We start from the raw sequence: 72,089 nt of genomic DNA, 5'->3' as shown, positions 1-72,089 counted from the left end.
TTTGGGCATGCTTTTTTCCAATGCCCCTCCTGCTTGCAATATGCACATTGGTTTAACCCTAACCTTGGCAAAACCGATCCCCCTCGTCCTCTGCCAAGTCCGCCCCTCCCAAATTCACGACCACCCCTGCCACGTCCTGAATTTTCTCTCCCTTGTAATACTGCCAAAAGATTCTGCTGCTGCTTCTTACTAGCTTCCCTTTCCCTGCTATTGTATACCTTCCAAGCTACTTCAAGTAATTTATCTAAATTCCTTAATTCCTCTCCTTCTAACTTCTGTAATTTTCTCCTGATAATCATCCTGCGACTGCCCAAGGAAAATAAGAGCGAGCTGAACTTTTGCTGGTTCTGTTTCTATTTGCAGATCTGTATATTTTCTTGCGGCTTCTTTAAGCCTTTCCAAAAATGCAGTGGGGGATTCTTTCTTTTCCTGCCTTATCTCATACAGTTTAGACCAATTCATAGTTTTAGGCACAGCATTCTGAACCCCTATCTGAACCCATTCTTGGTATCTCTTCAGCCTCCGCATATCCCTAAATACATTAGGGTCCCACCCTGGATCATCGGTAGGAAAGTTCTCATCTAAAGTTCCTGTTATTAACCCAGTTCTGAGATCTTCTCTCGCTCTCTCCTTGGCTGCCTTAAGCACCATCTCTTTTTCAGTAGAATCCATTAAAGTATCTAATATTACTTGTATATCATCCCAATCTGGGTTCTGAGTTTTCATAACCATTTTTACCACCCTTGCCACTTTATCAGGATTTTCTCTATAAGTTCCAGCTGACTGTTTCCAAATTACTAAATCTGCAGGAGAGAAAGGCACCTTTACAAACACCGGCCCCTCTACTCCTACTCCTTGTCTCAAGGGGGCAATCACAGTCTGATTTTGTCTGCCCAAGTCTTTTTCCATTTTATACGGGACCGGGGCAAACTTAGACCGTGTCCGGTGAGATACCGGTGTCGCTGATTTATTATCATTACATCCATTACTACTATTTTCCCCCCCAGCATTTTCCACATTTCCTTGTATTACGGTTAAATTTTGATCATCTCCTGGGGAAGACGGATCTGGTGAAGGCGGGAGAGGAGGGTAAAGAGGGAAGGGTGAGGTAGGATTAAGTGGACTAGAATTAGGTGTAATGGGGTTGGGTGAAATGGGGGCAGACAAGACAGAGTCAGGTTCTTTTGGTGTTGTTAAAGCCACTTGTAAATCAACATCCATATCGTTTCCCCGACGCAAACTTTCTTTTAATGCCAGGTGTTTTAAACATTTCTCTTTTACACAAACCTCACATTTATCACTCACACACGCTTTAACCACCATCAATCCACACTCAGCTTGCCATTCTGGCTTGTCTCGCAGATAGAAAAATAAGTCAACATACGGAACTTCATCCCACTTTCCCTCTCGCTTACAAAACAACATCAACTGTAAAATAGTATTATATTGCAAAGATCCATTCTTTGGCCACTTTTCTCCACTATCCAGGACATATCCTGGCCACCAAGTATTACAATAATCAATTAACTTAGCCTTATGTAATTCTTCCCCAAAATTACCTTGTTTCCAATGTGCTAATAAGCACCCCAAAGGAGAAGTACTTGGTATGGGAGCACTGCTGCCCAAAATCCCTTTGCGCTTCTCCATATTATAACTATAACTATAATATACCACAAATGCCGAACCCGCGACGCTTTCGCAGTCGTCTTACGGACAGCGCCTAGGCTTTACCAAGAGGAATTCCTTTAGCCCAACCACGCGCAGCTTTCGCCGCGTCTAACTGGCAGGCACCAAAACCAAATTAAAGCACCTTACCTTTTCTCCCGGGGACGTTGTGAGCAGCGGAGACGGTCGCGGCTGGATGGGCTCCCCGAGAATCCCTCGGTGCCGGCTGGAGCGTGATTGGGTCGCGAGTTCGCTCAGCAGCACTCACAAGGTCCCATCTGGGTCGCCAAAATGTTAGCGTTCAGGATCACACACAACCACGAATGGTTATATGAAGGTGCTTTATTTAAAGAGCTCTGGGTGTCAGGGGTACACATACCCAAATCTGACCCGATTTGAGTTTTCGAGTTGAACATATTTTATACTCTATCATTATGCAACTTACATATTAATTATTAAACTTACATTGTTCTATTGTATGCATTGTTTTTACCCAAGCATGAATTTCTCGTGGTTCCCCCTTAGCCCCCTAACATGGTTCCCCATGTTCTCTAAACAATAATTATATCTAACCACATCGAACAATTGTATCATTTATCACATACTGACTACACAGGTGCAGCTTGACCTGGTCTTTAGCAAGCACAAGACCTACTGTTTCCCAGGGCCTGCTTTTCCCAGGGCTTTCCAAACTTAAGTCCCCGAATTTTCTAAAGTTTTAAGACCTTTTACTATCAAAGGGACATATCCTAGCAAGCTAGGAAGGAAGACCGTCTTCCTACATCACCTGAGCCTGCTTTAAGCACCTTTTAAAGGTGTCACCATGACTGCAAGAGGACTGGAAAGGAGTGACCCTGCTGGACAAGGATCCATAAAAGCAGTCTTCCTAGGGACTCCTGTGAGGAAGGAAGGCCCAACTCTGCCCTAGTGACAAGGCTGCATGAAGCCTCCTCCTCTGTGTCATCCAGTGGGTGCCGTGGCGGTGTGCACGACTCCTCGGGCCCCCACCCCAGAGCTGTGTCCTTCGATAAAGTCCTTTGAAAAGGAGCAGGTCTCCTGCCCTGTTCATAGCACATCTTAGAAGCTGTTTTGCAAAAACAGCATTGCCAAAACTCTGAGGTTTTTTTGAAACTACTTCAGAGCTTGGTGTTTTACCTGAAATTCAGACTCAGTAGAGCTTATGTGGCTTTGGAACATGCCAAGAGCTCCTTTGTATTACATGCTGTTTTAGGGTCAGAAGTATTTCTTAGAGACTGAGGAAGAAAAACAGTTCTTTTAAAATATCCCAGAGATGGTTTTATTAGCATTTATAATTTGGAGGACGAATCGAGTAGGTCTGTGATTTCTGAGTGTTTGTAATAACGATGCAGGCTTTGGTTTACATCGAAGTGTGATGGCATCAGTGAGTTTTTATTCAAGCTTACAAGGTGCACAGCTGGCAAGAACAATGTTGAAACAGTCTCTTATGTCCCTTAGGAAAGACAGAACTGTGTAGAATGCAAGAGATGTGCCAAACAACTCTGATTCCTGAATCAAATTGTATCATCATTATTGTCTCTTTTAGACTTTATTAGCAATGTCTTAATAGATTTTCTTATGCTGCTGCTCTTAAATACTCCTGCAATCTGTATTGTGTACATAAGGTCAGAAGAGCTTTACTCAGCAAAAAGGTAACAATGACACTCTGTGCTTTGAGAATTTGATTGAATACTCACAGTTACTCACAGTTGCTCTGCTTTTCATTTAAGAAAAAATATTACAAATCAAAATGAGTTTGACTGCCAAATGGATGTTGACGCTGCCCCTGCCGCGGCTCTCCTGGCCCTGGCTAGCTCTTGCTCCCTAGCCGCTGGCAGCGTCGGGAGTGGGGAACGGTCTGGGAGCTATTTGTCCCAGACCGAACCTTCAGAGCCTGCAAGCCACCAAGCTCTGTGGTCTCAGGTGCGTCGTGGGTGTCCGATAAAGGCAAGGAGGAGGCTCAGAGTCCCAGGTTCTCTCCAGAAACCAGGTTTTATTCCAGGAACGGGAACAGTGGATGGGGAAAGGACTGGAAAGGTCAAGGGTAGGACAGACTGAGCGAGGAGCACCTCTGTGCGCCCCAATTTAAAGTGGGGAGGGTACAAACACAGGAACCAATCAGGACATCTCAGGGGAGGAGTTGGGGGGAGGGTTCACAATGCTGAGGACCAATGGGAATAACACATGGGAGGGGCGGCAGCCGCAACACCAATGGGGCTTCGAATGAGGGATGAGTGACAGGGAACATACTGGAACAAAAGGTTGGGTTTACATTGATTGATAGGATGCAGGGGCAGGAACAGGGTGATGGACAAGGAAGGTTCAGGAAAAAGGGGAGGGGTTTACAATGATAGGCACTTAGGGACAAACCATGTTGGGATAACGGGGGAGTAACCGGGGTAAACCAACTTTAGACCTCAGGAAAGTGAACAGACTTAAATGAAAGTAAACAAACAGGCGGCAACAGGTGTGATGATTATTTTATTTTCTGTCCACTGAACAGGTCTGATCCTGAAAAAAGGGAAATGTCTAGGATGCTTATAGGTTATATAAGTATTTGCAGTTACTTAAACTGAACTGCAAACTGAACAAACTGAACTGTTTGCCCCTGCAAACACTAACAGCCTTTAATCTGATTTTCAGTGTATGAAAGGGAGCATGAAATCTGAAGGATCTAAGTTGGTAAGTTCAAAGGTTCAGTGCTGCAAAAAGCACATTTCCGACTGTGCAGAGCACGTATCTATGTCACTGCCTCTCTCAGTCTCTCTTCCCCACTTCCTCTTTTATCAGCATACACACAGACATAGATTTTCCAGAAAGAAATGAGCCTTATGCAACAAGTAGCAGGCACAATGTTTGGAAACCAATATAGAGAACATTTTATTGACGTTTTCAGCACAACCAGCTCTGCTGGCTTTACTAGGACAAATTGTGGCAATAAAATACAGGGGAGTATTTTCAAGGCTCTTGACTGTATTACTGAAGCACTTGGATCCTTCAGCAAACGAAGAGAAGCAGATGAGAATGTGTTCCAGCAGGCTTGGAAGCCACTTGGGGGCACTGACATCTCTGCAGGTCTCTTTTAAGAAAAATTATTTTCTGGGGAAACTTATGTGTTAGGAGAATAGAAAGGAAAGATTTAGTTGGCATCTGTAAATACACAGCATATTGAAAAGAGGCCAGAAGACACTGGCCCTACCCTGCTCCTTTTATAGAACAATGCTGACTAGATACTATTATACTCACCCTATAGTGACATAAAATGAAACTCATTGAGTCTCAGGACTTTTTCATCATAATTTCTGTCTTTGTACAATCTCAACGTTTCTCCTTGGATAATCACTGCAGCAGGAGATCTATCCTGTCTATAATATAACTGGGGCTTTGTGAGGTGCCCCCACCCAGGGAGGCAAAGATTTAGTTTCAGATAAGCATTATTAAAGTGAGAGGTGTGGCTTTAAAGCCCAGCAAGAGGGAATTCCATCCTCTGCCTCAGGGGATGTGCCCTGTGAGCCCAAGAAGAGTTGTCCCACCCCAGACCCCTCGTGAGTTGGCAGCCCAGGGAGTTCTGATTGGGTTTGAGCTCCTGGGGTTTCTCCCTTGCTAGATCCCAACCTTAAACTCCACCCTGTTTCTGTCCCTCAAAACCCATCACTCTGCCCCTGTTCAGGGCTCTCTGTCTCTGGATCTGAGTTTGTTCCTGTGTTGAATAAATGGTTTCCTGAGCAGAAGCCCGTTTTGTTGGTGTCCCATGTCAGTCACTGGTAACTATAGCCTCCCTGGACGTGATCCTGCAGCCCCAGAATGCAACAGGGCCTGAAAAGCTCTTTTGACTCTACACTTTATGTTCATTCTGAATGCTTTAGAAATAAATATTTCAGAATTTGCTAAAGAAATTTATATCCTAAGATGTTCTTTTTATTTTGTTTTCAATTGCTCAATTCATGTGAAAGGAAAAGTGAACATTTTGACCATACAATCTTCATTGCCCATTTCAGTTTCATAATGTTGAAGCAGTAAAAATCATGGACAAAATACTCTCCAACTATTTAAAGTTAGAAAGGGTATGCTTTATTACAGCTGGGTGGCACATGAAGCCACCTCTCAAAGATGTGCAGGACCTACCACTGCCCCTTATTCCCTATTTATCCCCTAAAGTGCTACATATGAATAGGATTACACAATGTGCCTAATACATATTCATTGTCTGACTCTGCCTGCACTCGCTTGTTATGTTAATTAACTCCACGCCCCTCTGGGCATGCTCAGTTCTTCTTTTGAAATGGGTCTGGGGTCTTCTTAACTGACCATTGATGAAAACTTCCTCTTCCTTGGGCTTGAACTTTTGAACTGTGTCTTGTTGGCAGCTTTCCTGGTCCTCTTGGGCATTGTTCAGATTCCTTGCCTGTTTTTCGATTAGTTTCAAGATGCAAGTGCAGATATGATTCCTTCTTTTCCACAGTAGTCCATCCTTCTTGTATACTTCTACACAAGTAAATGGTACATGGTCCTACTTTAACAAAGTCTTAAGACAAGCAGAATGATATATATCCTTGGCCTATTCATTTCATCTTGGTAATTACTGACTACTTTGCATTCCTTCTACAAGCAGGAGGTACAGAGCCTTGATTCTAACTACACCTAGTAATCATTAACCACCTACATTACTCCTACCTTTGATTCTTTCACATTTCTTTTACTTTGAATTTTCTTAAGTTGCTCCTATTCTAGTTAAAATCTTAATTTCCTAATTTTCTTAGCTCAGTGTCCAGGTATTAACTGAACACCTTTATGCATTTCAATAAATTTACATTCTTCATAAAATGATGAAACAGAAGAAAAGAAAAAAAGACTACAGCTCTGGAGTTATTTTCCACTTTTAAATATAATTCTCTGAATGAACCTTGAACACAGATAAGCAACTAGATAACAGTAATGTGAATGTGACTTAAAACATTAAATGAAATTATTTTGTGATTTCTTGGTAGTCTCATTAAACTAAAATTATTCCAGTAGGATATTGTACGGCACATTTATCCACAGCTCCCAAAACAATTTTGCCAGTCTAGTTATTCATTTGATAACTATGTTTTTAATAGCATTTTAAAAAGTATTTTCACCATGCAATGTTCCAAATTTTTTTAAAAAAAGAGAGAAAAGTACATTTCTTAACAATTTTAAAACAAATAATCTTTGAATTAACTTCTTTTAAGGTATCACTACACACACAAATTTATTACCACTGTTACAACAAGATTTTTAAAATTACAGAAAAATTCACCTGGAACTAACTTTTTTTTCTATTCCTATATTCACTTAAGAAAGTATACCAGAGACTAAGTTTGCAGAAAAGAATATTCTTGTTAGAATATATTTTATTTAGTATTACATGCAAGAGAAGAAAATTAGAGTAATGCATTTTTGGTTTTTTACAGGCTGAATGATTCAATAAGTTAAATTATTGCAGAAATGTGTCCAATAAAAACTAGACAATATACCTTGATTCTCAAAACCAGGTATCTGTCAGTGGACTGAAAAGCACCTGCAGCCTAATGGCTTTCAGCCATTTCAGATTGAGCACCTCTCTTAAGGAAGGCTGAGAGAATTGGGATTGTTTGGCTTTGGGGTGACCTAATTGTGGCCTTCCAGTACCTGAAGGGAGCTGACAAGAAAGATGGCAAGAGACTTTTTATGAGGGACTGGAGTGACAGGACAAAGGGGAACAGTTTCAAACTGACAGAGAGTAGGTTTAGATTAGATATGAGGAAGAAATTCTTTATTGTGAGGGTGGTGAGGAGGCAGCACAGGTTGCCCAGAGCAGCTGTGGCTGCCCTATCCCTGGCAGTGTTCAAGGTCAGTTTGGATGGATCTCTGAGCAACTTGGTCTAGTGAAAGATGTCCCATGGCAGGGATGTTGAAAATACATGATCTTTTAGGTCCCTTCCAACCCAAACGATTCTATAATTCTGTGCTTGTAGAATTAGGAGAACAGAGGTGCTTCCTGGCCAAAAAACACAGTCACATTTTTATCCTCATGAGGAAGAAACTTTGGATTTCAATATTCTGTTAAAAGCCCATTTAGTTTGTGACTGTAGCAGAATGTCTGCTCTTTTTGTGAACAGTTATTTTTGCACTTCAACATATATTGAATTAATAGTGATTTCATGGTAATTGCTACTTTTCCTCTAGGTGTATTGGCTTCAGCAGCATCTTATTGTTATTGTCAGTTTTGACAAGCATGAATTTAGAAGCTACAGTAGAGGTACAATTAGAGTAAGAAATGCTAAAGAGATTTTAAATGCTCATGTCTAGACCTAACTTTTTTATCTTCTGGGGAAAAGCTTTCAAAATTAATCATTAAATCAAGTGGATCATTTTTTGCTCTAAATGTACTGTAAATGTAAAATCAAAGTTTTAGCAAATTTTTTTTACCCAATTTTATTAAAAACAAAAAAATTAAATATTTGCTTCTGTTACTCCTTGTATAAAAATGGATATTAATACACACAATATATAATATATAATAATATAAATAGTATATAATAATATATATAATATATAAATACATAAATATTTGTAAAGCTTGCACACATGCACACAAAAAAAAATTACATGTGTCAATCTTATAAATCTAAAAGTATTTGGATTAGACAGGATTATTGTTATTATTAGATTAGAGAGAATTATCCCTCTCCTAATTGGGTCTATAATATGTGGAAAATAAACATATACATTTGTAGACAGTGCTGTTCATGAACTATGAAAATTTTAATAGCGATGTCTCTGCTGCAGTATAAAAATATCTATACACAGTGGAAAAAGATGATATTCCTTTTGTCTTATTTTTACTAATTGAAATATTTCCAAAACAATGGCTTTCTGGATAGTAGCTGCAGTTAAGATAGCTTCTCTCCTGGGAAATAGCAATACTACTAATTAACATGTTTTCAAAAACAATACTATTGACAGAGAGCTGCAAGAGCAGAAAAAGGTTGCTAGGTACCTGCACTCACAAGACCTGAATGTTTTATTCTTGGGGAAAGAATGTTTTGCAAAGATTTCAAGCACTGGCAACTTTCCCTGCTAAGAAATTTATTCTTTGGTGACTGGAAAACATTTATTTAAATATTTTTAATGAACTAATAGGTCTTGTAAAACACCTCATACTTTAGCAATTTTTTAATGAAAGAGTATAAGTTTAATTGGCTGATATTTGATCTACACTTTGTGCATCAAAAGCTGATCATTAATTTTACCGCACAGATAAATCCCAGACAAATAGATCAGATTTTTTTTTGTTTGTTTGTTTGTTTGTTTGTTTGGGATTTTTTGTCATCATGGCAACTTTTGTTGGTGTATTTTGACCTAGCTTCTTCACAAGGCAATGTCCATTACAAGTTCCACATCCATGTGTTTATATACCAATAATAAATACATATTTCTATATTTCATCATTGGAATTTTGTGTACATGTACACCTGGTACCAAATGGTGGAACAGTTGTTATACCTTAATATCACAGAGAGATAAAAAGAGACCATCGAGATTGTAAAATGGACTATTTTCCAGGTTTGAAAAACGATCTCATATGAATGACATGTAGGTTCATGCATCTGCATCCTGAAAACACAGCCTGTACTATAAACCTTTCCTTGTGCATTCATTGGTGCTCTCCAGGAACTTTCATGCTGGATGGTGTGCCAGAAGCTCACTGTTTTACAAAGGACTCTAGTTCATCAGCTTTTATACAGTGGGAGAAACAGGACTTCAGCAGGTTAGATGCAATGTAGGAGTCCATTGACCAAAAAGGCCCAAAGTGGTGCTGGTATTCAGACAGCAAAAACACAGATTTTTGCCAAAAGCTCCATAACATCAGCATGTTAGGAGAGTAGTCTAGTTCAAACGTAAGTATGCTTTTTCATGTTTTTTTTTTTTTTCTTCTCTAGACTAAGAAGATGGAAAATTTAGCAAAGAGGATATGCAAACAGGGCATGTGCACAATGATATTCCCTTCCATTACAGTCTGCCCAGCATTTGGATAATGAGCAGCAGTTCACCACAAATTATGCTGGTGAGTAATTCACCCTGATTAGCACCATTCTATGGTAATCACTAGAAAGCCTTTATTTAGCTTATTTTTACTACTTTAAAAACACAAATTAATTGGCCACTGTTGCATGGTTTTATCTCATCATCCTGTGGGGTTGGGAAGCCCAAGAACAAGTTAATTGATGTCAGCCTTGCACATGGAGAACAGAAATGAGGTCTCCTGATCATTAGTTGTGTGCCCAGGGCAGTGTGTCCCTCATGGCAATTAATTTCCCTTACTTCTACAATAGCTTATATGTGAAGGAAATCACAGGTTTAAATTTACCCCAGTTTTTCATACATCTCATATATATGAGATATATATATTGAAATATTTATTGAACTGTCAGGGAGTAGTGTTAAGGCCGGTGAGACACTCAACAAAGAACCTTGTAAATGTGATAATAATTTCTAAAATTGAACAATTATATTTATTTTCTTAATGATGAATGTTCTACTCCTCTGAGATTTTGAGCACCCTCCATCTCCACAGAAGTAAAAGTAGATGTGTCCCTCAATGTTAATTCATCCCCTTGTGTTTGCTTTAGGCTCGATGTAGGCTGTTTTCAGCTCTAACTAGACTAGGATTGTAATTGTCATCATCCTTTTATCCCTGCACTATAAATTAAGAAAACCTTGCCTGGCAGTAGAGAAGCTCATCATATAAAGAGGAAAACGAATTGAAAGAGACCAAAGATGTAGAACTCTTGTTAAACGTGTCTGAATTGATGCAAGTTGTGAACTACAGCTGCTAATCCAATGAACCAGATGGTATCAATTGTGAAACCAGGTGCAGGAAACGGGATTGCTATCCCTCCTGCAAATCAATTAGATCAGCATGAAAAATTCGTAAGTGAACTTCCCACCAAACAAACAAATCGTACCGAAAACTGTCTCAGGTGTTCAGCTGAGTCATGAATGATTGGTCCTTGTGCAAGTGGCAGCTGCCATTAAAGCCCTTTATTTCTTTTATGAATAAACCTACCAGAATTTAATTTTCAACTCTAATGCATCATTGGAAGCTGCCTGATCCAACACCTTTCATTTCACTGATCCATGCTAATTGGAATTGTCAGAAAGCATGAAGTATGCCACAGAATGAACACCAGTGTCTGCCACACGTTTCAGTAGGCCTTACATACCCCAGTATACAAGTAAATAAGTTTCTATTTCATTTAGTAGAAAGCAAATCCCAAAATGGGGTTTCTATAAAATAAAGCTCAATATTGGTTAATCATGTTTTGCCTAATAGTTTGATATTCTTTGTAATGAAATCTGATCTGCCTTTTTTTTACAAAACAGTATTCAATATGCAGTGGGTTTTGTAAGAGACTATGGAGACTGGTGGGCTGTTAGAGCTGGAATGAGGCTGTTTAGTGGAGATATTTGGGATGATTCCAAGGCAGTAGTGAGAAGGGAACTGGTGAATTAGATTAAATTAGATTCTGTTTGGTTTTTCTTTTTAATTCTTACAGGAGGAAGTAGAAGATTTTTAGTGGAAATGGCCAAGAATACACGTAAATAACTTTCTCCTCAAGGGACTATCTTCTTAAAATATGGTCTGTAAAAACTTTTTTAGTCAAATATATAACAAAAATCTTGAAATACTTTATACACATGTTAGTTATACATACCCATTTAAAACATTAATCACATGTATATCTATATACCTACATTAGTTACATTTAAATAATCTTTTCACTTACATTGTCATTACTTTTTCAGCTAAAAGAAAACACAGAAGCAGACTCATGTTGCACTCTGAGCTGGAAATAAAATACATGTGAGTGAGTCCTAATCAAACTCTCTCTCCATAGTCACTTATAGAAGAAGAATATAAACAGGGAAAGGAGAAATGCACTGAAAGGGTTTTCATTTCTCTTTAAATGCTCTTACACAAAACGGACTGGGTTGGACTGAAGTAGAGTACTCCAATTATAGTTGCATTCTCTAACTAAAAGTAAATTACAAGCATGAAATAAGTTTAGCAATCAGAATAAACATGTGCAAAGCAAGATGGTTGTCCAAAGAGGAAAAAAAACCCAGGAAATCAAGTATGAAGGCAGAGTATAGATCTCAGAATATCTGTTGCATGACACTGAGCAGGGGGAGAAAATACCAGCAAAGCTGAACAATCTAAGACAATTATAATACATTTTCTTGCACTCATAGAGGTTCCATTGCCAGAATCCTTTTCTGGTTTTTGTGTCTGCTTGTCACACAGCCCAGAACAAAAAAGACCTCAAAAAATAAGAGACAAACATTTATAATTTTTAAAATTTCATGCTGATTAAAGCATTGATCAAGGTATAACTCTTAAATGCTCTGCATGCGTTATCCCAAGTAACTACAAATAATTTGCTATTACAGGGAATTGTAGGGTCAGATATTATCAGAAAAAACATAAAAGTCCAAAAAAGGGGAAAATCACATCACTTGGACAGGTAGAGGCAAACACTTCAATGAATATGAGATGAGAAAAATTTAACCTGTATATTTTCCATAGGGGTACTTATGCAGAACTTAAAAGACAAGTATGAAGGAGAAAATAAAATAGTGAGGTGTAATTTTCAAGGATTTGTTTTACTGGATAGTTCTGTATATAAAATATAATAACTGCTGTGTAAATTGAATGTAACAAATACCAGCTGTATTTTAACATGAAACTATCATCAAAAAAATAGCAGCATGATATTCAATTATAAACTTAGCTTTTTGGTTAGGAACATTTTTAATTATTATTTAAGGTCTGAGCAGATGCACACGCTTATTTTCCTATAACATCACTAAGTGTTTGTATGATTTTATCATATTTCAAACTCACTGAAAAAAAATAGAAATTATAAAAAATATATTTCTGCTATAAAAAGGCTAATTGTACCTCAATATATTTATAATTTTGTGGAAATTTCAATCAAATCTCTGGAAGCTTCTTGTGTTTTACATTAAAAAAAAGGTCCCATCTGTTTTTTGAATGTGTGATTACTTAAAATACCAACATGGTGAAGGAAATTAAGTAAGGATTACATGCTGAGAGGTGTGTATGAAGAAAGAAATACAATTTTTACTACTTTCATATAATAAACTGTCACTGATTGTGTCTTTAGATTCCTCGTGATTTAAGACAATATTCAAAATACTTATAGGGAGGGGAGAACTACAGCTAACAATGGCCTCATGAACATTATTGAAGTCAGGAACTGAAAGCCCATTCCCTCATTGCTGATGGTACACCAGAAAAAATTATCTAGATATAAGAGAATATATGATATATATTAATCTATCATGATTTGTGGTGATGCATCCCCTCCTTCTCCAGGGCCCTTCTACAGCTGCATTCCCAGAGCTGGAGTTCAAATATGTTGGGCAATGGGCACTTGGCCATGGGGATCCTGAAAACCCAACTCAGGACAAAGATAACCCAGACACTCCCTGAGATCTGGGCTTCACAGAACAACTGTTTTGTGGCTTTTCTTCTTGGAAATTTTCATTGTTTTACAATCATTTTTATGTCATGATTGAAACAGGAAACAAAGCCTTCCTTGTTGAGATCCCAGTACTAAAAGTATTTTAGTGACAGATGCAAGATATACTTTGAATTCTTCCACAAACATAAGAAATGCTGTATTTTTAATTTTATGGAATGCTTAAACATGGGTAGGAAATGGTCAGTTATCTACACAAAATATTCATTCTGTGCATGCATAACAGTTTTTAATATTTCTATGGGTCTTTCAAGGTAAAACCAATTACCTGCAGACTTTCAGGCACACAAAAGGTAAAGGAATGACAGAATCATAGGTTTTGTTGAGTTGGGAAGGACCCATAAGGATCATTGAGTCCAATTAATTCCCTGCTCTTCACAGGACTAACTAAAACCAAACCACGTAAGTGTGTTTTTCATTCATTCCTTGCACTCTAAAAGTTTTACTGTCTGAATATAAAAAGTTCCTTCTCAGTCCCAGTTTAAGTGTTCATATAATGCTGAACTCCAGAAAGTATAAGGAATATGCATTATATTGACAAGAATTTGTGTTGGTTCTGGGGTGGAATGGAAACTATATACCTCTTCAATTCTCCCAAGACAAAGATAACACTGAACAATTCCTTCCCATTTCAAACCCATAACCTGAGGTGATTACTTAATGCAGTAATTTAGAGACTGAATAATTGGAACAAACTGATTTATTGATTCAATTTTAAATGTCCCCATTATTTGATCATTGTACTGTTCATATTTAATTAGCTAATAAAACTGTAGCACATTAGCTTAGAAATATGTCTCATTGAGCAAATACTTGCTTGCTTATTCTTTTCTTCTATAAAAAAATCCATAATTGTCTCATAGGACTGACTTGTTTTCTTGAGTTGCAATATGTGCCACAAACTTTCAGACCACAAATAACTATGGATAAGCATCTTCAGAATAGTTGAATCTCTTTCCATCTAAATTCGTAAACAGAGATTGAGGAGAATATTCCCATTTCTTTGCTCTAGTGTTGGATCCAAATCAGAGTTGGGTTTACCATATGGGAACAACGGAAAAAATGAGGGAGGGAGGAGAGAAGGGGGAAAAGGGGGAGATGGGGAGAGGGTGGAGAGAGGGAAGGAGGAAATGAATACTTCATGGTAGCCAAGTGCTTTGTAGGCTTTAAACAGTTAGTGCTAGAATTGGAAGTTAGCTACCAGGCACTTGAGAATCAGCCCCCATGTATGGTAGTGTGGTGTCCCAGAATGAATGGAACACATCTCAGCCATCAAAACACAACCCTGAAAGAAGGATAAAAACTAACTTGAATTTTAGATAATAGCCTGATTGTGCAGAATGCGGTAAACCTAACAACCTCTGAATCAGTTGACTCTCTTCCTATTCCTGTTGAAAATTTCCTTTCTAGCAGCCTGCATCGTGCTGCATTTCAGATTTGTGGCTGAATCAGCCATGATAACACACCAAAGTCCCAAATATTTCTGATTATTGCTTGCACAGCTTTTGTACATCCTACCAGCTACAACAAATCTTTAATAGCATAATTTCCATATGGCTGTTTCTCTCAGTTAAAGATAATGACCCTGATCCACTGTCAGTCTAAATCATTGCCTCTCTAACAAAGTCAGGATTTCTGTACTGGTGCAAATCAGATGGAATTTCGGCCCATGAATCAAATATTTAAGGAATCATTTCAAACCTGTTCAAAATTTTCTGAATTCTTTTCTGAAAGCTTTTCTGGAAAGCTGTATTTCCAAGAAAATCACAGCACCAGAAATTGAATTTCCACTAAGTTCTCCTGTTACAGCAGAGAGTACACTTCTATTTTGAGTGTGTTAATTTGAAACACAAGGTTATATACATTATTGGGTCTGTGTAGAGAAAGAAATAGTAAAAAATGCCCCACACACATTTCTAATAAATTCCTGAAGATATTAATTGCTAATATATAGTCTGGGGATAAAAGTCAAAGTTTAAATTAACACCTAAAAATATATGTTTCCTCAGAGGATTGGCCATAGGAAAAGCATAAACAAATACAAAAAGTCAAGTTCCTTGTAACATCAGCTGTTATGTCCATTTAGGTAGTACAAACTGAAAGACAAAATTACTGCTTTAATGTTTACAAGAACATTAATAAGAGAAAGTAGTTACACATGCAGATAAGAAAAAATATTTTGGTGACAGTCATTTCAATAATTTAAAAACTTACCATGAAAGATTTTATTAAAAAGTAAACAATATCAACATATTTTCTTAGACTAGAAATGAAAATAAATCACTTGTCATAAATTATCAGTGAGTGACACACAGTCTGTTTCTTCTACTGACAACTGTACAAATCCTGAAACAAAGCAATGCATGATAGAAGAAAAATATATAAATCAAGGAAGTGCAATTGACCAGTAATGTGACCCCCTCTTGTAGCTGAGGGGGTATCTCTTTGCTCTTCTGCTGCAATACTGGTTGGGTTGTTTGGGGAGTTTTTTTGTTTGAGGTTTTTTTTTCTTTTTTTCTTTTTTTCTTTTTGGTTTTCCTTTGTTCATTTTGTTGTTGTTGTGGTTTGGTTTGAGGTTTATTTTGTTTTATTTTATAGCATCTTTCTACTGAGTTCCACAGATATCAGATGCTGGAGTGAGGACGGAAAACAGCACCTCTCCACTGACTCTTGGTGAGTTTACCCTTTCTGTACTGAGTAGACTCATATTTGAAAATAATTACTTGTCTCCTTCCTACTGGTTGGATTCAGTGACAGTGGATGGAAGTCACAGTTGTTCGATTTAGTCTTTTCGTCTGGCTGGACACAGGACAGAGTTTCGCATAACAAAATGCTCATCAACACCTGGAACTCCAAGACATGACACCTAGAACCCCAAGACAGGTTACCTAGAACCCCAAAACCTGACACCTAGAACCTTAAGACACGTTACCTAGAACCCCCAAACCCGACACCTAGAACCCCAAGACAGGTTACCTAGAACCCCAAACCCGACACCTAGAACCCCAAGACACGTCACCTAGAACCCCAAAACCCGACACCTAGAACCCCAAAACCCGACACCTAGAACCCCAAACCCGACACCTAGAACCCCAAGACACGTTACCTAGAACCCCAGTACTCGACACCTAGAACCCCAAAACCCAACACCTAGAACCCCAAGACACATTACCTAGAACCCCAAAACCCGACACCTAGAACCCCAAGACACGTTACCTAGAACCCCAAAACCCGACACCTAGAACCCCAAGACACGTTACCTAGAACCCCAGTACTCGACACCTAGAACCCCAGTACTCGACACCTAGAACCCCAAAACCCGACACCTAGAACCCCAAGACACGTTACCTAGAACCCCAAAACCCGACACCTAGAACCCCAAGACACGTTACCTAGAACCCCAAACCCCAGAACCCCAAAACCCGACATCTAGAACCCCGAAACCCGACACCTAGAACCCCAAGACATGTTACCTAGAACCCCAGTACTCGACACCTAGAACCCCAAAACCCGACACCTAGAACCCCAAGACAGGTTACCTAGAACCCCAAAACCCGACACCTAGAACCCCAAGACACGTTACCTAGAACCCCAGTACTCGACACCTAGAACCCCAAAACCCGACACCTAGAACCTTAAGACACGTTACCTAGAACCCCAAACCCGACACCTAGAACCCCAAACCCGACACCTAGAACCCCAAGACACGTCACCTAGAACCCCGAAACCCGACACCTAGAACCCCAAAACCCGACACCTAGAACCCCAAGACACGTTACCTAGAACCCCAGTACTCGACACCTAGAACCCCAAAACCCGACACCTAGAACCCCAAGACACGTTACCTAGAACCCCAAAACCCGACACCTAGAACCCCAAGACACGTCACCTAGAACCCCAAAACCCGACACCTAGAACCCCAAGACACGTTACCTAGAACCCTAGTACTCGACACCTAGAACCCCAAGACACGTCACCTAGAACCCCAGTACTTGACACCTAGAACCCCAAGACACGTTACCTAGAACCCCAGTACTCGACACCTAGAACCCCAAGACACGTTACCTAGAACCCAAAACCCGACACCTAGAACCCCAAGACACGTTACCTAGAACCCCAAGACGTTACCTAGAACCCCAGTACTCGACACCTAGAACCCCAAAACCCGACACCTAGAACCCCAAGATACGTTACCTAGAACCCCAGTACTCGACACCTAGAACCCCAAGACACGTTACCTAGAACCCCAGTACTCGACACCTAGAACCCCAAGACACGTTACCTAGAACCCCGAAACCCGACACCTAGAACCCCAAGACACGTTACCTAGAACCCCAGTACTCGACACCTAGGACCCCAAGACACGTTACCTAGAACCCCGAAACCCGACACCTAGAACCCCAAGACACGTAACCTAGAACCCCAAAACCCGACACCTAGAACCCCAAACCCGACACCTAGAACCCCAAGACACGTTACCTAGAACCTTAAGACACGTTACCTAGAACCCCAAGACAAGTTAGCTAGAACCCCAAGACAGGTTACCTAGAACCCCAAAACCCGACACCTAGAACCTCGAGACACGTTACCTAGAACCCCAAGGCACGTTACCTAGAACTCTGAATCCCGACACCTAGAACCCCAAGACACGTTACCTAGAACCCCAAATCCCGACACCTAGAACCCCGAAACCCGACACCTAGAACCCCAAGACAGGTTACCTAGAACCCCCAGACCCGATGTGATAGACAGAAACTCTTTTGTTCGCCTAAACATATAGATATGATGCTTTGCAAAACTGTGCTTTGTAAAATCGGGAGGCGGTTGAAGGTTGTTGAACTGCTGAGGCTCGCGTAATAATTAACGGCCTGGCGAGATTTCTGGAATACCAGGACAAGATAAGCCTTAAAGGGAAAACAGTGAGAAAAGGTCAGCAGAGTAAAAGTGAGGAAGACTCTGAATCTTCATCTCACGACCACCAGAGAGCAGAATACGACCCCCTAGTAACTAGAGACGCATGCACAGAGACACCGGAGAAAGGACACATAACCCGGAAGCCGAATCACGTAAAAGGAGGAACATGGAAGCTAGAAGCGCGGCAGTTTCGTGGAGAGGGGATCCCCCTTCTTCCCTGTTGCCCAGCACTGATCTTTTTGCTTATTGCTTGCTTGCTGTAATTAATAAAACTTTTCTTTGATTGAACCATATCATTCTCTTGAGTGCATTCATAACAAATTTTGGTCCCGTGACTCGGATGCAATCTGCAGGACGGATTCTCGGCACTACCGGGGAGGCGCCCCGCTAATATTTAGCGGCCCGGAGGACCGGTTCCTGCCTCGGTTGCACCGACGAACCTAAATTTAAGGCAATAAGCAAAAGGGAGACCCCTTAAAATCTGTGCACAGAGTCCGGACGAAGACGCAGGAATTTCGCATTTGAATGGGAAGATCCAGACACGGGGAGGAGACAACAATTGAGATGGACAGTACTGCCCCAGGGATTTACAGAATCTCCCAATTTGTTTGGGCAAGCATTAGAACAGATTTTACAGGATTATCAGACAGACCCAGGAGTGACCTTGATACAATACGTGGATGATTTGCTTTTAGCTGGGAAAGAGGAAGAAGATGTAAGGAGAGAGAGTATTAAATTGTTAAATTTCCTGGGTCTAAAGGGATTGAAAGTATCTAAGGCAAAGCTCCAATTTGTGGAAGAAGGAGTAAAATACTTAGGGCATTATCTTAGAAAAGGGGAGAAAAGAATAGACCCTGAAAGAATACAAGGAATTTTGTCACTACCAATTCCTAAAAATAAAAGACAGATACGTCAAATCTTGGGATTAACAGGGTATTGTAGACAGTGGATTGAAAATTATAGCAGTAAAGTTAAATTTTTATATCAAAAATTGACACAGGAGGGACTAATAAAATGGAGTTCAGAAGATACAGAAAAACTCCGGGAACTACAAGAAAGTTTAATTCATGCTCCTGTTTTGAGTCTCCCAGATTTGAGGAGACCCTTTTACTTGTTTGTAAATGTAGAAAATGGGATTGCCTTTGGAGTCCTAACTCAGGAGTGGGCAGGGAGAAAGAAGCCAATAGGGTATTTATCAAAGATCTTAGACCCTGTGAGTAAAGGCTGGCCAGCCTGTCTACAAGCAGTAGCAGGATGTGCCCTACTGGTGGAGAAAGCTAGAAAAATCACCTTTAATAGCAATTTGAAGGTAATGTCCCCCCATAACATTCGGGGTGTGCTACAACAAAAGGCGGAAAAATGGATTTCAGATGCTAGACTTTTAAAATATGAAGGAATTTTAATTGAAGCCCCAAACTTAATATTAGAAACCACAACTGTACAAAACCCGGCTGCATTTTTGTATGGAGAACCTGAAAGTGAATCTTTGACACATGACTGTATAACTACAATTGAGGAACAAACCAAAATTAGACCTGATCTGGAAGAAGAGGAATTAGAAAGCGGAGAAAAGCTGTTTGTGGATGGGTCCTCCAGAGTGATAGAAGGAAAGAGGAAAACAGGCTATGCTATAATAAGAGGACCTGATATGCAAGTTCTAGAATCAGGTCCATTAGACAAATCTTGGTCAGCCCAAGCTTGTGAATTGTATGCAGTATTAAGGGCATTAAAATCACTAGAAGGAAAGGAGGGGACAATATATACAGATTCCAGATATAGTTATGGGGTGGTGCATACGTTTGGTAAACTGTGGGAAGAAAGAGGTTTAATAAACTCTCAAGGGAAAGATTTAGTTCATCAAAAACTTATAATTGCAGTCTTAAAAGCCCTGAGAAGACCCAAGAGGTTAGCAGTGGTTTATTTAAAAGGACACCAGAAGGGAATAGACTTAAGGAGTAGAGGAAATAATGCCGCCGATCAGGAGGCAAAACAGGCGGCATTACGAACAATGGTCCTAAAAGAAAAAGGGGGGCAGGAAGAAACTCTAGAACATAAGGATAGTGACTTAAGAAGTAGATTTACTGAGGAAGAAAGGTTAAAACTCCCAGAGACAGGAGCAATAGAAAACTCAGAGGGGAGATGGTTTCTCCCAGATGGCCGGGAAGTACTACCAAAAGCCATAGCTCAAAGAATATTAGAAAAGATACATCAAAGAACACATTGGGGAGCACAGGGGTTAATAGACTATTTTGCAGCAAAATATATATATGAGCACAGGTATTCGAGATTTAGCTAAGCAAATTACTAGAAGTTGCCTCCCATGTTTAAAAACAAATAGGAAAAATCTTAGAAAATTACCTTATGGAGGGAGACGCTTAGCAAAAAGACCCTTTGCAAATATTCAAATTGACTTCACAGAACTACCAAAGGTAGGGAGATTTAAATACCTCCTAGTCTTAGTGGATCATCTCACTCACTTCGTAGAAGCTTTCCCAACATCTAGGGAAACTTCACGAACCGTTGTAAAAGTGTTATTGGAAAAAATAATTTTCAGATATGGGGTACCAGAGACAATAGATTCTGATAAAGGTCCCCATTTTACATCAAAAATAACTCAAGAAGTTTCGGAAGCATTAGGAATAAAGTGGGAACAACACACCCCTTGGCACCCTCAAAGTTCTGGAAGAGTAGAAAGGATGAATGGAGAAATAAAAAAGCAACTTACTAAGCTAGTGATGGAAACAAAATTATCATGGGTTAAATGTGTTCCACTAGCCCTTCTGAATATTCGAACCCAGCCAAGGGCAGATTTAGGAATTTCCCCTTTTGAGATGTTATATGGTATGCCCTATAATATAGAGGAAGTCCAAACACATCCAAATGTGAGTGATCAATACATCAATAAGTACTTAATAAAATTAATGCAATTTAAAAAAGCATTGTGGGAAAAAGGAATGCTGGCTCAGAGACCACCATTGGATTTTATATTACACCAGGTACAACCTGGAGAGTGGGTGTTGGTAAGAAGCTGGAAAGAAAATCCCTTAACACCAAAGTGGGAAGGACTGTATCAAGTCCTACTAACAACTGACTCTGCAGTTCGAACAGCTGAGAAGGGGTGGACACATGCCAGTCATATAAAGGGACCTGTGAAGCCACCAAAAGATAATAACTGAAAAGTGGTTATCCCGGCTGGGGACCTGAGACTTAAGATATCCCGAACAAAGTAACATCCAAGGACTATTAACCGGCTTAGAAACTTATGAATGGTAAATTTCATAAAGGTTTTTATATAGAATATAAAATACCCCCATCTAGTGGTAAAGAAATATATAATAGAAGTGTTAAAATAGGCTGTGCTTTATGTCAGAATTGTTATCCTTTTGTTTGTTTTAAATGTATAATATGTGAAGAACATTGGTGGACCCACTGTCATAGAGGCTGCCCACCGAGAGGGGTGTGTAGATCTTGCTACACTGCCCAGAGAAAACTCACTAATTGGGCCTTAATAACTAGAATAAGAGCAGGAGAATTTGAGACAGAATTAGAAGAGTGGTGGACTATTTATGCAAAAGGAGTTAACCCCTTGTATTATTGTTACCATCCAAACGAACCTTCACCTTTTGTAGCAAATATAGTAGCTGGGTTGTGCAGACAGTGGCTCCAGGAATTGAGGTGCAATATCCCTTTAATAAAGCATAAAAGTTGGAAAAAATACATACAAAGAATTAATAAGAGAAGGAGCAATCTCCCTCCCGAAGAATACTCTTGCTGCCGAGAAGATGGTACACCCCGTGTCCCGTGGCAACTGGGTCGATGATGGGAGAGGCAGAGGAGTAATAAACTGTGGAGGGAAACACTCCAATATACATGGGACCAAGAGGTCATGGACCTGGAAATGCCACAAGAATGGGAATGATACAACCCAGCAAAATAATTTCTGGGAAACCCAAACTGACACTATACAAAGGAAAAGCCTCTATTATAGCAGAGGAAGCCAATGCTCATTAAAGAAGTTAATAATATTTACAATCTTAATTAGCACATTTGACATTTGTATAGGTAAGACTCACGAACCCTTTAATTGGTCTTTAATTCGATGGGAAGACCAGGCTATTATCCAATCACAATTACCTCTGGAGACTCTAGCTTTCAAGTTACACTAGATTCTCTTATTAAGTGGAAGGGTACTAGTAATATCCCGCTCGGGCGGGTACTATATATGTGCCCAGCTTCTAATCCAGGCAGAGGATATTGTAATTACCCTGGGGAATTTTACTGTAGATATTGGGGCTGTGAGACTATTTCCATGGGGTGGAAAGTACAGAACCCAGATAAATATCTAAAGGTTGAATGGGGTCCACATGGATGTATAAAGCCCTGGATAGGCCCCTCAGGGGAAGTAACATATACTGGGACTTGCAAATTTCATTACATCAATATTACACAGTCCCAAGACCCTGGGTGGTTATTAGGATGAACCTGGGGTCTCAGGGTATGGGAACCCGGAAAAGATTGGGGAGTGCACATTCTTATAAAGAAAGAGAGGGCTCCCCATGATTCGGGATCTGTTGGACCAAATCCAGTGGTATGGGGAGTAATAGACCCCAAAGTAAGAGATCAGAATAACCATTCACAAAAATTAGAAAATAGCACACAAGTAACAACCACAGTAGAGACACCCCAAGAATATGGAAATGAAGTTCTTTGGAAAATATTGCAAGCTACCTTTAAAGTATTAAATGATACACACCCAAATTTAACTAGAGAATGTTGGTTATGCTATAACATTAACCCACCCTTTTATGAGGCCATAGGCTCCATAGCAGAACCAAAAAGAGTAAACGGCACCAATCCTGCTGCCTGTTTATGGAAATCGGGAAGGGAAGACACCCCAGAAATAACATTATCTAGAGTCACTAGAAAAGGGAAATGTGTGGGAAATGTGCCCCCAGATAAGAAACATTTATGTCAGACAAAAATACAGATTAATGACCCTCGCAAGCCAGCTCAGTGGCTGATTCCAGCACCTAATACTAAATGGGTTTGTAACACTTTAGGAGTAACCCCATGTGTCTCTGTAACAGCCTTTAATGAAACCTATGAATTTTGTATACAAGTTATAATAGTTCCCCGGATTATTTATCATTCTGAAGAATATATGTATACACAATACCAAAACTCAGAACACCATTTGGTGAAACGAGAACCCCTCACAGCACTAACAGTAGCCGTATTGCTAGGCATAGGAGGGGCGGGATTAGGAACAGGTGTAGCATCCTTAGTTAATCAACACCAGGGGCTTAAAGAGCTTAGAATTTCAGTAGATGAGGATTTAAGGAGAATTGATGAATCTATAAAAGACCTCAAAGACTCCCTAGACTCACTGGCTGAAGTGGCCTTGCAAAATAGAAGAGGATTAAACCTATTATTTTTACAACAAGGGGGCCTGTGTGCTGCACTTAAAGAAGAATGTTGTGTATATGTAAATAAAAGCGGGATAGTAAGAGAAACCATGGCCAAATTACAAGAAGGACTGGAAAAGAGAAAGAAAGAACAAGAAATGCAACAGAGTTGGCATGAATCCTGGTTTAATTATTCTCCCTGGCAAACAACTTTACTATCTACTATAGCAGGGCCGCTAATTTTACTAATCTTAGGACTTACTTTTGGCCCTTGCATTCTTAATAAAGTTATTAACATCGTAAAAAGCAGGTTAGAAGCAGCTCACCTTATGTTAATACAAACCAAATATGAAACCTTAAATGGGGAAGAAACCGAAGATTATTTAGAACTAAGTAAAAAAGAATTGCAAAGATTTAGCGAACAAAAGTAGGGAATAGAAAAAGGGGGGGTTGTGATAACCAGAGACCCTTTTGTTCGACTAAACATGCAGATATGATACTCTGTAATGCTATGTTCTGTAAAATCAAGATTGTTACTGACGCATGCATAGTTACTGATGCTTGTATAGTTACTGACGTTTGTATAATTATCATGTCCTTGCTAAGATTCCTTGAATTCCAGAAAGTTACTGAGCTAAGCCTTTACAGAGAACAGTGAAGAAAGGTTAAAGGAAGATAAGGTAAAGAACGAACCCCTAGACCAATGAAGACGCATGCGCAGAAATACCCGAGAAAGGACACGTCACAGGAGAGCCGGACTGATGAAAAAGAGACACACGGAAAACGGAAGCATGGCCGCGGCGAAGCGGGATCGCTTCCCGGCTGTCCAGCGCTGTGTTTTGCTTATTGCTTGCTTGCTATAATTAATAAAACTTTTCTTTGATTAAACTTTAACACTCTCTCGAGTGTATTTATAACATAGATCATGACCACCGTTGATCTCAATTTTCAGTCCTTTTCTCTCCTTCATTCCTCAAAGCTCTCTTCAAACCTCCCAAGATTTTCTGAATCCTCTTTGCAAGCATCTTGTGGATTGCTCTGTCTCAGACCTCTCCTTGGACTTCTCGAAAGACACACACTCCTATTGTTTTCAAGTTCAGAAACCCAGATGGAGATGGCATTCACCAAAAATCTGCTCACACTGCTCTTATCAATAGGAATGAAATGGGAAAATGACTGAAGATGTTGCTTCTTTGCTTCCCTCCATTCTTTACAATTTTTTCTCTACCATCTGACCACCACAGAATTGATGGAGAGACACAGATGAAAGTTACATGAATTCTCTTTTTCATTCAGTAGTTGTGAACTTGAAATCCATGCTCATACTTCTGAAATGTGAATTGAATTTTTGTCAGATGATGTTCTTACACTAGAACCTAGAACCCCAAACCCTGACACCTAGAACCCCAAAACTTGACACCATGAACCGAACCATGAAACTCGACACCTAGAACCTGAAAAAAGCTGAACTCGACACCTAGAACCCCAAAAACCTGATACTTAGAAGGCCTAAACTCAACACCTAGAACCCCAAAGTGCTGAAACTAGGACCTTAAACCCTGATACCTAGAACTCCGAAACCTGATACCTAGAACCCCGAAACTCGACACCTAGAACCCAACCTTGACACTTGACACCTAGAACCCCCCAAAAGCTGAAGTCGACACCTAGAACCCCATCAAGATGTTGCCAGCAACATGGACATTCACATTTCTGGCAGCTTCAAATTGCTCTGTGAGCCAGTCTCCAAAAGAAACCAAATCCCCCAAAGAAATTCAAAGTCAGCTTAGGTACTTTGGATTATTTGGACTTCTTGATTTATTCTGCTAAAGAAGTCTGTCTCCAAATGTCTAGAGATCCTTTTGCCTAAGTGGCTAATTACTTCTTCAAATCAACCTATGGGTCTTGTCAATATCACACAAGCAACATCTATTTCTTGACAGACTCTAAAGACAGTTTAGAATCTGTCCATTCTAAATTGAAATGTTTCCATTTTTTCTTGTGGCATGATGATTCATATTTGAAAGAGAGTTTTGTTGAAAAGCACAAAACATCAAGAAGTGGATGAACCTTTTCCTCTTCAATTCTTAAGAGAACAAGTCCCTGGGAATTGAGGACTCTTTTTGCTAATTTTAGATGGTCGGTACACTTCTTTCAAGTTTGCTGACCAAATTCTTGCTTCACTTTGAAAAGACCAGGATGGTGGAATCTTTTTTCTTTTTGATCCCTTGACAGATGAGGAAGATCTCCTTGGCTGTACTGGGGAGGTGAAATTTCAAACTCCCATTTAGTCATTGTTCATCAGGAGTTTTGACAGCATTCACTCTCATTTTTACTGGAAGCCCTGGAAGTTGCTTCTGGGGGCTGCAAGAATGGCAAGTGTGTCTAAGAGCTTTCCTGCCACTAAGTCGATGGCTACATAAGGTTACCGCATGCCCGACAGTGGAGAGGAGAGTGAAGAGGAACAGGCTATCTAGAGGTCCCGTGAGTTAGAAATGATAGGATTCTATTGGTAAGGATTTCTATCAAGATCTGCTGCATAAGAATTCTTCATGCTTTCAAAATCGAAGCCACCTCTAACTCCTGGCCTTAATCCCTAGTTTTGAATTTCTTACAAGCAGAAGTTTTCAATGCTTTCTAAAAATTCCTAGATCATGACTACCGTTGATCTCAATTTTCAGTCCTTTTCTCTCCTTCATTCCTCCAAGCTCTGTTCAAACCTCCCAAGATTTTCTGAACCCTCTTTGCAAGCATCTTGTGGATTGCTCTGTCTCAGACCTCTCCTGGGACTTCTCGAAAGACACACACTCCTATGGTTTTCAAGTTCAGAAACCCAGATGGAGATGGCATTCACCAAAAATCTGCTCACACTGCTCTTATCAATAGGAATGGAATGGGAAAATTCCTGAAGATGTTGCTTCTTTGCTTCCCTCCATTCTTTTCAATTTTTTCTCTACCATCTGACCACCACAGAATTGATGGAGAGACACAGATGAAAGTTACATGAATTCTCTTTTTCATTCAGTAGTTGTGAACTTGAAATTCATGTTCATATTTCTGAAATGTGAAATTAATTTTTGTCAGATGATGTCCTTACACTACAAGCTCTTACAATCAGTTTCCTACATGTTTGTCTCCTGTGGACCAGATAGTTTCCGTCACACAGAAGGTGTGTTACAGCTTCAGGCAAATCTCTAGGCTTCTGGCTGGGCCCTCAAGCTTGTGCTGGACACGACACAGATGTTACTGGTCAAGACATGGGAAATTGCTGTACCTGACAGGTAACTGTGTGGGAAGCTGCCAAAACTATAGACAGTGCTGAAAAGGAAGGCATGTTTCATAGCAGGTTAAGACAGGGTTTTCTGGGTCCTTCTCTGCCTGGATTCACAGGTATTTAGGGAGGAGTCTTAGGTATGTCCAGGGGACTAAAGCCCTGTAAAGCCAACAGATCCTAAATGTCATTTTTCCCATATAAGACTGTGGTCCCAGAGGTCCCAGAGGTACTATAGGTACCAGAACTGGAACCACAGGGGAAAACCTAACTAGGCAGGCTGTGTGCGAGGAGACTGGCATGAGGAAAGGGAAATATAAGAGTATCAAAGAGTCAGAGCGAAAGAAAATGGATAAATTACCCAAAGTACCTACTTTTGAGCAGTGCTTTTTCTAGAAAGTCCAGCATGTTGTTACCACATGTGCAGCACAGTAGAGCAAACCCATAGTTCCAATCGCAATACAAAACACAAATCTTCTTCCTTGGCTTCCTTCCAGGAGGAAAGCAAGAAGGAAGCACCTGCATGGAGAAGGATGGAGAATTCTGGTATTGCCATGTTAAAACCCACACACCCATAGAAAAGTGTATGAGATCTCACTGGTCTGGACCTGAGCTATTGTCTCCTCTACATGTCAAAAATAAAAATATGAGTACATATACTGGACTGTCTTTGAAGAGCATATACTTTTGCTCACATTTTCTATAATTTCTGTGTGAAGACTATGATAACTGGTTTTAGGTAACCCTCATTCCAATTTCATTCTATACCCCATGTGAATTATATATAGTACTTTAGGTGTATATCTTGCCTGCAGACAGAAGTCCTTGCCGTATAAAGATTATGCAGTTAAATAATCCTTAACTTGAAGCTTAAGCATATGTTAATGCTGATTTACATAAATTCAATGTAAATTCAAGAGAACATGCATCGGCAAATGTTTAGCAATACACCTGTACCTCTAATGTTTATTAAGAAGTCAAGAAAACTTCATAAGAATAAGCTTTTAATTCTGATGTCCTGGCTAAAGTTCAGCTTATGGCCTGCTTCATTTTTCCTTGCATTTTTAATTAGATTCAGCATTCTTCTTCTTTTGTCCTCAGACATTTTACAGTATGGCTGTGCTCTATTAACCACTGCAGCATGATACACCACAAATGTACTGCAGAGCTGGCTGAAGCAATTTCTTTCTTTATAGTTTGTAATGTAAAAGAGTTCTGAGGCATTCCATGAAGAAAAGTTCTCTAGAAACATATGGACACGTAGTGTAGCAAGCAAAGGCTGGCCAGCCCCTCTGGTCCTGAGCCAGATAAGTACTTCAACACATGGAAGATTCTTTTGTCTTCATCTCCCACGTGTAAGTACTTTGCTATAATAGTAATAATAATTAAAAAAAAATAGCAATTTTACTGTTTTTAACATTTCGGATCAAAGAGAGGGAATTCTGTCTGATCTGCAATCAGGAGTGCTGGTGAGGATTCTGTACAGTCTTTGACACTAATCTCTCATTTGGAACCCACTTCCACAATTTCTTTTCTCTCCATTCAAGACACGATGTTTTCTGCAGCAGCCACACAGCTTTATAGGGAAGGAAGGAAGTAGGCAATAAAGCAGATTACTGTATGTTCTCAGGGGGAAAAGGATATTGTTAACTTTCACTTCACAGTTGCCTTTATGCCAAAATCAAAATGTACTTCATCACTGAACAAAGACAAAAACTGTGGTAATCTCCAGTTGTAATAAACTTGTTGCTATAAAGGAGATATTGAGAGCTATGTGGCTGATAGGCACATCCTTTTTTCATAGCAAATTTCATTAAATTAGATACTGAGACTAATTATTGGAATTCTACATTAACCTTGCCTTCCTTCTCCAACTCTCAGTTATTAAAAGTACCATGGATAATGATAACTGACCACAAAAAAATCTAGCACACATCACTTCTACTATAGTGCCTGGACTTCTGTACTCCTTTTATAATATATACTTGATTAGGAAGACAGACACAGATCCCTACTAACTGTTTTACTTTTCATAACCTAGTAATGTAACTGACAACTCAAAAGAATTGTGAAAATAAGACTCTTATTTAGGGAGTTGATTAACCAAAAAAAATCATATACCCAAGAGGAAATTATTCCCAAGGAGCAGAACTCCTCATTTTTAATGAATGTGAAGATATTCTCCGAAGTTATGGAAGGAAACAGAATGGGTACAAAGGATACAAAATCTGAGTTCTCCTCTGCAAACATATGTTTATCTCCTTTTCCACAGAGAATGGTACATCACTTTTAAAACAAACACTTCTAGGGAACCTATATGAAATTAATTAAAAAATACTAGAAGTTTTATTCTATTAATAAGAAAGGAAAATCTAATTTTGATTACAAGCAGCTCACAATTAGATATAAAGACAGAAAAAATATAATTATTCTTTCAATACAATACTATAAAGTGTTCTTGTGTGATGGTTATTTTATGGCCTTTGACATCAAAGGCTGAAAAACTAGAACTGACTGAAATATTTTTTAAATAATGTCTTTTCAGCAAACTGCAGAGAATGGTAATGTGAAAGCATTTAACAAGTTTGCATTGATTTTGCTTCACTGTTTGCTAGGCAACTTTTTCATTTGTTAGCTCCAGTAATGATAGCACATGTTCTGAAAAACAGCATTATAATCAACCTATTTCTGTATTGATGTGATGGGGCATAGGAGCCAAACAATAGCAGACATAGTATTAATGGGAGTCAAATGGTTCTCTTAGCCCTTGAGGCTGAGCCTAGGTATGAACAATCAATCAAATTAGGAATTAAAACATGCAGTTTCCTTTAATGGACAATGGGACTACCCTTGAGAGAAGCTCTGGCTTTGAGAAGGGGTGTGGGAAAAGAAACTGCTTCTGAATCACTGTTTCATAATAAATACACTGTTGCATTGAAAGAAAATATTTAGTTGATCTTGGCATTTTATCTTCTAGTAAAAAATGGGGTGACGAATTTCTGGTCACATAATTTAAAGGAGAGAACTAAGAAGTACTCCAAATAGGGGGCAATATCAGAATAATAGTGTATTTGGAAGTACTAGAGAGTGTTAATTTTACTATGCACTGTTCTGTGATATTATCATGCATTTCCAAGCAATTTTTAAAGGTAAGTTTCTATGACTGTCTGTAGGAGAAACTTACTTATTGTGTAACCGCATTTAGCATACATGGTCTGCCTTAATCAGCTTCCAACGTCCTTTGTATTGTTCTAAAAGAATGCTTATGTGAGGAGAAACAGAGAAAGTTGCTTCTAAAACAGAAGGATGATGCAACAGTGAAGAGCCACTACAAACCCTGACAATGCCTGGAAAATCTTGGCTCAGAAACAGCAACTCACCTCAGTGTACCTGCTGACACCACGTGGACCTAGACTGTTCCAACCAACCCAATCAGAGTGGAAATGGAAACTATGCAAGCAGCTCTAGCCTAACCTCCCCTTGGCTGAAACAGATATTAGTAGCTAATTCTTCATCTTTGTTGAGCTTTTCTTGCAGTCTTACAGCGATTTTAAATTAAATAATGCTTTATGGCTGTGATTATAAAATACTTCTTGCACAATAAAAAAGAATATTTAATTATTGTTATCTACACCTATCTCCCACATTACAAAGAGATAGATTTTTTCATTTTAGAAGAGAAATTTTTCTTTTTAAAAGCCAAATACCATACACATGCCAAAAATTTCAGTCCTAGTGATCTCACTCTCTTAAGTTCCAAGAAAGAAAATGTTTAGATTTCCTATCTAGAAAACAATGTGCAATAATCTAAGAGAGACAATCCATTCTACTTCAGGTATTACTAAGCTAAAAACTAATATTTTCCATGCACAGTACTCAGTTAAAATAAAAGAAGTGTAGTAAAATATAAATATCAAAATTCAGACTTTTAACTCTAATTCAACGACACAAAGTTCTCCTTATGTTACCTTAAAGTGCTGCTATGAAGATTTCCTATTTCTTGTTAGTAACATTCCAATCAGTAGAAAGTAAATTTTTTTTTCTGTTATCAAGAAATCTCAAACCAAAAAAAAAAAACAAAAAACCAAACCACCAACCCAACAGCAAATCAGCAAAAGTTTGATGGTAAAAACAAAAACTAAAATCAAAAGTTTTTGAAAACTTGTGTCCAGTTTCTCAAATGGAAAACTTCTTCTTAAAGGCAGCTATTAGGTTTATCATTCTTTTACAGTTATAAGTTTTGAGTGTAGAAAGTTAAAAAAAAACCAAACCAAAACAATAAACTAAACTGTTCTGTACCTTGGGTGTAGCAAGCTAATAAAAACATGATGGAAACTTACACAAGTTTTTTTGTTTGTTTGTTTTTTGTGTGGTTTCGTTTGTTTGATTTGGTTTGGTTTGGTTTTCTTTAGTTTTTTTGGGGAGGGTGGTGGTTGTGTGTGGGGGTATTTTTCTTTCAGCCTAGAAAAAATTATGACTCAAAAATGAAATTATATTCCAAGTACACACACCTTAACTGCAATTATTTTATTTTCTTTAAACAAGTTGAAGGTCTGTCTCATGAGTTTTAGCTATATCTTTGTGAGCTAGAAAACATGTTTTATACACAGAATGTGTGTTTTCCAGTTTACCTCCATTTCCAATACTGCAGCTGATCATCACCCCTGCTCCAGAGCAGTAATTTGTCTGAAAACCTGGTGGCAGCCAGGCTGTGACTGGTGAAGTTCTGGGATGCTGAGGTTCACAGTGAGAAGCAGCTATGCTTTGAGCCTAATCTCAATGGTAAAACATCCTTAACTAAAATACAAGATCTGGATATTTCTAGGTGTTATTCACTGTGTTTCTAAATACACAAGAAAGTCATGGACAGTTTCAAATCTTTTTTATTTTGCTGCTGTTGACTGAAAAATCCCTGCATTTTATCTTAGTTATTATCCTTCAAATGCACATTATATACTTTTGAAATACATTAAAAATGTTCAGTGCAGAAATACAATCAAGTAATGCACTGCAGCACACACTGCATTAGAACACAAAAACCTGGGGGAGACTTTCCTCTCTTTTTTTTTTTCTCTTGGTGTTAATAATCCTGAAGAACTTAAATGAGATTTCTCACATCTAAACTTCACAAACACAGGGATTTTTCACAGGGAAGCACAAATGATCAGGTGGCAGCTGACAGAATGGTAGTCTAAATTTTACAAATGAATAATAACATTTATATTTTGTTTATTGGTAGAACCCCTGGGTAATTTTTAATTTTAAATTCTCAGGAATCCAAAAATTGTGAAACCTAACAGATGACAATGTGTGAGACAGACCATGACTATGTGCAATTAAATTAAAATATGCTATAGAAGAATACTATAAAATGCACAGTTACAGCTTCTATTTTGATCAAATAATAGCAAAAATATTAGGTGTTACTTTCTTAAGTCCTAAATACATTAATCTAAGTATATGTAAGAAAAATAAGTAAATATCTAGTACTCAGAATAAATCCATTAGATTTTTTTTTCTAAATATTAATGAGGGGCTACCCAGCACGTGATTTGTCTCTTCACTTTATTATAATCACCTATTTTTGTTGGACTTTCCCAATCTTATTTTTACACTAGGTTTTTCTTCACCATATGCAAAGGCCAGGATGGTAGAAAGAAATCTTTCTTATCTATAAGAAATGTATAACGTTCCTGACAAAATGGGATGATGATACTTCCATTTAAATGGGAAAGAGTACACATAAACACAGTGGAAATACCTGTCAAAGAAGTTTTACGATAGACCCTAAATAACACCGCTTATTGTGCTTTTTTTCATTGCTCAGAAGAAAGTTCAGGATACCATTTTTTCAATAGAATCTGAAAATATGGAGCCTAAATAAATGAAATAAATAGTTAAAAGCCAGATAGCAAGAGGTGAAAGACTGACAATTCTTTAACACAATGGATTTCTTATATTTTTTTCTATTTGACCCTTGACAGAACCAGTTCTCCCCTTCACACTTTTTCTTAATGCTGTTCCACATTAATTGGACTAAAATGTTACAGCTGGACAGCTCGTTAGAGATTACTTAGTGCACTTGGAAGGCATATAGCAAAAGAACCACATCCATGAACGTGCACTTCATAATCATATATTCTATTGGAAATTTAATTCCAGCTGAGAGATCATGAAATCCAGCTATTTAGCTGGCTAATGGAAAGAGTCCTCTGCTTTCTGACACTGTTTGCAATGTAGCATATTATCTACTAGCTACACTCACCAATTATAAATATCCGTAAATTAGATAATGAACATTAATTTTTTAGCAGGTGTAGTGTAGCACTTAACTTTTCTCTCAGTACTGCCTCAGACTAGAACAATAATACATTCTTCAAGGTGTCAATGTATTCTTTAAAACATTCAGACTTCTCCAGCAAGAATTGGAAAAAGCCATTTCAATCAGTATTATTACTGATTTTTTAATTACTTGGATATTTTATATCCATATTCTGATATGCTGTGTTGCAGATCTTATTTTCCTTTGATTAAATGTTTCCTTTCAAAAAAAAACCAATAAGATAATTTTAATGTGAGTGGTTTTTACATGTTTCTTCACTGTTACTGCATCCATGAAATGCCACGTGGATTTCCATTTTATGCTAATGAAGGTCAACAAAAGATGAATGGAGACTCAATCCTTAGGTGCAAGATTCAAAGTGTCAAATCTGTCTCAGTCTGCTGCTGATTTCTGTGAATTACAAAGAGAAATTCCTCCACTTTAAATCTGTTTGTTTTCATATGTGGTGCAAGCTGGAAAACATTCTTGTATGCGTTTAAAAATTCTTTATGAACAGTTACCAGATAAGTAGAAACATCGTTCATTATTGATAATCAAAATGACAAACAAGATCACAAGATCATTTGCTCCCTTTCCAACAAGACACAGCTACATCACTAAGAGAAATACCATTGCAAATGAAAAAATGTTTCTTAGGAGAATATAGCTACTTTTTTTCTTAACTTTTTAATTCAAAGTAAAATTATGGCTTTTACAAGATGGCCTTGCAAAGTGATTTAAGTAGACTTTGGAAAGGTTTGAATATATCCTAACCAAAATCAATTAATTTTTTCTTATTATTCTTCTGCAAAATTAATCAGCTGAATTAAATTTCCAATGAGTTTTAATTCTTTTTAACATGTGTTTATACAAAGTACTATGGAAAATAGGGAAAGAAGCATACAAATACCCAAACTAGAAACTTTCCAAAATTTTTCAGTCTTATCTGGCCTTGTTATTCCTTGTTCTGCTGATCAGAAGGATTAATCAAACTTCACTTTGACAAAGAGACTGACAAATAGTTTCTCTAGCAAAGACTAGTACCTACAATTGATTGCATTGCCACTACAAACTGTTGTCATCCAGACCATTCCTCATATCCAGAGGCATAATTCAAGTATTTATTTTGCAATAAAAGACTCTTTAAAACACTGTATCATCTATGAGTAATGATGCTTCTTAGACTGTACAAAGAAAAGTAAACTCCAATCTTTGTTTCTGGGAAATCATGCAAAAGAAAAAAGGGAGACAAATGGTTAAATACAAAAATTCATAAGGAATCTTTTACTTCACAAATATATTTAGCATCTTCTCAATCACAGATACAATGGAAATTCTTTAATGTGTATTCTTTAATCTTGAATAAATCCTATTGTAATAATTTGGAAGCTAAGATTATTGGCTCTCCAAATCTACATAGTATTTTGAGATCACTGAGAAGGACTGCAGAAGTTTACATAGTAGCAAAACAATGTAGTCAAGAGAGGGGTAGTGGAATAGTGACACAAAGAGGATGAAGGGCAATGGGATGGAGAAGAAATCTGAGCATCCACACTGGATATCTGTGCTGGTGGTGTGGCTGTTTAGTATATTCATCAGTAGGACGCTTAAATGAAGAAATGAGGTTAATAAGATGCAGATTTTGAGCAAAAAATATAGAATTCTCATATAATTTCTGTATTTCTGATTTTTTTGCTATTGAAAGGGATTATTAAGGCCCATTTGAACTAGGATGTGGGCCTATATAGTTTCAAGCATATGAGCAAGAGGGAAACAGAATAGGGTTTCTGTATGGGTTGCAAAGCAATTGCAGTACATCTCAGGTACCAAAAGGCAAAAAAGTTTTCATACCTTAAACAAATACCAACTGTATTTGACTTGCTATACCAAATTTCCATCAGTTATACCCACGTAATCCCACAGGGACTGGTGTTTGTTGGAACCAGCAGGGTCATATAAAAGCATCCAATGAGCAATACAAACAGAACAAGTTAATAAAAATCATAATCTCTTCTCAATTCATGAATTGAGAAAGGCATATTGACTGAATAGAAAAGATGACTGACATTCAGTGGGTCCCTTAGAACCTTAATGTCCCCATGACGGCAAAGTACAGCCTTGACTGAAGGAAGTGTATGTTTTACCTCTTGAAACTTTAAAAGCTATCTGCAGGAGCAAGCTGGAAGGTTTTTATAAAACTCTATTTATTCATTGGGAATACATTGTTTGTTATCTTAATGGTATCTATGAAACACTAGTTTAGATAGTGAATAGCTATCTATCCCTATTAAATCTACTTTCACATTTCTTCTCTCTCCTGCTCTCTCAACTCCATTTGGAGAAGCTGATGAGGCTGAATAAAGACTGTAATAACAGGATTTAATGGGTATAATATCTGTAGGTAGACAAGGTCACAAGTGTTGGGTAAGTAGCAGCAAAGGCAAAGGAAAGAAGCATCATCTTAAATCAGTACCTTTTACAAAGCTATTTTTAGTTAATATCTTCAGAAACTGACTCACATCCTTCTTGGGTGAAATTCTTTGTTCATAAAGAAAAATATTAGATTGTTAGTTCTGTAATCTTTTTCCTTGAATTGTTCATTGTTTGTTTTTCTTAGATATTAAATCTTTATAAAGGCACAGATTAAGAAGACCAGCTCTGCAACTAATTTTCCATGGTTACAGAAGAATTTATTTAATCCTTTGGCAAGTCTTTGATTTTATAGATTCACTGAATAGTTTGGCTTGGAAGGGACCTTTAAATGTCATCCAGTCCTACACTCCTGCAGTGAGCAGAGACATCTTCAACTGGATCAAGCTGCTCAGAGCCCTACCCAACCTGGCTTTAATTGTTTTCAGGGATGGGGCATCTGCCACCTCTCTGGGCACAAGTGTTTCACCATCCTCATTGCAACAAACATTTTCCTTATATCTAGTATAAATCAGCTGTCTTTTAGCCTCAAACCATTACCCCTTGTCTTATACAACAAGCCCTGATAAAAAGTTTAAACTGTGGCTAGACAAACTTTCCACAGAAGAATGCAGTGCAGTGTGGAAGGTGCATTTCATGGATGGTATCAGTGTAAGCAATGCTGTCAACTTGGCATGTGACACTAAGTTTGTTTTAATACATGAATTTGAGTATTTTCTTTTTCAGGCGATTGAGTAATCATCACTTTTCCTGAGAAATACATTTCTAGTGCATGTTTGTACTTTTTAATTTCTTGTCCTGTCATAAGGAAATGTCGTGGTTTTAAGTTAGTAACAAAAAACTACTTATTTTTTGCTAGAGATATGGATTAAAATAAGAACAAAACAGGCTTAAAACTTAAAAGGAATAAAGACAGTTTATTAACAAACTACTAGAATAAGAATACTAAAATAAACTTTCAGAGAACCCTTTTACTTTTCACTACTTGATCATTTCTTTGTACACATAACAACATAGAGACAAAAAAATTTAGAATCTTGGTGGTCAAAAACAGTCTCAATTTTAGAGTCTTTTCATCAGTCTCCGCAGAGAAACAGAAGTCTCTTTCTGCTAATCCATGGAGTTTCTAGAGTTTACTCCTCCCAGTGTACACTCTTCCGAGGTGTGCAATGGGTCATTTTAAGTCCTGGGATGCCATTTTTAAGGATAAGTAATTTAAAGGTAGAAATCCTTTTCATTTCTCTCTGTGAGCCCTCCTGGAAAACAGCCATTTCTCTGGCTCTTTTAAAGCTTCAAAATCTTCACTTCACTCCTAAGTTCCAGCAACTCACAGTTATCACAACTACTTTTCTCTAAAGTTCACACTTTGAATACTCTATTCCTCCCATACTCTAGTCATGAATTAAAGAAGTCTTTAAACTACTGTCCATCTCCATAGCTGTAACAGAAAGACTTTTCAGCAACAAGCATCTCTTTTTCTCTCTTTCTTATTTAAACTTAACTCTTTTCTTCACTGTTTTTGGTGGTTTTATGATGTCTTACATGTTAATTGTCTCTCTCTGTCTTTTCTAAGAAAAAAGAGTCATCTGTTTGTTTATTCAGGTAGTAAAAGAATTAAAAGTTTTAAGAAAGCTGCAAAAGTTCATAGTGTCAAGTTTCAGTCCAACAGCAGACCTTGAAAACTAAACAAAAGTGTTAAGCTCGGCTTTTCTCTCCTCCCCCCCCATCCCTGCGGCCTTGTCCCGGGCCTGGGAGGGGGAGGGGAGAAACTAACACAGAGCTTGTTACCTCTCAAACGCCGGAAACCAGAAAGAGAGTGAGATAGCTCAGCATGTACTTCTTAAGGGGGTGCTTACAAGTTGAATTCACTTTTTAATGGTCAGATCTGCTGTCAATTTTTGGAAATGGCTGATAATTGGTCAGGAAAAAAAACTCCCATCAGTCACCAGTAGCTTCAACTTCCTCTTTTTTTTCACTCTGTCTTAAAAGTGAAGCTAACCCATGACAGGAAATATCAAGAGAACTTAGAATCCATCAAGTCCAAGAATGAAGCTAATATATTTATTTGGTCAAGTTATTTTATTGATAGTGCTACTAAAACAACAGTAATAAATCGCCCAATTACAAATATACTAATTTTCATATATAGCCATTTTTCTTCTCCTGGTCTTCCTTTTCTTCCTCCTTTTGCTCACAAAGATTAATCTTCATTTCTTCTTGTAAAGCCTTCAACCAATGCTATTCTTGAGCCAGACTGTTCTTTCTCTTCCCAGCTACTGCTACTTCATCCATGTCTATCTCCTTTCCAGCCCTCAATGATTGTTGCATTCTCCCACCTCCTGGCTCTTCCCGAGACCTTTTCCCTCCCCTTCAAATTTCCTCTCCACTTTCAGCTGAGGTTGTTCTGCTACTAAATTCTGAGAGATTCAAGTTTCTGGTGTAAGTTTTGTTTTTATGTACCTCAAAAATGTAATCAAAAAGGCATATATTTGGCAATATTCACTTAACTCAAAAGTTTGCAATATTCAGCATTAGTTGTGCAAGTGAGTGTGCACTAAAATCACTGGGCTATTAGCCCATTTTAGCAGTAAGAGTCATCAATAGAAGGACCAAAGTGAACCTATATTCCTTAGAATAAAATCAGAAATAAGAATTACAGCCAAATAATAGATGGATTTAAGGGAGCAGAGATTAAGTGAAGGGAAAAGAATTATATTTGATGTAAGCATCACTAAGAATGAATCAAACAAAACATTTGAATCATAACCGCCTAATAAAATATTCAAGTGTGTACTTTGCAAACATATCATATCTTATTTGGTATTGGTTTTTGGTTGATTAATTCTCTCCAGGTATAAGTCAGGCACTTTCCTGGCACGCTTCAAGACCCATATTCATCAGTCAAGGCATTACATAAGTTTTTTCCTACTATTTTCAGCTACCAAGAACTGGACAGAATATACGTGAATATATATGAATATACAACATATATAATATATATATGAATATACAACACAGCGTAAAAGATCCTCCCAGACCGTTTATTACAGTAACTAGAGTTAGTGTAATACAGTCTATACTGTATTTTATATATTACTGTATATACTGTAATACAGTAGCAGTGCATAATAATAATGAAACAGATCCTTTGCTGGTCTAGTGATTTCATGAGCAGGGTTGATTGCTGGCTGATGTTCTAGTTCTATATTTAATTAGTGGTTCATTCACCACTAGTGAAGACTTGCTGCAGAAACCAAATAAAAAGAGGAGCAATATTTCCAAAGTACTAAGGAACAAGCAAGACTACTTTCATTCTTTCTCTGTGTATTTGAATTTTCTGGCGGGACAGTTAGCAAAAATATGGTGCATCCTCATGACACCTGGGTGAAATCAAATGGAATTCTGAATCATCAGTTAAAAAGTTCTTTTATTTAGTTGGTGGGTTTGTTTTGTTTTTTTCTTACAAGATACATGATTTTCTTATTCTGACAAGATACTTCTATATCCTGGTCAATTCAGAACACAAGAGAATCAAGAGAATCTTGAATGGACACTGCAGAATGGAATCTTTTTTTTCTTTTGTGTCCTTTATTCTGAGTGCAACACGACAGCCTGCTAACTTCGCAACTGCTACAAGTATTTACTGCACAATCCAATACACTTCCTAAGGTCCTCAAATTTGCTAGGTTTCTGAACACTCTGAATGCTGAGGTTAAACTAACTCCCACTTGCACTATTTGTAACTATTTTGTCATGAATCAGAAAATTTCATGATAAACTTCAATCAGCCCAACACTCCAGACATTTCTGCGGTTTAGAATAAAAACCAATCTGAGGTACACACTTTGTATTTTGGTCTCATGTATTTCACCATTAATGATTTAACTCAAATGCTGTCACTTTTGAAATAGAGATGGACAGTCTTCTTTTTATAATATTGACAGAGATCTCTTATCTCTACCCATTATTACTGGAAATATATTGAACAGTAATCAGATTATTTCCTTCATCAGCATGAATATTTAAATTCTGAGTAGAGAAGACTTTTTTTTTCAGTCAAATGTGAATTATTTGAGATGGAAAAAAACAACCCAAAAATTACATAGGATCCATGATTTTAGGATTTGATCACTAAGACCAATCTTAAGTGTACTTCTTATTGTGAAGAAACAAATATAATTTCATTTCATTAAAAAAAAAAAGTTATATTCTTTTCAGTAAGAGCAGAGGAGTGAGCCATGCTCATAAAAATGATAATAGCTTTAAAAAAATTTCACCAAGAATACATAGATTACACCAAGATCAAAGGAAGAAACCCTGCTAGTTTTCAAAGATAACAGAGTAGAGTAGCCTGCTTTCCAATGATGCACCAGCCATAGAACTCATCAGAAGACTGAAGTTATTGACAAAACTGAGATGCTGCCAAATGACTTGACAGCAAGAGAAGTCTAAAGGAAAAAGACTGGGCTTTTTAAACACTAGAAAGTTTTTATTTTAATAATTTGTGAAAAGTTAGCCATGGAAGACATAAATTATGCATTAGGAGCTTTGAAAGTGTTATTTTAAATCACTGGGCAGCAGTGTACAATGCCTTGAGACAAAGAGAAGAAAGTAGATATATTTAAGCAGCTTCCAGGAACATTAAGTGAGAGTGTCAGAAACACAGAAAGGTGACAATTTTGAATATGTTGAGAAATGAAGGGCTTGTATTCACATAAATAGCTGTAGGCTTTATATAAGTTTACCTGTACATGCCTAATAAAATACATTTTTTGGTAAAGACTTCTATGTGACAAACAGTATATGCTGCACGCAAAAATAGTACTTTAGCAGCAAGGTTATTTTGTCTTAATAGTTTTGTCTTTGAGTTCCTTTTCAGCTCATGAGTCTTTCAATCCTTAAGGCTTTTTATAAAAAATAAAGATCAACACATTTGTTGCACATGATGACATGTAATATTCATAAAAGTGATATATCAAATATGCAGCAGTTTAGTAACTGCAGTGAATGTAGATCTGTGCTGCCATAAAAAGACAGGGAATACTGGGGAAATTACAAGGTAATCCACCCCATCCAGTGTCTAGGGTTAGATATACCGGTCTCTTTCTTGTTGCCTTGTAAAATAGAGTGCTTGTCTTTAAGGTTATGCAGTCAGAAGATTACAAGTCTGGATAAATGATGCCATTTATAGCCTTGCTTGACAACTGATGGATTCTGTTTGCGTTTAATTTAATTCCTTCTGCCTCTGAATAGACTAATATGGGGATCCTAGCAAAAATATAACTTGTCAAAGCAGAACTTTCCACATATTCAGGGAGCTAGCATTGAACTAGTACCTCTTATTTAAAACACCTTCAAAAACCACAAACAGCTGTCTTCCCTGATTTGAATACTGTCAGTCAGCCTTTACTATGTGTCACCAGATGACTGACATCTAGTATTGCTTTTGGTTGCTTTATTCAAAGATTAATTGAGTTTTTTTAGAAATCCCTAGTGAAAACATCCTTGCTGGAATACAACTGAGCCCTGACTGATCATCGGATCACTTTGGTGCAGAAACCAGACACCTGGACAGGGTGGATCTGTGCTGGGCTCTCACTGCGACTTTTAGGCAGGACATTTATCAGATTTCTGCATCTAGACACATAGATTGCATAGATTTCCTAATCTTGTTAGGGCCAGTGGACTTCATGTCAGGAATTTCAAGAGGAAAAAATCTTTTGTTTGCTATCCATTTCCAAAACCATATTTAACATGATTTATTTCAATAGTGTGTGATCACTTCTAATTTTAATTTCTTGTATCTTTCCTAGCCTATCTTATCCTAGCACAACTCTTAAAACTCTCAAAAGTTGAATTATAGAAGTAAAACATTCTAGCAATTTAATTAAATGCAGACTGACTTTTTAAAGTCTGGGAAAAGTTTTCAAAAACCTACAACTGTTTGGTTTGCTGTTTTTTTGTTTCTATCATACAGATTTTATCAGAATAAAATGCAGACCCTACAGAGAACATAATTTCCTCACGCAACAGAGCGTATCTGCTACAGAATATTTGTTCTAAGTCATGTGTTATTTCTGACTTTTCCGAATTATAAAACTAGCAGAAATACCAGCTACTGACAAAGATCATTCCATGGTCTTACCTTAGATTTATTTTATGATCCTCACTGATTCAGTACAGTAAGGCTTCTTTGAGTGATTATATCACTCAAAAAAAGCAAAAGAATTATTTTGCACCTTCTGTAATACCTCACTAGAGAGGCTACTTTCTTTTCCCTTACACTTTCACCCTCTTCACTACAGATTCTTGTCAAGATTCTTGCCTAACCTAGTGGGTAAAATTCTTCCTTGTGAGGGTGGTGAGGCCTGGTTGAGATTGCCCAGAGAAGCTCTGGCTGCCCTATTCTTGAAAGTGTTCAAGGCCTGGTTGGAGGGGGTTTGGAGAAAACTCAGCAGAGGGGTTGGAATGAGATCTTTAACGTCCCTTACAATGCAAGCCTGTCTACAATTCTATAATCTCCTTCGTCTTCTGTGGGAATCAGTTGTATGTGCTGAGATTAAACATAGCCCCAAAGTCCTAGGAGCATTGTTCCAGGCTCTTGAGGGGTTTAGGTACTGTGTCAATGAAATATTCTCTTCAAATGAAGGACAACTGAAAGGTGTGAAAAGGACTGCTCCCACATGAGAATTTCAAAAGCTGTCTTAGGAACAAAACATTGCCCTCCCATGAAGATATATTTAGAATGAAACATTTTAAAACAATATCTTCTATTACAAACATTGCACCTAAATTAACTTGTCAGATAATAATATGGATGGAAGTGATTCAGTAAACTTCATCCCTTAAAAATATTTCCTTACACGTGAATTTCCATCTAATTACAATTATTTTTTCTGAATAAGAGGTACAGGATTTTGCTACTGAACAGTTGTTTCTATTAAGGAACTGTATTTTAAAGTTTTTTTTCAATCAATCCTTCATTTAGTGCTTGAAATTCATGCCTAAATTACAAGCGAATGAGTAATCCCAGTGAGACTAGTGGCATTCTCAAGATGTTTCAGATCAAGTATCTATATAAGCATCTTACTCACTGAGACCAAAAGTGAAATATAAAGAATTATTTCGGAGTTTTTTGGATACCAATATGTGATTCCAAGAAATCATAAAAGCCTGACAGTGTCCTGCCTGACCATGCAAATTCCCAAGATGGTGATAGATACAGTGAATTCTATTCCAATTACATTTTTTGAAGATATGCCCATTAGCATTTACACAGTTCATTTATAAAAGATTTTTCTTTAAGCCAGTGTTCAATGTAAGACAAAAGCAGCAGTGATAATGTAGCACAACATTTATGTGTTTTTACAGCAACTGTGGTGGTTTTATTATTCCTTGTGCCTCAGCCAGGGCCCACAGGCATTGTTCAGAATATATTCACACCATCCAATAAGCAATTGCTCTGGAACTGACTGTTCAGGAGACTTGTCCGCCACAGGAAATCCCAGGCACCTCCCAAGATAGGAGAGAAATGACAGTGAACACTAGATAGTCCAGCAATGATACAGAAAAGGAAGACTGAGTCAACGGTGAGAACACGAGTGTTCATCCTGAATTCAAAATGAAGTCAGATTAAATTTTAGTTTCAGAAACCTCAAGCTTCATACTTTAGACCTCTGGCTTGAGCAGATAAATTTAGAGTAAATTGACAAAATAAAATTAGGTCAACGTTTTGATTTATATAAATAAATGCTGTAAATTCCCACAGAAGATGGGTTTTAGAGATGTTTGGGTTTGTTGGTTTTGTTTGATTTTTTTAAATCTAGACCAATGTAACAGTCCTCGCACCAGAGACTTTACCTTTACGTGATCTGACTCCAATTCAAATCAGAAAAATGAGGATAAAATGGCTAAACAAACTCTCAATGTTTATTTGCCATGGTCTATATAACCAATATGCGTATCTAGGCTGTATCTATCAATGTATATAGCCTTTATACAGAAAAAACTCAGTTTAATAGTAATCATATTTCAACTGGTTACTTAAGAGAAATTCCAATATTAGATTTACAATAAAATATTTAAAAGAGTGAAAAAATAGAAAATATTAATAAACTGTCTTCTCTGAGAAGACATATTGAAAATACAGTTGTATGTATTTTACACCACAAAATTCATATGAAGTTCAATACCTTACTGAAAGACAAATAAATTATAATGATCCTTTCATTATTACCCATTCAATTTATTTAAGACTAGTATACCTTTGAAAAATAACCTGTATACAGTGAAGGTCACCATTGTCCCAGAGGGACAGTGAGATCAATACAATCCTAAAAGGTTTCTTAAACTGAAACATATGGTATCAGACTTTCTCTAGTTTTTTTAAAGGGTTGAAGGACCCTCTGTAGGAAATTGACTCCTATTCCAGTCCTCTCCTAATATATTTTGCTATTTTGTTTCTTTGTCATTAAAATGTTGATTAACTTTGTCATACCTCTCTAAATACCTATTACTTAATTTATATTGTGTACTACTTTATGCATGCTATGATGTGTAAAGTGGGACAGACAATTCACTTTTCTGCAGGCTGATTCACTCTACGTGCTTCTCTAGTGAAATCAAAGTATTGGTGCAATGCTCTTTATCTTAGCGGTAAGGGTTTTTCTGTACTTTAAAAAATTGTATTTATCTTGCTTTTGTTCCTAAGATATTTCTAATAACACCTCAACGTCCTTCAGCATTAGGAAGAGTAAACATTAAACAAAGTCATTTCGGTAGTAACAAAACATAGGTGTGCAGACAGTGTGGATAACACTGCATTAAAGCTAACTGCTGTTTTCAGGGCAGTAAATTATTAGAAATGCATTTATAAATGTAATTCTGTCTGAAAAAAGAAACCCAGCATACTCAAAGCAAATTTTAACCTTTGTAAAGAAATAACTTATAAAGATAAAAATTGTAACCGTATAAATCTTATTCCCAAAGTGACTTACAGTGTATGTAAATATTAATAATTCCTTTAATAGACTTTATAAGTATATTTACATCAAAGCTCTGTTCACATAAATGTTTCAAAATGAAAGAATAGGTCTTATGTCTGCAAACATATTTGTTCTCTCATAATTTCTATTCATAAGTAAAGAACCCCACATGAGCAAAGTTTCTAGAAAACAGAAGTATGACCAAAGGATGTGAAGTTAATACAAACCAGAGAGTGACTGTGCAAACTTGGACTCAAAGAATGGTTTGGGTTTGTGTGGACCTTTAAGTTCATCTTGTTCCAACTCCTTGGGAAAGGAGAGCTTCCACTAGGCCGGGTTGCTTTCAGCTCCATCCAACTTGACCTTTAACATTTCCATGGATGGGTCATTCACAACTTCCCTGGATATCCTGTTCTGGTGATTAACAGACAGTTCATCCAACCAAAGAATCACAAGGTCTGATTCTATAGAAACAGGAAAATTTTGAGGAAAAAGGATCTCCAGTTTCTGTTCAAATAAACTGCAAAGATGAATGTAAATTCTTGTCTGTCTGAAAAGGAGCCGATGGGACTGAACAAATCTTCTCAACAACAGATGTCTTGACTGATGGCTTGTTTTAAATATGAGTGAATAATACCAGAGGTTTTTGCCTATCTTCAGATACCTTAACATCAGTTTACTTCATATCCAATTCTGCTTTATTTTTAAGTAATTTTTAAAACCATCAAATTTCTCTAACTCATCAAAGTGTGTTCTCTCCTCTTCTTCCTTCACCCCAGAAGGTCTTGAAAACTGAATGTTATGCCAAGACAGGGAAGTGTGTTTTTGTTCTAAATGCTGGATTTACAAGTTCTGTGTACTTATTCATGAATACTTTCATCTGTCCATGCTAAATGGTATTATTTTATACTTCAAAGCTTGTATATCTTTCTTTGAAAAAAAAGAAAATGACAAAAAAGAAAAGCAAATTCTTATACTCTTGCCCATATATATAGGGGAAAGCTTGATGTTAAATTTCACAGAAATGTATGGCCAAGCATGAATTTATTTTAAAATGTAAATTTTAGTTGTACATAATTTTTGATGCAAATAAAGTCTAGTGCATGTTTTTTTTTTTTTTTTTTTAATATTTTGTCCTTTTTGTCTCTGTCGTAAGCCCATTTATGATATTACCTGGCTTTGTAATAATCTATTAAGTTGATAAGCCTTAAATATATACTGGAATCTTAAAGGCATTAAAATTTTGACTAAAAGGCATGATCTACCAGCTAAAAAGTTGTCTTTTAGGTACAAATATCTGGTCCTTTTTGCCTGACAGTTCTGTTTCAATACAACTGAAAAAATCAGTTTTGGTCAGACAAATCCTGGAGACATGCATGAGACCAAAGGTATGTGTCTCAAAGACATGTTCCAATTCCATTTTTTAATCCAATAAACAAATAAAGTCAAATATTCTGTCTGTGCCTGCAGATTTTACAAAATAACTAAAATAGCCAAAACATAAGGATAAACAAGTTTAGAAAGTGAGGTAAGTCTATGTAAGCTTCATGGTAACTGCATCTTACTATTCACTCAAATGTGTATTTATACAGAGGATAAACTACAAACCCAAAATTTTAAAATATTGCTTTACAAATACAAAACTCAAAAGCACTTTACAAAAGCATTGAAGATGTCAGAAAATCGGTTCAACTTTTTCACTGCAGTTGTGATTACCATGAAGAACGTGTGGGGTTGACTGAAGTTCTTTTGTTATTGAATAATTTTCTGATGTAGTTAAAGAACTTGCACTGGTGGCAAACCTAAAGAAGGCATTGTATTCCTTTGAATTTGTATCAGCAGGATGAATCTGAGAGACATCTTTAGTATTAATATACTATGTGGTCATACAGCTGGAAAAAACAATCATCCATAGTCTCTCATGCCATAAACCTCACTGAATGCCCCTGAGTCACAGCAAATTTATGAAGAGCAGAATTGTTTGGCTGCTTATCAATCACAGTAGAATATTTACTCATATGAAGAGCTGAGCTAATCAGTGGACACTATGGCAAAAAGGCATTGGAAGACAGCATTAATTTGACAGTTCTTCCATTAGATATATTTTCTCAGCCCCCTTAAGATTGTTTCTAGTCTCTCCAGAGACTTGATAATTTGGACATAAGAGAATGATTTATAATCAAAGATTTTTATATAGAATATGTTTCTTACTGAGAAATAATGCCCAGGAAGATGTTTCCCTGAGGTCCTCAGGACTCTTTTGAATGAAGTGCTGTTCTGGTTACCCTAATCCAAACTCTGTGGGATTCACCTACCCAACCAGAACATTCAGTCTCTGAGCTGGTCCAGGCTTTTGGGATTTGCCTACCATACATGCCTATGACAGAGCCAGGCTTTCCTCTACCAGCTGCTGAACACCAGGCACTGTATGTTAAAGAACCTCAAATGACAATCAGCAGCCACAATACAGCAACTTATTCCTTGCTACTCAGCTAAAAAAAAAGTTTACAACCAGAATTAAGGTTGTTCTTTTCCACAGAGGTATTTGTGTCTTTTCCTAGTGCTATAATCACATATAGAATATCATCTCATGTTGTCATATAAATTTGTTTTAATTCAGTAATTTTCTTAAATTACATTGGCCAAATATTTCAGTGAGATTTCTCAATGCATCAGTGCCTCTGGGACTATTTGTTTGTAGCATGCCAACAGCATCTTACAAAATATAAGTGTCAGAGAAGTGCTGCGTTTTCCTTTCACTTCACAATATAGTGAAATATTGCACAACATTTTTATGCATGGTACCTTGCAAAGACCAGAAGAGAACACAGCACATATATGTGGAGCCAAAAATCTATTGCTAATCAAATTCACGTTTTAACAGTTTTAAAATGTGTACTATGATATATAGAAAATTTCAAGAGCAATACCTTTTTATTTATTTATTTATTTTTTAATAAAGCCCAACCTAACATCTACCAATTTTCCTTGGTATTGTGTTCACCCTTCCAATGTCCCCTGACAATTTTTGCTATTACTTATACAAACATCCTTCCGTGCTCCTTGGAAGCCAGCTCAGGACAAGGGCATCCCAGCTAGTTCCTGGGACCTGCATGGGTAGGGAAGCCAACAGCCTATCACCTTTCTGCTGGTAAAGGCAAATTATTTCAGCACCACTGTAATTAGTAAACTAGCTAATATTTATATAATATTAAGACACTTCTGGTTTAGGTCCACAGTTTCAGTGTCAAAAAAAAAAATAAATCAAAGCTAAGTAAAAAACCTATATCTTGTCCTATGGATAAAAAATAACAAGTATATATTTTTTCATAATGTAATGAATTCTGGGTATCAAGTAGGGCAATTATTACTCTGGTGTATCTTAAAAATTGGTTAGAATATATTAAAGCTATGTTTTCAATGCCAGCCATTTGAGTTGTATTTTAAAGAATTGATGATGGGTTTAGACCTGTAGAAGAGATTGGTAGAATATTGGAGTAGAATCTGGTCATAGAATGTTTTCTACTAATGATAATTTAAAGTGAAAAAAAAATGAAGTTATATATCCCTTTGAAATTCATCTCTGTTATAATGTGAAATAACTTAAAGTCATTGTGAAATACACATAATGCACTATGTTTTCCAGACTTGTTAGAATGGAATAAGCCTGGCACTGATAATTACAGACAAAACTGATGCTTTTATGAGTCTAGCAAGGGAATTGTTGAATATTTGCTTAAATGACAATTAATTACCATTGATGTTAGATTTTATACTCTGATGACCTGTTTAAAGAAACATTAATTATAACCAAGTAACCTCTGTATTGCATTGTCACACGAGGCTAAAAGCTAAAGACCTCCTGTGGAAACAAAATTAATACAGTGCTAGAGTCACAACACATGTCCAAAGGATCAAGTATTAAAATTTCCTCTGGGACTCTCAAGATAGAATAGACATTTGCAAATAAGAAGGCAAATAGATCACATGTACCAGCAAAAGGATAGAGGATTCAATTGCATTAACAAATATAAATTGAAGAACATTGTTAAACAAGGCAGCCTTGTTTTTACCTTCCCACCACCGCAAAGGAAGAAAAGTGAATAATTGTTTGTCATTCACCTCATCTACTATCTTCATGATTCTATAAATCTGAGACTATGCCCTCTTAGCCTTTTCCTCTTGGAGCAAAGATCTTTCAGTCTCACAGTGTAAAACTGCTCCATCCTTCTGATTACAATCATTGCACTGATACTTTTCTGTACCAACTCTCTACCTTCATAAACCCCTGAGACCAGAAATTTAAATGTTCTCAAGTTGTGAATTTTCATGGCATGAAATCACAGAGATAAATTCAAGGAAAACTTCACTGAGTGCTGGGTATTTTTGGGGTTTTCATTTGATTTTGACTTTGTCTTTTTACACAATAAGAGCAAGCAAACAGTGCCACAGATAAATCAGTTTGGAACAAACCAAGTATTGTATAAATCAATAGGAAAAAAAAGGCTGTAAGTTACTGAGCCCTAAGTCAAATTTCAATAGTAGCTCCAAAGCAAGCATCCAGCTGATACGGCTATAAATTTATCTTAAGGTAGGTGGTTTGCCAGTACACTGAAATTGCCCCATTCACACTGTGGTGACATATTGAGAACTGAACAATATTGGCAACTGTAACTACACCCACATATTTTCCCAAGCAGAGATGGAGCATCTGGGCTCCTGAGGAAGTGGTTAAACTGCTTCCCAATTTAACTAGCATTTTCACTAATGCCTGAACAACTGTCTCATTATGTGCAAAACCAGATACCCCTAAGAAAACACTACATTAATCACCATCTGAATAAGATTCTAACTCAGAGTTGCAGCTGCTCACTTGCACCTGTAAGGAAGAATAGGATGTTGGTTGCACAAAATATCCAAGACACAAACAAGACTCAAAGGTCTCTACCAGATCAACGCATTTCTCAGCCAGAGTTTCAAACTCTGTACCTGCTATCATACTGCAATTTCTGCATAATCTGCTTTCTGTTGAGGTTACCAGGATAGCTAGATAAGGAGATACCTTTCTGGGGATGATTCCTTAGCCTGTGGGGCTCTTTAGTTCTACCTAGTATCTCTTACTCATTAAAGCTCTCTGCACTCTTTCACTCTAGTCTTCTGTGAATTTTTTTGAGTGCTGCCTTTGCAGAATTTTTTTAGCAATGAAAAGGAAATTATTCAGTACAGATTTCTAAAAATGGATGTCCTGAACCAGTAAATCTTGCCCCAGTTCCACATATATTAAGTTCATTTGTTGGCTAACACAGTTATCTAGTATATCTAGACTTACCTCCTTCCCTCAAATATCTTAAGATTCTTTTGCTTCACCAATGTCTTCAATCTTTATTCTGACTGCACAGGTGACATTATAAAGACCAGAAGTCATGGCAGCCAAGCTCATTATCACAGATGATTCGTTGTTTTCTTTTTTAACGTTCTCCTTTTTTATAGCTTTATATAAATAGCTCATTGTCTTTTATGTGAGTCTGTATTTAAATACTCACTTCAGTAATGCCTGTTTTAACAATATGATGACTTTTTGGTGACAGCTCTGCAATGCAAACTACAACAACACAGCAAAAGAAATATTTCTAGTAACTCCAGGGATTCAATATCCTTGATTTCCTGGGTGTAAAAAGTAATCATAAAACACCTGCTACCAGATACCTTTATGAGTAACTGCAATATTCCTTGTATTGGCATTTTATTACTAGATTGTTTCTTGGAAAAGCCCTTTAGCATCTTTCTATCAACATCAGCACAGGCTTGATTAATTTCAAGGCTGCCTGTCATGGAGCAGGTGATGGTTGAGGACACAGCTGGGCAATTGCATCTTTCTAACATTTTAATATCCAGGCTTGCCATTAGATTGCATTTGGCCTTCAGTAACATTCAGTGAGAAATGTCTTTGGGGTATCTATTGTACAGACTTAGTGGGCAAAAGTTGCCTTTTTAAGCTTATCAGGTTGTGTAGGTTCTGTAGACCTGCTTTTGAATGACCATTAAGACGTGACAGGACATTATGCATACCACGGAAAATAAATCAACTAAAAAGTACAAATCTATGAGAGAGAAATGTTCCTGAAGAGTTTTGTGTCACATACTCTCTTATATTTCATTTTTACTAATTATTTCCTGTACCTGTCAGAACAAGAAGCAAGGGGCAGCCGAATAGGACAGGCTTAAATGATAAAAGACTACACAGAAACTGAAAGATGCAAGTATCCTTGTTTTCTTAGCTTTTACCAGAGAAGCCATTTCAAGACAGAATCACAGTTCTTCAGAAAATGAACTACATTATGAAATCTTTCATTCTGCATTGAAATTCATGCAACAGAATAGCATTTCTGCACAAAAAACTAGCAAATTATGCTCTGATTGCATTTTTTCCCCACATCTTGTGACAAAAACAGTTGAAGAAAGAATGGAGATAAAGATCAATAATATCTTCCATTCTTTGTGAAGATTGATGTCATATTATTTAAGATATTTCTTAAGAGTTAAACTATATGCAAAGAACTAAAAATTCTAAAACTCTTATAATAGGGCTGGGGAGTAGATAACCAGAGAGCTGCAGTGTGAGGAAATGACTGGAAACATACTGAAGTTTATAAAAAATTAAACCTTTTCATGGCAATGATTAGTTCTTCAATTTGACTTCATCCCTCCCTTGTAAAAGGACATTCTTTAGAAAATAAACCAAATAACGTTTAGCCTGTAGCCTCACAAGGTATTGCTAAACAGGACAATTAGAAATTATCTTTGACAGAACTGTAACTAAGATTTATTTCCTTGACTTTATTATACTCATGAACATCCTCATTTTGTTAGGCAGTGAAAGAACACCAAAAACAAACCTATGCAATGAAAAAAGAGCTTTCCCCAGAAGTGTAAGTTTTTTCACTGGAAGGTAAGGTGTACTGGATGGGTCTACCATCCTAGTGAAAGACACAAAGAGATAGCAGTGCAATAATCTTTCATCACACCCATGGATATGACTTTTTTCCTTTCCCTGGTCTGCTCATGCATTGGCCACTGATGCAGATCATGACATGAGATTTGACACAGCACTCCTCGGAGAGCTTGTCAAGGAGCTTCTGCAATGTGAGCTGTTTGTCAGCCTTTCCCCCTCTTCTCTTCATCAAGTATTCATTTTTCAGAGTAGTGATGACAGATGTAAAGAGGGAGAATAAATGGGGAATATCATGTTGCTGTCACTAACGCTGGGCATAATGTCATGCCTGAGAGAATTGTACTATGCTACATTATGAGCAAAATGTGCACCCAGGTTTTTGCATGACTGTAAGCTTGTTTTTAATAAAAATCATCTATCCTGCTAAAAAAAATATTATGTGAAATAGGATGGTATACAGAACTTCCTGACTTACATCAGTATTCAAGATACGGATCAGATGAGGAGTATTAACTGAAATGAAATACAAAATTATGATATACACTTTCTCATAATGCATGAAACACTAGAGTAGAAAAGGAATTTATTGACTAGGAAATATAGAAAAAGCACAGGAAAATATTTTTCATGGCATATACACCTTAATTGTCTAATTCATTGCTCCAGAATTTTGCAGCTCAAAAGCACTGGACTAAACTAATTCAAGAAAAAAATATCCATCAAACTCCTACACAGATTTAGGATAGCCAGAAGATTGCTGAAGAGAAAAAAAATTAAGGACGACAGTGTCTGAGGGGTGGGGTTTCCTTATTGGTTTAGAATATTGCTTCCAACTCTGTACAGTGAGAAGACAAACACACAGTGTTCAAGTGTATAGAGATTAAATTGATGCCACACATACATTTGCTGTCAATATTATTTCTAGTATATCAAATTGCATATTGAACCCACACATTTCCAGATATTACAGTTCAGGTATTTTTTATTCATTAAAGGGATTAATAATTATCTTCTTGATTCCAACAAAAGAAAACAAGACTTTTAAGTTTGGTTTTGGTATCTTTATATGCTGCTGTCATAGCATATAACAGTGTCAAACAAAGTATTAAGCTACTATACTTTTTTGAATTATTCTTTATATATCAATGGTAATGAAAATAACGATAAAGAATATTAAAATTGGAGGTGCGCTTTTGCTTTCTCCATTGTCTCTCTGCTGCTTAGAAGCAGATTTTTCCAGGTGTGAATGGAAGCTAAGTTCTCCCGATTGCCTGGGCATCCCAGGGCTATGGATGGTCTGGGGTACTATTTTCTTTAATAGCAGTTGTATGTTGAGGATTTCACCAAGAGCCACACTTCCTGGTTGGAAAAGTAAGCTGTTGGAGAGCGGCATAAAGTTTGGAAATACTAATTTGGCTATATCGAGTACAGACACTTGTTAAAGTGTGGAGCTCTAAGTTACGTAGATCATGGTTTTCCAGTTTGTGTCTGTGGTTTAAAAGGATGAAATCATCCAGTTGTTTTTTTTTTGTTAAACTACTGTAGATTTTAATAATCTAATTTGTTGGTTTGCTAAAGGAAAGCAGGAAAACATTCTGAGTATTTTTTAATTGCAACATGAGATTACAATATAGGGAAAGCTATAGAAAAAACTACCAAGAACAGTGTAATTTCCCCATAGGAGCATCAGTCATGCATTCTGTTCCTTCCATGAAAGATGTAAAAAAAAATCACACCAAGATGAAATCTGATGTGCTACCCTGAAATTCCTGGATGATTCCTTTTTACTTGTTCATTGTTTTCTTTCTGAACAGTAAAAGATGACTCCACAAATGTTTCTATGTTATTTTTTCTTGTTTAATTTTATCAGGATAGCTCCTGCTTCTTGCAGTGTGTTCCTTGTTAATGGTATGTTCAGTTACTGCACAAGTGGATGGTTTGGTCCAAATGAGACCCTCCCACCCTACACTGTCAATCTACCCTGAGTCTCCTGTCACTCCTATTTTAGCTACACCACATGCTTGGAATTCCACTTCGGAAATCCCCTGAAAGTCAACGTTTGATAAGTCCGTATGACCCACTTCCCCCCCCTACCTCCCTCATTGGATGATGATTTTGTGAACCCTGCCTTTTACCCTCCCCAGGGTATCTCTGATTAGCTGATGCTTTGTACCCTCCCTTTGAACCGCCTCCCTATTTCAGCTGTTGCACACCCACATTTTCTGTCTTTTGTCCCCAAGATTCTCCAGAGCAATAAATCCTCTATAATCCCATGTAGATGAGCTCCCTCTTGTCCTGGCCTCGTCAATGAGCAGACTGACAGCCAAAAAGCCGTAGAGAAAGCGCTCTAGTAACACCTTGGGTCATCCTGCTCCTGGGGTGTGACCTGGAGTGGGCCATAGTGATAGGGCCAGATAAGCTCCGGCCCGATGCAATGAATGCAATGATTATCAGTTGGCTTTTAAATACAAATCTAAAGATATTGATGTTGTTTATCTCATCCTCCAATGTCACGGCGTCCCTTTTGGAGTTACCACTCCACCCACCTGGGCTAGCTTGACACCGTCGACCAGCGGGGGGACACCCCTCTGAATCCTGGGAATTAAAGGAGTGGCTCAGCAGAAGAGACTACAGAAACAATGGAGAAGGCAGGAGTCAGGCTCTCATGAAAGGCAAAATCCAAGGTTTATTTAGTCACTACGCAGACCTCCAACTTCAGGGGTGCGGCTCCAGGAGAGCCCCTGAAACAGGGATGACAACGACTTAAGTATAGGGGAGGAGCAAGGGGAGGGGAAAGACAGCAAACCAATGGGAAACAAGGGGTGGGGGGGAGAGTAAAAGGATCAGAGGGACATTGGGAAGAACCAATGAGGAAGGTTCAGGGAGGGACTTCCTCTGCCTCTGCCCTATCACTTGACAACCCTCCCCGAGCTTTCTAGAAGCTGGGAGGAGTAGCTGAGTCACAGACAGGGTCCTGAGGGGAGGAACAGGGAACATTCAAGAACAAGGGGCAGGTACAAGCATGGATTGACAACTGGGGTAGGCGGGTACAACTTGGGTTAAACTAAAAATAAAACAGAGGAGAGAGAACAAACCATTAACATAACACAATGGGGAGCAAAATTAATAACACAGTACAACACTCCAACATTTCTTCCACCTGTACAGTAGTTTTAGGTTAAAACCTTCCTAATGTTTCTATCGAACATACAACAAGGGCCAATTTTAGAGATTTGTTCCTGGCATTTAGGAAGAGTTTGCATAAAAGATATCCAGAAAAAGGAAGGTATTTCCACTTTTATCCACGTTCTAAAGTAAGAACACCGCAACATCAGCCACTATACAAAATTTGTTAATTAAATTATTAAAAGAAACACATTTTTATTTGCAAAGAGAATTCTTACCCTGATGGTACTTCAGGTTTGAATTTCATTTTAAACACAGGTAAAAGAGGCAGAAAGAGAATAATGAAACAACACTAATTCTCAACACTACATGGGTAGATCACTAGCTATCTGCACACATGATCTGTTTTTAATCCAGCCCTGCTGTCGATATGTAAAACGAGGGATGGGAGCACTTTGCTTCAAAATGATTTATTGCTTAAGTAGCCAGGTAAGATATCAGTCTCAAGGTGTGAGCTTTTAAAGAGGCAATAAACCAGCCATAGCTCTAAGAAGTCATGAGTTTCTTCCTTGCACAGCAATATATAACATTTTAGCCCAATAGGCAATTGACGCAAAACTTGTTTTCACTTATTAACCTATCACCTTTACTTAATTTTGCTGCACTGTGTCTCTCTCTTAGTCACTAAGCTGACGGGTTACGTACTCATACACATCTCTGTTATAGTTTCTGGATCTCCAACTTACTCTATAACTCATAATATTGCAGCTTAAACTTCAAACTATTTTACTTAATATGATTTCTTACCTACTCTAGGCATATTCTTACTTACAACTATAGAAACTTAAGTTTATAATTTCTCTACCCAGTGTCTGTGTACCATCATCACTAAATCAATCCAATCTCTTTCTAAGGCTGTAGATTGAACTGTTCAGCACCTGCAGAAATTTCTATTTTTCAGTTTCCAACACCTTGCAACACCCACTTGTATTATTCTTCGTAAGAAAGCCGGTCAAGACAGACACTGAAGTGGAAAATTATATACTTGTTTGTAAGACTAAGGCCTGCAAGTGTTTACTAAAAACAAACACTCTGCAATCATACTTCAGGTAGCTCTGTCATCAATGCAAGAATTCTTCACGTTTGTTGTATTCCTTTTTCTGCACATTTAAATGCTGTTGCTTTGGATTGCTGCAAGTTACAGGGATGGTTAATAACACACTTTGTTTTCTTCTGTTCCCCTATGTGACTGACCACAAACAATAAGCATATTAATTTTTCTGTGTTTCTGAAATTATTATTCTGAAAAGACTGAGAGCAAGTGCCAGTATTGTGCTGGTACTGCTTGATGCAGAAACCTTGATCAAATTGGCTTTTCCATACAGTTACATTTGTTATGAGTATATATTCCACTTATGTATTTGAATATATGCTTTTTTTTTGTTTGCTTGTTTATGGCTCTTTAGGCAAACTTGACATTGAAACAAGCCATTTCTGAAGGGTGTAAAGTAGACAACCTTCTTTTCCCAGGAACCGCTTATGTAGTCTATTTCCAGAGGCAGATTCCTGAGGCAATAAAGGCAATCATGATTTACTTTCAGCACAGATACTGGATATTTGACATATACAATATTCTAGGAACTACCAAGCCATTTATCAATGACATAATACTTTGGTATTACTTTCTCTGAATTGTTTTTGTTCAATAAAATTCTATTTAATCATTATTAATAGCTAATCTAAAAGTAAGCAAATAACTGGAATGGGTACACTGACATATGCATTATTCACACAGCATCAGCAGTAAATCTACAACAACTGTGTTGTTATTTGTTGTGATGTGTTTTCTTTCAATAAGTTTGAAGTTCTTTATATACATGGTTTGTTCTGTTTTCCCCCGTGCTTTGTTGGTGTATTCTAAGTTGTAGCCTCCTCCCCTACACCATCAATTATTGTAGCCCAACCCCTTTTTCCAGTACCTTCCCTATCAATCTTGTAAATCCAGCCCTTTGTTCCTGAACCTTCCCTGCCAATCTCCCAAGGTTTGAAACCCCATGGGATTATGTAAACTCTTCCCTTTCCCCATGCTTCCCCATTGGTCCATGCATTGTGAACCCTGCCTTGTACTCCTCCCCTAAGTCTTCCCTATTGGTTTATGATTTGTTCCTGCCCCTTGATTCTCCCCTGTATATAAGTTGTTGTACACTGTATTTACTTGTCTTTCGTCCCTTGACCCTTCTGTAGGTTAAGCTTCTTTGGAAACCTACACAAGAGACCCTTTCTTGGGCTTTACCCTGACCCTCAGTGCATACCACAGCATGCCTTGGAAAACAGACTTGCTGCCACTGAGCTGAGCAGCCCTGCTTTACCTCCACTTAAGGCTACTCATAGCCTGAGGGAGGCCACATCTGGTGCAGTCTGGGTAGGGCTAGCCAGCCCTGTGCCTAGCCAGGCCCTGTGTAAGTCATTTAATTTCTTTTATTCTTAGAGAATACTATTGTGTGAAAGTTCCCTATTTGAAATATGCATTTCTAAAAATCAGCTCTATGTCACAAGTTCCTTCCTTCAGAATTTTCACCTAAGAGCTAGTTAAAGCTCCAATTTATTTCTGCATGGTTTCAATTAATGGTTTCTGAAACCAAATCACTAAAGTGAGGCTTAAAATAGATGTGTTCCCTTGTAAACAATGCCACCAAATTTTTATATTTCTGCATTTTATATTTTATGTTTAAAATGTGCATAAAATGCTGATGCGGGACTCAGCTCTGAGGGACAGATAGCAGCAGCAGATCTGCAAAAATGCATAAATGTGCTGTCCACATTTCATTACATATATATTTGCATGTAGAACTGGCTTCATGTATCTTTATATCATTGGCATTAGCTTGATCATGAGATAATTAAGCCCGAGAAGTGGGCTAAAAGTTGTTGCCATTTGTAAGGAAACAGGAAAGCCTGACACTGCAGAAAATTCCTGGGAAGCATGGAAGAACCTAGATTGCACACTATCTGAGAACAGCAAAGGCATCCTGTTTCTTTGAAGCCTGCAAACCTTAAAACTAGCAAAGTGTCTGAGAGTAGTTGATTACAGGCCTGCAACAGGCTTGTGTGTGAAGTACTGATCAGAGATTCCCACACTAAGTGTATAAGTACTATCCTAACTCTGCAATAAACAGATTTGTTTTGCTCTCAACTTAAGAGTCTTGTTTTCGTACACTACAGCCAGCGTGGGCAAAAAGTTAGTCTGGCACACTATAGTACAATGAATTTAGCTCCTTTAATTTACATCACTCCCCTCCTTGACATTAAGAAAGATGTCAAATAAATTTCTTTCACTTTTGCCACTGATTCTATTTTCTGGTTTTGTGGCTTGAGGACTTTTTTTTTTTTTTTTTTTTTTTTTTTTTTTTTTTTTTTATTCTAATGAGTGCTCCAACACTTACAAATACACCATATTTTAAGAATTGCTGGGGGGAAAAAAATCCCTGGAGGTCCCTATCATGCAATAAAGGCCAATAGAGGCATGGCATTTGAAAAACTGTTAGGTGCCTTCTATTTAATCTGTTTGATCTGGTCTTCTTCATGCCTTTAAAACTGAATCAACAGCAGCTTCTCTGGCATGGGTGGCTTTCCTGCTGTTTTGTTCTCCTAGCACAACTCCAGGAGACAACTCCTGATGCCCTTCTCCTGGCAAATCAAAGTTTTTACACTTTCTTTGGAACAACTTTGTTGCTCTTACCCTTATAGAATGCATTTTTAATGGTTTAATGACACTGTACTATAAAATCTTTTCTAATCTTACTGTAACTTTCATGGAGATTTTCAACTGAAAAAAGGTATTGAAATATGTATGTCAGCAGGCTTTTAACTCTTCAAGCACTGCTATATCCCTTGGTATGCAGATTTTTGTTTTCATTTTACAAGCCAACCACATACGAACCATTGACTAAACGTCAGAGTTTTTTATTTATGTTCCATATGTAATGGAGCATTTGCTGATCCTATGGTCACATCTCTAAACACATTATGTCTTACAACACATAGTTCAAGTCTATTTAGATGAAAAGGGAGAGGTATATACTTTGAAAAACAGGATGTCAAAAGTTTGATCTTTGGATTGTAGTTTTTGAGTCTGAATGTGATGAAGATCAAAAAGGAAGAGATTAATGTGGATATTGTGCCAGAAGTCTGGGGTAGAATTGATGAGAATCTGGACTGTTCTCTCCTGGAAAATTTACATGAATAAAGCCTTTTTAATTTTTCAACTGTGTGACATATAGCTCTGTTGAGTGATAGATGCCTAAGAACAGTCAAGAAAAAATGTAAACACTTAAATTGAGTTCACTGCTATATCTTCAGCTAAGAAGGGAGATAATTAATACCTAAGGAAATTAGTTGCTTGCCACTGTGCAGGCCTTGAAAAACTGAAGAATTGTTACTTCGAATTCTTCCCGAAGACATTTTGTACAATTTTTGAACCATGCTGTCCGATGTGTTTGTTCATTTGTCGTGTAGAAAAGGCCATATAAATTAGAATCTGAATACTGAATCTAGATGCAACTACAGCCTATGGTCCCTAATTATTGGAGAGAAGCAAAAGTTCTTATGGGGAAAATATTGCATTTATGCCTGTGTTTCCACTTCAAAAAGAGATGGACACAGCTGTGCAGCTGGAGCAGAAGTGAAACTAGAGAGCTCTTCTGAAACATACACATTTTGCATGTTACTTCTCATTAGCTCAAATGGAGAATGATTATGTGCCAGTTTGGCACATGTTTCTTCCTCTTCTCTTTTAGCTTGAGTGTTTTGGCCATTCCGGTGCTTAGATATAGCCGAGATATTATCCACTCGCCACCTTTGCTAGAACACTGCTTCCTTCAAATGGAACATTTATGTCTATTGCTTTTCATTGGCATTTTGAAAAATATACCAATATATATTTATACCTACACACGTGAAAAAATATCAGAAAGCAATTTTTTTTTTCTTTTTTTTTTTTAACTGAAGAAACTAAAATTTTTTTAGCAGGAGTGTCCATACTGGCTTTCTTATCTTCTCATGAGTAAAGCAAAAGCAAAGTAAAAGGAAAGGAAAGAAGGATTATCATATAGTGTATCCCAGGCAAATGCTGTGTGATGATAGCATTGAATGCCATGGCATTAGGATTGACATAGCCTGCCAATGACAGATTTTCTGATAGTTATGGTTTCCAAATATATTTTTAACTTTTTAGGTGGTGGTAGAGACATTTAATAAGCTTTTCCAATTACTATAATTTAGCACAATCAGGGAAGAAATTAAAAACACAGATGCCCAATCCCTGGAAATGTTCAAAACCAGGCAGGATGGAGCTTTAAGCAATGTGGTCTACAGGAAGGTGCCCCTGTCCATGGCAGGGGGGTTGGAATTGAATGGTCTTTAAGGTTCCTTCCAACCATGCCATCCTATGATTCTATAGTGTGTTGGGTACTGTGGAGGCTCTGGAGCCAAAAGCTATCATGGCGTGGAAGGAGACACAAGGTGTAAGGTTTTCCGTCATTTTAAAGTTAGTAAAAAAGGCTTTTGCCATAGTGCTTTGCACCTCCATTTTGTTGCACCCCAGTTGCTATACCCAGTTAGCCTGTTGGCTGTCCCTCCGCTTTTTACCTTGTATGTCCCTTCCCTAGAAAGTTCTCCCTTTCCTGTTTCCCCACTGGCCCCAGTTTGGTGCAATCCTCCGCCCCTGTGATTATATTGGCTCTCCCACTCCCTGACCCCTCCTATGCACCATTGCCCTGTTTCTATTGGACCCTGACCCTTGGACCCACCCCTTCAATCCTATATATATTCCTGGACCCTCCGTTATTCCATCTTCGTTCCTGGACTCCTCTGGTGCAGGGTTGGAATAAGCCACAGTGGAACTCTGTCCAGAGACCCTTCCTGCGTCTCCGTTAGTGACTGCTATCCATGGTGTGTCTGAGAGTGTGTGAGAGTGTGTGTGTGTGTCTGTCTGTGTCTGTGTGTGTTTGTGTGATTGCAGTCTGCCCAGATGCTGTCTCCTCTGGAAGTGCTTTTGGGAGGGTAGCATCGCCTTACCATCCACACCCAATGCTCCAGGCCACTAAAAAATGGTCTGTTGCACAAGATTCTGTAATTCTTTTAGATAAACTGCATCATAATCTGTACTAGTAACAGACATGCATAAGGGGTACATACCACTGACCAACTCACATATTTGACACGATGTTGTTAGTGAATATTAGAGAAGTTTATTTCCATGGCCCTTAATTTGAGTTATTTTTTAAAACAAACTGAATAATTTCTGTTGATGATAAACATTGTATAGCTGAAGTTTAGAGTTAATTGTGTATCTCTTTAAACTGTAGGACAAAATAAGTTCACCATTAACTACAAGCTAAAGTTCAAATAGAGGGGTTAGACAAGCCCCAGTTTCAGCTTACAACCATGGATAGCAGTAAATTACTGACTCTAGGACCTGGACAAAACCAGACCAGAATTAGCATGACCTTTCATGAGTTAATTCCTTGGGATTTGTTTTACATCACTTCCCGTATTTCCCTGCATGATTTAAATCATAAATTTAATCATAGTTTATATTGTGATGTTTGACTTCTCCACTATGTAAAAAATACACACTTATTATATTCTTCCTTGTATCTTGTATTGATATTTCAAAAAATATATGAATTATGGATGTTGAATAGCAGTGTTTCATGCAGCCTGAGGAAAAAGAGGTCAATGCAGACCTGCCTAAAAAGCCTACCATAACGGAGTGTTTTTTCATATAGGTAACAAATATATGCTGTTGTACTGAAAAGCCTGATCCAGAATGAAGGGGAGAAAATACCTAGAGCTGTATCTAGTACTTATTCTTTATACGCTAAAAAACGTCTAAGGGACAGATTCATGGCTTGAAAATAGACTTATTAATGTTTTTCCAAATATTTTCCTTCATACACCCAGTCAAATGTGGTAACTTGGTTAAATGTCTGTGATATACACTTCCATATTAAAATATTTACTGTATTAATATATTATATATTTATATTTATATACTATATTAATATATTTACTGAACCCTGGAAAAACATAGCAGAGTTACAATAAAGAAAAAAGTAGAATTTTTCATGTAAGTAGCAAGGAACAATATTTTCAGAATGAAGATCCTGTCAAACAGCATACTTGTTCCATCTAGCCTTTGAAGGATCTGGCCCATTAAGTTTTAAAAAATGTATCAGTATGGATTTGGTAACTGAATTACCCAGATTTAGAAATTGTCTGTAATTTCAAAATATTTTTTTGTCTGAAAAAACAAATACTTTGCAGAATAGATCTTTGTTGGTAACTTTAAGGGAGATACCTCTGTATGACTTATATTTGTATTATCTTTGGAAAAATGACCTTGTGTACATAAAAGTCAGAACAGTTTTATAATACAAAAAAAAAAAAAAAAAAAAAATTTTAATAGTGGAACTGATTATGCAGAGGTGAGGAGCCTCCATCCGTGGATGCTGTCAAGGTTCACTAGACAAAGCTACAGCTGACCTAATCTAGGTTTGGATAGATCACCTCCATAGCACTCATTTAAATTTTCTATAGCTCTACTGTTATTGCATTCATGATAATTTTAGGTCTTTCCTGCATAGGTGTGTACTGCTTGTTGTATTTATTTTCCTATTAGAGGTAATGGGAATAAATGACTCCCCAAAATAAGATCACAGAATACTCTGAGTTGGATGGGACCCACAAGGCTCATCAAGTCCAGCCCTAAAGTGAAAGGCTTATTTGTGGGTTGAACCCACAAACTTGGCATTATTAACACTACACTCTAACCCACTGAACTAATCTCACATATGCCTAATTTCTTTCAGATGCTTAATTTAAGAAGGGTTGAACTCTACACTGTATCGACTGCAAATATATCTTAGATTGTGAACTTTGGACCTGATGGTATGTTTATGAAACTTATTCAGTGATTGCTTCAGGTAAATTCCACGAGCAGTCCGGAAGGGGATGGAGCTTTAACTCCATCCTGATGAGAGTTCTTCCTGATGAGTTTCACTCCAATTTTGCTGTAATGTTAACAATATCAGCAACACAATACAGAAATAATACATGTCTCAAAAAAAATAAAAATTTTCTTTCTTTTGTTAGCTGTCTAGCAGCTGGGTTTCTGTGGAAAGTATCTGGGTTCTTTTCCTTAAGGTTAGGATTAATGAGCGGGAGAGAGGCGGTTTTCATATTCGGACTCAGTTGTTTATTTTTTCTTATCTATATTTCATGTTCACAGACAGTGAGTTTGTCTACACGCTAAGCTAACAGTCTAGAAAACGGAGCCCCAGGTATCTCTTTCCAAGGCTTTTTAAGTTTCAACTACCCAATTATAAAATGCCAACTAATTTATTTTTACTTATAACCCAATAACCAAACACCCATATTCTGTATTGCGGATTTTTCTATCCAATCACACAATATTACTAAAATCCATGAAGAAGAAGGTGAAAGAACAAGGGAGGTTAACGCCCTAAACCCTCCATCTTTTTGCATACACATTACTACATTCTAAAACCTTAAAGTCTAAATTTTCCACCAAATGATATAACACATTTCTGTTTAAACTACACACTCCCAGTTTCAGTTCTGTATTTTGGAAGCCTTTTCCATGGCCTCAGGTCAAACACAGTGTTCTTTTCTGCATCTGTGCCTGTCGGCACAGAAAGCATGAAATTCTCTGTGTCCAGGTTTCCAACAAGTTTCCTACAAACTTTTGAGAAGTTCCAGCCCAAGAGGTGAAATAAGAAGTATACTTCAGCCCATTCATTGTCTTTGTCTTTCATATCCTAAACTGTATGCATGTCTCGATGTGGGTTTCATGTCCATTACTGCCTGCACAAATTGCCAAAACTAACCTACTAGATTTGAAAAGAAGTCAAAAAAACTTACTTCCTCCTCAGCAGAGATAATAGAACAACATTAATGACTGTTAGTTTTCAGCAAGTAGAAGTATTAAAAGAACTTAATAAAAAACCTTAAGATAATACCCCCCCACACCCCCCCCCCCCCCCCCAATCTTTAACTGAGATATGTTTGCCTATTCTACCATCTAACTGACACTCATTTAATGTAGCTTTGCTCCAAGGTACTTTAGACCAGGTTTAATTGCCTTGGTTTATTGTTTGGTTTTCAAAAGTCTGTTGTATATGTAGAAGCTTTAAAGGCATGTTGATGACAGTGTGCTGCAAGTTAGGCATTTGAATGAGCTAACAGCTCACACTTCAGAGGCAGGTTTTCTAGAATATGCATACAGAGATATGGAACCAAAAGAAACAATTATATAGCTGGTCACCAGAAACCATGGTAGGTCACTTATATCTGCAAATGAAGGGCACCCAAGTGAAAATATATGACTGAAAAACTAAGAAAAAGGTATTTGGATTCCGAGCCTTCTAGGAGAATAAACAGCATTTTACCTTAGCAACTTAGTTAAAGGTAATGAATCTGAAGCTGATGGAACTCTCCTGCTTAAGGGGACAGGTTCTGAACCAATACAGCTTAGTTGTGCCTGTCAGTATTTAGTTGTTTATTTTTATTACTGCTACTAATAGGAAAGGACTGCTGAATTCTTCATGTTCATGTCTTCAGACCATGACAGTCATCTGCAAATACTATCACAATAGGTTGAGATAGGTAATACTGTTTTCAATAATATTTTGCTTTCCAGTGAGCTTTTTATCCTAAACTTTAATGGTCAGGTTGTGCTGGATTATTTAATCAATAGTAACTTTAGGTACCATGGCATTTTCAGAATACTAGTAATCTTTACCTTATTTTGCTTGGAATGCCATACTTGTACTTCAATTTCTCTGTGTTCACCTTCCCTTGTCTTCCTTTGCATAAAAAAGAGCTAAATAATTACAGAAATGAGTTAATTTATTTCTGCAAGGTAACATCTCTATTGTCTTCTCATTGGGATTTGAAGCAGACTGAGTTAATGAGACATGCACTTCAGTCTTGTTTTTCTCCACTGTATCTAAATGGTAGCTGTTATAGATCTGTTTTCTTCCTTTCTTTTTTAGCAGTCACTCCTGTTTGACATATCTTTTAAATTACGCCACTTGTCTTTAGAATTCTCCATGTTGCTGTCAATTTGGAAGCATCATTAATTTTTAAAGTCTTATTTTAACAAGTTTCTTGTTTTTAAAAGAATTAGTTGCATGAGTAATTGATTCAGCTAACGTTAATTCCTGCATTCCTTGACATGCTTCTGTTACTGACAGGCTACATTGTATAGCTGTATTTTTTTACTTGCTTTGTATTTTCTTCATCTACTTAAAACTATATCTTTTCTAGTCTGTCTAGTGCTCACTGTGATCTAAGAGAATTTGATACAATTTCTTATTTAAAATGATCAGGTAAGAGACTCAAAACTAGTATCTCACACAGAGAAGATGAATACCTTGGATAGTGAACTAGTCTCGATTGAAACATATTTACTGTCCTTCATTAATCTCCATTTTGTACCAAAAATGTATTAACCAAAGAATGAGAAACAAAATATCTAGGAACTTCAAGGGAAGAATGGATTGAGTCCTGAAAAAAACTGCAGTTGGTGTTCACAAGATGTTTTTCATAACTACTAAAATGTATGTCATTTAGATTTCTTTGTACTCGCTAATGTTGAGTTTAACCACTCTTTGAAAGCTGTGTTCCTTAAGGTAAAAAAAAAGAACTTTCTAAATAACTATACGGTTCCTGATTATCCAAGATTTAAGTACAACTAATTAGGATAATGGGAGTGTTACGAGGTGGGAAAAGAGTCCCACAAACTGTCAAGATGCACTCAGGAAACAGTGCTGCTGGCTAAAAATTAATATTTAAAAAAATCTGGTTCACATTTTTTATAATGTTTCAGCTTTGTGGTTCTTCAGCAACAAAAGGACTGAAGGCAGAGCTGCGGCTCAGTTTGTTTTTACTAATGCAACTACCTAAAATTAATGTAATAATTCACACAAGGAAATCCAATCCCTATTCCACTACAAAACTGAACTAAAATCATGGTTTATCATAGTTATCATGCATAGATCTTTGAGTAACTTTACTCATGTCAGCAGTATTTAAATATACAGAGATGACTGTCATGAACATGACCCATATACAAATGATTCAAAAGGCTTATAAAGTTAGATTTTAGGTACATCTTTATGCATTTTTCCTCTGAGCTATTAGAGTTTATTAATCTATTTGGAAGAAATCTATTAATTCTCCCGTCCCAGAAGGCTGTGGTGCAAAACCTGTGCTCTAAACAGAATACGTTTCCAGTTAGTAACTGTAGAAGAGCATTGCAACATGTACACAAGAGGAAAAATACAGTTTTTCTTTTTCTCTTATTTTATATGGAGCCTGTATGACTAAAGTTACTCACACTACCCAGCATTACCCAAAACAGGGATCAAGAAATAAACAATCAGATCTTTTTCCACTGACAGAATCAATTTCCCATTTACTTTCTTGAAAACTAATTTTCTTCTACAAATTGCCTTTCAGCAACTACCTTGATCCACAAGGATTTCTTCTGAGGCCTGCTATTACATGGTTTTAACTTTGTTCCCTGTGTTCTCTGTTTGGGATTTCTGGCAGACATCACAGGCTAACAGCCAAATGAATCAGAATTTCATAAATACTTTGTGCAAGCACAGATATGTGGCTTAGACATCCTGAGATACTTTTTAATCTCTTTTTGCTAGAGATTACTCCACTGGTCTTCTGGAGAGTCTGACAGCTCGTTTGGGAATGCTCACTTGTGCTGTAGTTAAAAGAACTTTCAGGAGGCTGAAGTACCAAGATCTGCTTCAGTGCACAATCAAAACATTTCAAAGGTGAGGGTTTCAGGAGACAATTGTTCTGATACAGAACTAAGGATTGATGAGACAATTATGAATGTCTGCCCTAATTTTCTACAGTCTGCAGGATGATGTTTGGTTTTATCTATGCTTTAAGAAGTTTGTGCTAGGTTGTGCTAAGTTATAGGAACATTTCATGTCTCGATCTGAGGCTATCAGGATATCAAACATATAGATTTTTCCCATGGTTAATGTCTTCAAGCCCCTGGATATTTTTTTTGTTTAGTTGCTTGGTTTGGTTTGTTTTGCTTCCTCTACTTAAATGTATCTCACTTTAACTTCTAAAAAATTAGTCAATGTTTTTGTCGGGAATATGTTTTGGTACTCAGACCAAATCACTTTTAATTTATTTTTTTTTTTTTTTTAACTCCAAGCAAATTGAAAACTGTCTAGAGATTTTTTTCAGCTTTCAAATAATTTGTGTAGTTTTTTTTCATGTCTGTCATGATTTCTTCACCCTTCTCAAATTTACAGACACAAACTCTACATATTTTATTCATACCTCAGGCAAACACTTTGTGAAGTAAGCTGATTGGTCTTGTCTGGTTAATTCCATTCTTCCACTGTATAAACAAGTGTATTAAAAAAAAAAAATAAATTATGGCAACATCACAATAAGAACTTATAATCATATATAATTAAAATCACTATTTTCAGAACTAATTTTTAGAAATACTGATTTCTAGAACGTTCTCTTGTTTTATAAGGCTAATTCTCATATCTTGTTTACAGATGTATTAATTTTAATTTTATGTAAAATCCTACATCATCTGACTATATTTTCACATTGAAAATTGTTTCATGAAAGCTGTCACTTAATAATACTAATTTTAATAAATTTGGCTTCTTCTGACACATTTTTTTTACACATCAGCTCAAGAGTATTTATCAAGCAGGTAATGAGATTGATTTTTTCCAACTGGACAAGTATATCCTCGTTCCTTACTTCATTACTAATTCCTAAAATGTAAGGAATTACTGGAACAACTTCATGGTTTGACAGCCCATTACAAGTCATCACTATGAAGTAGGCTGGGTGCCTACATTAAAAAACAGCTCCTACATTAGTGAGCCATGGTTTTATAAGAGATTTTAGATTCCTAATGGTGAAGACATGAATTTACTTGTTTTTTCAAAAATCTTTGACACCATTTAGTTTCTCTTGTTTTAATGTTTTACCAATCTAGATTTAAGTAAGAAAAACTTGCTTAAATGCTATCTATTCACATGGTTTGAAAAGGATCTATTTATCGTCATTTAGCTTGAGTCCATCATTCTGATTCCTTAATTTCTAATAACTCAGTGGATAGCATGCTATTGGGAAGACCCCCCAGAAGGAAATGTCATCTTCCTATCATTCTAGTTTTGGATGTGGTTTTCATATATATGACTTCATATGAAAAATAACAAAACTATTTTGAAAATTAACACGCTATAATGTCTAAAATTAACTGTATTTTCAGCACTTTTAAATCCGCTAAAAAAAATGCAGAAAAATATATTGTTCCTCTTGGGACAAGTGAAGTGTTAATATCCAACTGTGAACTGTTGTGAAGTTTTGTGATGCATCTGTGCATAGACTGCTAAAATATCAAATTACAATATGTTTTTTCAATGTTCTAAGTGCTTCTATCAAACTTTGTGATTGCAGTTTCTCAAAAAACTCAGAAGCCCTCCTACTTTGCTTATCATAAAGCCTCTATCTTAAATCTTGTCTGATGTGCTTTTTGTATTACAAAGGGAGCATGAAAATAGATTTGTTCAGGGCCTGTGGAGTTGTCCCATTTGTAATAGTCTATATTACTACACTAATATTTTTGCCATCGTTTTCCAACTTTGTAACAACACTTGAAAGAAGGAAGAATCCGTTTTCCATGACAAGTTTGTTGGAGAAATCATCTGCCATAATTTTGGATCTCATTAAGTCAACAAAGTTTTGAAATGGCTGCAAGTGAAATGTTGCTGATAAAATTTATGCCTTGGTTTCCTAGTGCTGCCAAGGGTAACCAGTCACCAGTCATGGGTTGGAGGATGAGGGCAGTGACCTCTTGGCGCCTGGGCTGTCCCAGCTTCTGGCCTCCACCTTGGAGCAGACCCCATCCCTCCTCTTCCCTGCTAGTTTATATTTAGTGACATGCTGTTGCTGTCACCTGTATTAATGAACACAAAAACAAGTGAAAAATGCTTTGTTCTACGATCAAATGTATTTCAGTGTACAGAATAGGATTTCTACATCTATTATAATAAAAATACCTGAAAATTACATAGAACATTCTATTATTTTGCAGTCATAACATTTTGAAACAAACTAAACAAGCACAAACACACTACATTTTTTAAATTAATATATTTCTTTGCAATTCTCAATGTTTTCATCTTACATTAATATAAAAATAGTATAAAATTCCTTTTGTAGAAAAATGTAGGCTTCTAAAAGGCTGTGCATTGCACATAATGCCACTAAACCTAATTTTAATGCCCACAGAAGGTGCATCACATTGTTAAGCAGACTTTGTCATTTGAACTGAGCACACTGCTGTGGAGAGCAGTGGTTTTGTGAGGTAGCAAGGACAAGCAAAAGATCAGTAAAAGCAGTCAGAGAAAATCATACATATTCTAGAGTGATAGCAGCCAAGGACTATGTGGATCCTCTTCATTTCAAAACAGTGTAGTTAGAGGGGACTTAATTCTGAAAAGTTTTATTTGTTGTCATTTGCAAGAGAATTCAAGGTTGCAAGCTTTTTATCACTCATCTACAGTTATAGCTATTTAAAAACAAATAATGTTAAATGTGTCTTGTTTAAATGGTTCTACTACCTCTGTCTTAATTGAAAATATTATTTATGGAAATGACCCAATGTTCCCTAAATTCTTTTTTTACAGACTACTTGCTCACTAGTTCAAGGTGGTGCTTTTCCTATGACACTTCTGCAAATAGATTTAGTTTCTCTTTAATCTGCTATTTCTGTGTTCTCTCTTCTTTTCCATGTACACTCATGAATCTATTACTTTGCTCCTGCTCAGAACTTTCAGCATTTTACTTCTGATCTCAGGCTTAAAAGCATTTTTAAATACCATACCCAGAACTATACTGCCCCAAGGGTTTGTCTTCCTCTACAGCTAGCAAATAATAGTTTATATTTTTTCTCTCTGAATAAATCAGGTTTATACTCTGCATTCTGGAATTTACATTCAAAACAGAGATAGTTATTTTTGGAAAAAAATGGAAGAGCTCTTGAGTGATCCAATTCATAACAGCCACTGAACTATTTCTGAAATACTCCAGATTTAGGGAAGCTCAAAGATACTGAAATGAATCTTCATCTCTCTCCATTGCTTGTGTTCTCTCGTAAAAAGCAGCAAAGAAAACCTCATTCAAGAGCAAACATCTTTTCTGAATAGAATAGAAAGTGCTGTGAATAAAACTGTTTGTGACAGATGGGCTTGAAGCCCAAAGCATGGAAAGAATATTTGATCTATACATTTTATAACACAAAAGCAAGGACTGAAATCCTACCCTACTGAAAGCAATGTCAAAACGTCTGTTTTCTTTTAATAGCCAGGTCTTTACATGAAAGATTTTTAAGAAGGGAAAAATTACATGTTTAGGTTCTCTTTTGGGGGCTGTGCTAAAACACTGCCTGTAATTTCCCAGCAACATTTTTAACCTAAGTCCTCACTGCATGGTTGACATTTGAATCCAAGCAGACAGGGGTTTGTTCAGTTTGCATTTGATTTTGTCTGTTTTGCATTTTGTCTTTTAAAGACAGACATGCATTCTGAAGCGCTTTATATGCACGTAGCATTTTGAGGTAAAAACTGTGGTTCTGACTCATTTCTGACAACAGAGTGTCTCTACTCTCACTTCAGCATCAAGCTCTTCCAGAGTCCTTGCCTTCAGCTTCATCTTTATATGCATCGAGGAAGCTGGTGACCATTTCAATGAGTAATTTTCTGTTTAAGGAGTAGGAAAGATGCAGAAGCAGTTCTTGAAATATTTTTCTTTCCTCAGCTCCTGCAGCTCCATGGTGGGTGTTATCTGTTGCTGTCACAGATGCATGAGAACATGAATGTCAGGCTGCTGGAAACAGGCACCTCTAGAAAAAACATACTTGGTCAAAAAAGTTCTCTCAGTTATACAGCTACATCAGACCATTTTCTCTAATCTTTAATTTCTCTAATTTCTTTTCTTATTCCTAGTACAAAAAGTGCAGAATAAAGCCAAGACATGTATCAGCATGCTGTCATTTTGTACTCTATATTCCTAAATCCATAGAATTGAATATTAAAAGAAGAAGAGTAATAACTGCACTGGAATTCTGTCCAATGAAAGAGACATCAGGCAGGCACTGTTAAAAAGCAGTGGCTTTACCCAATGTGGCATGCATTGAGTGGGATGCATGAGAGCTGGCATCCTCTATAAACATTTCACCCTTTATGTTTCAGAAGAATTTTCTCCAAGTCTACAATATACACTGAAACATTTTCACCACTTTATCATGTCATTTTATTTCTCTTTATTTTCTCTAGATAGAACTTAATGTTTTATACTTGATGCATTGTCTCCTTAATACCTTTCTTTGAATGACATAAGAATCTGACACCTTTCTTTTTAAATGTTTATCTGCTTGGCTGAACTTTGTCATCTACTTACTAGCCAGTAGAAATTTTCTTCTATTGCTCATTTTATGAACAGAGATGACAAACAGTTTTAAATTGCTGTGGTATTTGTTGTATCTCAAGAAGTACAAAATAAAGACTTGAGCATAAAATAAAAGCTTGACAAAAGAATAAGCAATCCATACTTTTGCCATTTTTGCTATAATTATTCAAATGAATTGATTTGGTCTTTTAATTTAGTTAATTCAGGGTTGTTATTTTTCTTTCACGGTGAACAAATTCCATGGTTATTTACTAATGCAATACACTAAACACACAAAGGAGAAAATGGCATTAAAATAGCACTGTGTACCACTTTGTAAGTAAAATACATCTGAATTAGACACCTTTGAAAGTTAACACTTTTGTATCATAATTTCCCCAGAAAGCAACTGAGAAGGTAACATAAAAGCTACTGAAAAGCTACACAAAAACAAACCTAATTGAAGGAGACACTTGAAACCTATAGTAAATTCTTCTTTTTTGTAAAGTCAACAAGCGTCTCCAATTACACTTTCCCAGTGTGCTTATATATGTTGTCTGTTGTTCTATATTTTCCTCACATTAACCAAAACTCCAGAAAAACAAGAGTATAACTTTGCTTCAACACCCTGTTGTTGCACCATGAAGACAAGCTTAAATAGAATAATGCTCCCGTTTTAAATTTTCAGAATAACATGCTTTCTTTTTAGAAAGCTTGTATGAGGAGGGTCAGTCTCATTGTGTATTGACACAGAATACTTTTTAGAGAAGAAAGCCAAAAGCTGATATTTATACATTTATTTTTTTAGATCCTGAGAACTTAATGGAACAATCACATAAAACATCTGATAAATGTGTCACTAAGGAGGTAATTCAAGGAAGGGAAGC

The sequence above is a fragment of the Poecile atricapillus genome, chromosome 1 (assembly GCF_030490865.1).
Source record: "Poecile atricapillus isolate bPoeAtr1 chromosome 1, bPoeAtr1.hap1, whole genome shotgun sequence".
NCBI classification, from domain to species: Eukaryota; Metazoa; Chordata; class Aves; order Passeriformes; family Paridae; genus Poecile; species Poecile atricapillus.
Note: the sequence above shows the minus strand (reverse complement) of the source record.